Here is a 72,089-nt window from a genome sequence, read left to right as displayed (position 1 = left end):
GCCAGACCATAATTTAGAGGGAGTGGAATGTTGCTATGACGACGCCAGTCAAGGCCAAAGAAGGAGAGAAAGAGAGAGCGAAAAAAGAGAGAGAGCGATGTGTGACGAATATTGATTCCTTCAGCATCACATTTTGGCCAGTCACTGCTTTCAGATGAAGTTAACTTTTTTTGGGGGGGATTAAGAGCCGAAGCCGCATTTTCAAAACTGGCAACCCTGCAACGGGTCTTCACCGGGTTTCATGGGCACTAGCTACTAGGCACGGACATTGTGCTTACATCCGTGATCGGAGAAATCAATTTTGTTTCCATTTGGTCTCATTGGGTACTTCTGCTGTTTGATACTTTGTCATACAAAATTAGAATGAAAAAGAAAACCCACTATTACCGAGTTAGAAAGCAAAATGTGGACGGCAAAAGGCGGCATGCATCATCCTACCCCACTAAGGAAGCATTTGGCAGGAGATGCATCTGTTTTACTAGTCAGCTATAGGCTATCCAATCATACGATTATTTTATGAATACGAATACGATTCTGACTATGACGTGATCAGCTAACTGCTAGCACTAGCATATCGCTGTTGTCAGGTGAAAACATTGTAACTCCAGTTTGGATTATTTTCATCTTTTAACTAGAACTGAAGGATGATCCTCTGTGGGTTGGGAAGATTTTATGACCCTGCTGCTACCCTTTCAAAAAACCTATTGTATAATTTCAAAAATGCATGCATGGTCAATGTAACACCAAGGGCCAGATGTATAGTTGATGCATACAGACAATAAGTATGCATACACCACTTTACACACAAAATTATTAATTTATATAAAGGTGCTGTCATAATGCTTGTACCTCCACACTTTAAAACATGCGTCCACGGGGCCTCATTCATGAAAACGTGCATACGATCAGATTTGATCTTAAAGTATACTTACAAACATTTCCACGAACATTCCGGCATTCTTTTTTTTTTTTTCCTTACCTGAATTTGATCTTGTTCTTGAAGAGGTTTCTACTTAGAAAGCTTTATACTTTATGCAGTCACTTTTAAGTAATTACAGACCTCAAATGAACAAGAAAATATGTTTCAGTCCATTTGTAAGCGTACTGATAATAACCATATTAGCAAAGCTAGGCCAATATGAACAAATTGATGGGGAATTATATTAATTTGGAAACATGTTTAGCTGATTGATTAAAGTGATTAATTATGATAATTATGAAGACCCACAAGCGCACAGCCAAATCCAACAATGGCACATTTGCTGTTACTGCAGCAGCCATGAGAACCATAATATATCAAATTCCCATATTCTGCAGTAGAACAGACTCAAATAAAAAGACATTTCCATACTATTGCTGGCCTGCCAAACATCATAGGAGCAATAGACTGCATGCTTCAAAGCGCCGTCTCCAAATTCATTTCCCTATTTAAATCGCAAACAATAACACTCCATAAACATTCAGTTAATCTGGAACACCAACCTTAAGCTCCTAAATGTGGTTTCCACAACTGTATCCACGACTCGCTGGGTGCTGCTGGAGATGCAAGGCGCATTAGTAAGTGAGCTTTTCCACTGACTGAATGGAAGTTCAATTAACCAGTCTCAAGGCTAACTAGTTTGTCTCTGGGTGATAGAGGTTATGTCTTGACCACATGGCTAATGACACACCTGATCAACCCTCAGACCCCTCAGCAGCGATCCTATAATTATACCCACTCACACAGAGCGCAGTCAAAACCAACATTATTATTATAAAGCCTAAGGTCTGAACTTGCCATCAGATGGAGATGCTGCTTGAATTAAATTAGTGTCCAGCTCTGCTGATGACTGAACACCTGAGAGTGCAGTCTCTCTTCATTATTCCCCTAGTCCTTTTGACATTTGACTGATTTCAAGTTAGGCTTTTGAGACTCTAACTTTACATCAAACCATTTCTTTTTAATTTAATCCAAAGTGTGTCTCTGATGTCACAGCATGGACAGTATCAGTCATTTTTCGCCATGTTTTTTTTCTCAGTTGCTGTCAGTCCACCGCTTACACTTATACATATACGTATATATATTTCTATTCCAGAGTTTGAGTTTTTCTTCTTGAGTCGATCTCTTTGCCATTATCAACATTTCCAGTAGTGCTTTCCATTTGTACACAACCCTTCAGTCAGAAGGCCTTTTATGGAAATGTCAGGGCGTCTACTTATGCTAATCAGCATCAACAGGCATGCACATCCAATTTACGAACAAGTGGCATTCATCATCAGATACACCTGGGATGCGCAAAAACTGAGACTCTGCGCATGTTTCATGAATCCCACGTTGGTTTTTTGTAAGCATGTTCCTTAAGAACAAAAGTAACAAGTTTAAGTGTACGCTTTATCATTCAGCTTTGGATCAGGCTTTTCAGTGCATCATGTTAAACTAGAATCTCAGTGGAGGTTCATGATGACATTAACATCCTTTTTTCAACATGATTTTTTTTCCTAGTACAAGTAAAAAGGTTTACATATTGTCACCAAATCATACAGCACTATGGTAAAACGCTTATATCAGATGATAAATTAGACCTGTACGTGTTATCAGTGAATAGGCTATTATGGCTCACAATATATAGTATTGCGGTAATGGCTTTGCATAATGACACAGTGGCTACAGTGGCCAGATGAAGGCGAGAACACATTTTTAGACACCATGCTGAGTTTCTGGCTGTATGCTGATGATTTGCAAACCAAGTTAAATAATGTGTCGACATCCATTTATGGCTAATTGTAGGAGTGGAAATTAGGCTTGTGCAAGTGCGCACATTTCCACAATTATTGAGATTTATAAAACCGAACAATGAACACCACATAAGCAGTGTTTCCAATTTTGTGCATACACAGATTTTTAGTCTTTACACAGGGTTTTATAGATCTGGCCCCAAGTCTGTTTGTCTTGATTCCTCAAAACTTTACTTTTGGAAATACAGCTAGAGTTACAGGGTTTTCATACATTCTTTATATGAAATGATACATGTGTATTAAGACAGATTACTTGCTATATCTTGTAATCATTAACATAATCTTTATTTGGTTTCAATCTTGTATAGACTCCTAATGTAATCTTTTCTCCCTTCAAGCAGGTTTGAGACAGAAGATGCAAATATGTTTTTGTTTTTTGTATTTTTTTAAATAAACCTATTCACTTTTTTTCAGTACTTAATATTGATCATAGGTAATCCACATAAAAAAATACTGTAATCCCTAAATTTTTAATCTGCTAATCCCCAACCTTGCTCTCTCATTCATATTGCTGATGTTGCCTGGAAAGCACGGATGTAGGACAGATAGAAAAACTCACAATACACACACACACACACATTTTACTCACACCACTCAAAACAAATAGAGGCAAACTCCGTAGTGATAAATATAGAGTGTCACACCTACCTTGGTGTGTCGGCAAGCATACACACACTCATCCCTATGATGATAATGCAGAGAGACAAGGCAAAGGTTATGCTTGCACCTATGTGGGATGACAAGCACACACACACACACACACACATGCACAGACCCATAAGCATGCGTGAATGCACACACACACATTCATACACCCTGTTTGCACCATTCAAAATACAGTATATAGACGCAAATGCATACAGATATAAAAGGTGTCACAAATGCATTCAGATGCAAAGACACACACACACAGCTGTCATACACTTGTATCACCACTGTGTAAGCACATTTTACACTGTGATTCATTTGTTCCCCCGACAGCAGGGTTTGTGGCAACACACACACACACACACACACACACACAATCACACACACACAATCAAGCATACATAAAGCTGTACAAATGCACAAAAGTAAGTGTGCATGCAGACAACAATGTAAATATTGGACGTTTGGACCCACAGTGCGATCGTTTGGCTTCAGAACACTTGTTTTATGCTAATTGGAATCATTTTATGGTCATTTTTTGCCCTTTTTGGAACTGTAAAGAAGCGGTCTCCATTCACTCCTGTTGTTTTGGAGAAGGTTGCTACGGACTTGCACCAGCTAGCTCACTGTGTGTTGTATTGACATACAGTACTCACCAGTGCTTCAACTAACATGAGGGTGAGTAGATAATAACCACATTTTCCATTTTCCTGTCTCCTAAACAGCAGAGAGTGCTCCATCCAGAGAAAGCTGGACTCAACGATGGCTGTACCTCTTCACCACTTCCAACTCAATATTAACAATTTATTATTAAAAGTCTTTTCACCAATATTGACAAAATGTCAATTCTGACATTCAATGTCAGTGCTACTCAGCAGGATTTATGTATGGTGTGGACAGCTGGCTGCCCTATGCACTGCATTATTCAGTCTCACTTGCTACTCCACATTTTAATAGGACAGTTAGAAAACAGAGAGAAAGATAAACAAGACAGAGGTAGAAAGACAGAGGAAGACGGCAAATAGGTAAGACAGATAAGAAGGCGGGGAGACAGAAGACAGACGGGGAGGCAGGCAGGGAAATAAACAGAAAGACAGATAAATATAAGGCAGAAAAGTAGACACACAACCAGAATATGAGATTAATGTATTCGTTTGAAATGACACATCCGCTTTAAGAGTCTGATTTTAAGTTTCTCCATGTATAAATTCAACTCTGATCTGGTTAATATTGTTTGAATTCTGTCTGAAAAGTTTGTTGTGCTGCAGTGGGAATAAGTTCATAGACAAGGAGGCAAACACACACACACACACACACACACACACACACACACACATACATACATACATACATACATACATACATAAAGATATACACATACACAAACAGTTCAGTGGTGGGTCAGTAGGTGTGGGTTTGGAAACTTATCAGGATGGAAAATCCGGTGTGTGTGTGTGTGTGTTTGTTGATTATTATTGACGGTATCTAGTCTGCCAAGATGTGCCTCACTGTCTTTGAATATTTGTGTGTGTGCATATCAGTGCTGAGCTCTGTCTTCCTTTGTTCATTTGCCAACACCAGTAATTATAGCCCTGCATCACTGCACACACACACACACACACACACACACGCACACACACCACATGTCTTAAAACCAACTATGAGAGATGACCAGCCCAAAAAGCTTAAGTTTCCATTAATGGTCTAGATTTCCCTCTCCTTCCCATTCTCCCTGCTGGTTTCTGCACACAGTCAGCATAGTTGGAGATATCAGCGCTCGTGTTCCTCCCTTCAGAAGAAGCCATCTGCTGCCATTCATTCTTGTACAGTATGAAGAACAACTTCCACTTGCTTGAAAATTGCAATCCATCACTCTAAACATAAAGCCTTCATTTGGTTTTGTCAAAGTTTCTGTTTTCTCCTTATTTTTATTTGAGTATTTTCATATAATAATCCCTCAAAAACATGTCACCTTACAAACTGTATTGTCACATCCCATGTCTTATTATTTAGGGCTTCTTTGTTAGCTGGGACAGTAGTTCATTTCAAGCTAGGTTTGACATTGTAAAGTATAACAACAAAAAATGAATAAATGTTAAAAACCCATATACATAAAGCATGCATCACAAAATGACAGAGAAATGTAAAGTAGACCGACATAAGTAAATGTTTCCATATGATAAATGACTTTGCAGTGAAGTGTGAATCTAGCATCGCACTACTGTTCAGTCCAATAAAGCAGGAGTGCCATAAAAATATGGGCATCAACAGAGGGAGGAAAGTTCTCCTTGAGTTTTGGACCAGGTTTTCTGGTGCGTATGTTGAGTCGAAGTCTCCACACATCAGCATTAAAGAGCACACTTAGGAGCTCACATAACCATTTTGAAATTGGTTACTTGTATTTTAAAAAGCAGTTAGGCTATTTATACATAGACCAACCAACCCATCATCATCATAACTATCTTCTGGGCCTTGTGCCACCAGCTGCAAGCTCATTTGAACTTGAAACATATTAGAAGGTTTATCACATTTGACTGCATCTTCCTCCAGTGCCTTTCTTATTTAAATCTGTGATTTTTCTGTTCCCCTTTTCCTCTTTTCCTCTTCCCTTTTTCTCCATTTATTGTCCATTTTGTTCACGTGAGCTCCGTCTGTATACTGACACCTCTAAAACTTGTCATTACATCATTAGTTGATCGATCACATCGTAAAACAAACCTGGGCTTGATGAATTCGGGTGGGGACCACTCTTATCCCTCCTATCAGCATCCATGTACTGTATATTATGTTTTCTTTCTGGCTGTCAGTAGCACTGTGTGTAGTCTGTGTCCCGCAGCAAGTCCACTTGATGATTAATTTATACATTTTTGTATACATCGATTCCTGACCCGCCACCGGCCCTAAACACTTAGCGGCCCACCGGGAATGTTCATGATTCGCCACTGCCATTGCAGTCACATGACAGGCAGCCACCGGCAAGAGCAAAATGTACTGCTGTTTATCAAGTGAATAAACAAAAACCTACCCGCCCCTAAACATGATAGATAGAGTGAGAAGAGGAGCATCACTGCTGCTGAATGTAGCTTCATTTAGGCTGCTTTAGATAATCTAGTTCAGATAGCCCATAACTTTACCCATTCTAAGAATTGATGCCTAATTTAAATGTTTTGGACCATAATAAAACAGCAACGTCAACCATGAATTTTTCCATCTTATGAGTTCTTAACTCAAGCAATAAGGAAATGTACATGGATTTTGAATGCTTTCATACATTTTGATATTGAATTGCAAAGTTTTTTCTGATCAGATGATTTCCCAGCAAACAGCACAGCATTGGCCCACACTCAGCTACACTGGCCCTAAATGGGCAGTCCCCACAATACCTATAGTAACTCAGTCCACACATATCCAACACACTCATTGTGGGGAGAATTATGTTTAAGTATTAATATTTTTGATGCACTTTGGTCAAATACGAGGGCGGAAACCAGTAAAATTGTTTGGTTGCTAATTTAAAATGCTTTCTGGTGACTTATACTATTTTGCGCAGTGCGTGTTTTTCAGGACATCAGTGGAAATTTTCTTCATACTCAGTTGTGCGCCCCATAAAGCACCAAAGTAAAAAGGGCAGTTGTTAGCTAGCTACCTTAATGGAAGACTAAATAACGTTAGCTACAAGAAAATTATTTGATGGCTAAATGTTAATTAAGCTAACATTAGACATATTGATACAGATGTAAAGGTTACAATTGTGTATAATTTGAAACAAGTGTGTGAGGTAGCGTTAGCACGTTAGCTAAATTAGCTAATGTTTCGATTACTAGTAGCCTGAGCCAGAGGCGAAAGCAAGGTTTCAAAATTCTGAGCCTACTGTTTGAAGCGTGTCATTTCGTTACGTAGTAAAAAAAAATGCTTTTGGTTGTATTAAAAAAAAGTTCTCCCACTTTGGCTCAGACAAAACTGTCTAGTAGCTGAACGCTTGTTCACAAGAAAAGTTCATCAGTTTTTCTCAGTTGCTTGAAAACAATGTTGACAACATTGCAACATTGTCATCCTCAAAATTGTGCAAATCCCACAAGACTGTTAATATGTATAATTTGTTGTTGTTGCACATCAAATATTGAAATTATTTACACATTAAATAATGAAATTATATTTATAATCTAAGTTTTAGAATAGAATGTGATACTTATTCATAACATTTTCAGTCTGCCCATAGCCTTCCTGCACTGGGCCAATGGCAGTTCCACACTGATGTGCAAATCCCAGTGGGCCCAGTGTGGGCTGCCTGACTTGGGACAGTTTCTGGGCCCACATTGGGACATGTTTGCTGGGTTGCCCTTTGCCATGTGGGTTTCTGTTCTTGTTACTGGCCAGTTTTTGCTGCTGATGCAGAGCAGGCAGGTCTGTGTCCTGCCTCCAGAAGGGCCTGGTGTATAACGAACACAAACCCCGCCCAGCCAGCTCTTAAATGAGTGCACCCTATGTTAGCTATTATTAAAGCTCTTTAGTTTGATGGCCTTTGCACCCGTGTGTGACAGAGGGAACGTTTGGTCGATGCAAGAACCAAGTTGTGGGTGTGGTGAAGCGATGGGGAGGGGAAACCAATCAATGTTTACTGTCTGCCAACTCCAGAGCGGAAGTGGAAATTGATATTCCACCGTGAAACACTTGGCAGGTCAGTATAAACAAATTCTACCAAGGGGAATATGGCTTTTTATTATCTCAGTTCTGTTTGTTTTGCTGAGGGAAGAGTGACTGGCATTCATTTGCAGGAACATCCTGCTACACAGTTACACACACACACACACACACACACACACTTATAAACACACACATACCCAACAAAACCATACGCCAACACGGTAAACAAACCACCATGCTTTGATCCTGTGAATTTCCTCTTTCTCCTCTCTCTCTTCCTCCATCCCTCCCTATCTCCATCACTCCCTAATGGCTTGTACCAGGAACTATTGGATTGATCAAATAAACAGCAAACTCAACACAGTTTGATGTTGCTACCACTCCGGTCCTTTCCAAAATCTCTCCCTCCCCTTCCTACTTCCTCGTTCTGTTTGCGCTTCTTGCTGTCTTTTCCTTATTCTCTCCCCGCATCCATCCCTCTATCCCTTCCTCCCTCCTTCCCGCCCCTGAGAAGTGTAGCTACTACGAAGTATGCCCTCATTTCTTCGTTGTTTCCTCCCATGTCTCCTCAAGGAGGTATTTACTTCTCTCCAGTGTCCACACCTCCTCTCCACCCTTACACTCTCCTTCAGTGATAGTGGTAAACGAAAAAAAAGGGGGGTAAACGACGACCTCCAGTCGATGATGATCACAAGGCATCACAACCACCAATTCAATCCAATTAAATTAATAAGCTTTTGGGAGATTTTTCTATTTGACAACTTAACCGTTAAGTGATGAGAACATAGACACCAAAATCATCCATGTGTCCCTGGTAGATCATTCTCTCCGGTGCTTCATGCTAACACTTTAGCATACACTATGTTGAGTGATAGCAGGGTCCATGCTAACACTTTAGCATACACTATGTTGAGTGATAGCAGGGCCCATGATAACACTTTAGCATACACTATGTTGAGTGATAGCAGGGTCCATGCTAACACTTTAGCATACACTATGTTGAGTGATAGCAGGGTCCATGCTAACACTTTAGCATACACTATGTTGAGTGATAGCAGGCCCCCCATGGGGGTCATCCCTATGTTCCCTCAGCCCTATGTGTTTAGGCAAGGAGCTCGTATGTTTGAGGTTAGGGGTTCCAGGGCAGATGAGGTGGTTGGGTTGAGGCATGAGGTCACTGAGGTTAAAGTTAGAGCAAGCTTGCGATCAAGGCTGTCAGAAGGTAAGTTGGGATAGGGTTGAGGGAACATAGACACGCTACCTAACACTTTAGCATACAGTATGTTGAGTGATAGCAGGCTCCATGCTAACACTTTAGCATACACTATGTTGAGTGATAGTTTGCCACTAACATTATCTCAAAAGTGAGAAAATGAGAACTTGTAGCAGCTCTAAAGCTAAATGCTTTAGATAATTCTAAAGCTGTTGTAGGTAAATTTTGGAGGAAAGAGATTAAATCAACGGAAATTCAAACCAACACAAGGAATGACACGCCTCCCACTCCTCCTAGTGACTGACTGGAGGACTGGATTGACAGGACGGAGTCACGCCTTCTGCCTCAGACTTCTCCTCATTGGTCGGATGGGTTTTACACACATTTCTCTCTGAATGACGATATCAGAGGAATGGGGCTACCGCTGTGTCTGAGAAGCTAATGATAGACAGATCTAATGCCAAGCTACTTTTAAAGGCATTCATGTATTCATTTGGGACTGCAGTAATCTAAAAGCTCAACATGGCATTAGCTGTGTAGCCCGCTAGGTAGCTTCATTAGCTGACTCAGCGATGTCCACATCTGCAGGAGCAGAAAGTTTGATCAGAAGAGCTTCATAGGCAGCTGTTCATGCTAGAGCAGTGGCTCTCAAAGTAGAGTTCAGCGTGAGGAATAGTTTCCAGGGGGGTCGCAGCAAAATGAGGAAATTATCATTTAATTCTAATTTAATTTACTAGAATTTATCCCAGTGGGAGAACATGCAAGATTGACTATTGTAATCATATTTCACTCTCATGTCTATTATCTCCCTACATGCAGTGTAGATTGTCACACAATTGAATACTAAATCAGCAGAGTCTTATCAAAAGTGAGTCAGTGGCGTATTGTGTGTCTATTTGAGGGAAAAGAACAAGTTTAAGAACCCTTCTGCTGGCAAAAACGTCCACAACTAAAGCAAAAAAAAAAAAAAAACAATTCACACTTCAGCCAAACAGTTTTTGTATTTAGCCCACTTTGTTATTACAGTGTCAGCCAATGGAGCATGTATAGATGGATACATCTAAATAAGTGCAATTCAACCCACCCAATATTTTAGGCAGCAGTCTTGCTGGCTTGGGCCTTTAATCATAAAGGCCCTGACACACCAAACCGACGTCAAAGAACCAGCGGCGACGAAGGCCGACTGTTGCGTCGCCTCACGTCACCTGCGTCTGGTCCAAAAAGTTGCACTTGAACACACCGCAAAGACTACAGCCGACGGCCAACTAGCACGTACGTTCTGCGCCTGCGTGAGGGGAAATAACCATATGTCTGATAAGAAGTTGCAAATGGCACTGGCGTTGTCAGCCCTTGGTCTTTTGGTTGTGGAAGAAGAAAGGAAGAGGCAGAGGCGAAAAATAAGGAGAAACCGCACTAAATGGGTGAAATCATGAATACTCCAGCGACAGGCTCAAGGGGCTTTCCCGAACCTGTGTCGAGAGCTGGAGATAAATGAAACCTCCGATTTAAAGAATTTCGCTCGGCTCTTTCCTGTTCAGTTCCACATGTTGAAGGAATTTATCAGTCCAATCATCCAGAGGCAAAACACGAACTACCAATCAGAGTGATCTCTCTCACCGACGGGCTCCGACGCCGATTCAACATGCTCAATCGGCCGAAAAGCCGCCGACAGGGTCCGACTAGTGCCGACGGTGCGGGACACACCGCAAAAACTAGGGACACCGACGCTTACCGTGGGGCCCTGACACACCAGGCCGACGTTGGCCGACGGCCAACCGTCGGCCTGGTGTGTCAGGGCCTTAAAGGTTCGCATTTCAAGTGGTGTATTTTTATTGGAGACTGTATTGAAGAGGTTTTGGAAGATTTAGGTGGAAAATCCTAGGGAATGGGATGCTGCAGGGGATCCAAGAGGAGCTGGATATGAAGTGTTGGTGGGAGGTTTAAAAGCATAAATTCAAATTTTTGCTTGATATATTTAAGACAAATCTAATTCCATACTATGCATTGGGACTCTAAAGAGCAATTTTATCCTTTCCTTTACTATTTACCCCCTCTTTCCCTCCCCTACCTCCTTCTCTCCTCCCTCCATCCCTCTTGTTACTTCTCAAGCATGCACTCCCCTAAAGTGATCGCTCCCTCCCTCCTTCACCAAGTTTAAAAACATGCATGCCTACCTCCTTTCATCTTCCTCTCCTCCCATCCACCGCGCAACGCTCTTTCTCCTTGTTAAAAAACATGTATTCATAAATCTTTTCACCCCGTTCTCCCGTTTCTTCTCCGTCAACCTATCGATCTATCCATCCGCCCCTCCGTGGGTCCTCTCTCCATTCAAACATCCTTCCATTTACCTTTCATTCATCCATCCGTAGAGAGCATGGTGAGAGTGCAGAATGGGGTAAATGGGCGAACATGCTGCACTACTGGGAGGGAAGGAGCGGCTAAATGGAGAGATTTTGGGGGATGGAAAGTGAGAGAGCGAGAGAGAGAGGAGTTTATGCGTATCTCCACATTCTCCATGCCTTCATCACTGCCTCCCCATCTATTTCTCTCTCTCTCACTCTCTTTCACGGTATATTTACCCCACGTATCTTTATTTCACGGTCTCGTATGTTTCCTCCACGTTTTCCCCCATTCACCTCTTCCATCCATCCACCCTTCATCTCTCTAACTCTCTCCCTATTTATCATTTTCGCACTGTAATTCTGTGTGGTCTAAGACATAGAAATATTAGAATATGTGGATACATAGAAAAAGAAAAAAATCCATCGTAATGAGTCATTTATTGTATGAAAATCTTTTTTTTTTTTTAAACAAAAAAAGTGTGAAAAAAAAGTGTCAGTTTATAGTGGACTGCCTTATTCTGCCTTGTTTCTTCAAAATGGCTAAAACAGATGATATTGCATTGGAAACAAGTGGAATTATCTCACCCCACCAGCTGAATTGGAGACCAAATGACTTGTTACGATTGACATTTTTTTTTCCTGCAGGGTAGTCAGCCATTTAAATATTCTCTCTCCTCTCCCTTCCATTCCCTCTTTCCTTCCCCAAGGTGTCTGTGTTTACATGTTTACCTCCATCTCAGCCCTCTACACACCCACAACGCGGGGGAAGTAAACAAGCTAGCTGGCTAAGACCTCGGGGAGCGAGGTCGGCGGTGTTAACATTCAGCAAAAAGCTAATTGATCCACACAGCACACAGATTAGTAGCTACCAGGGCTAGGGAGTCTGAAAATGTTCACATTTAAGAAAAAATTTAGACCACCATCTCTTTCCATGAAGCAGACCAGGTAAATACAGGTGAAAGCTATGCTACTTTTTACCCTCTTCATCCTTTTTTACCGTAGGTAGTAATGCATCACTTGTGTTACAGTAATAGGCCTATTATTACTATGCCAGTTACCAATGAAAAAAGTTACTTGTTTTCACATCCTGAAAATATAAAATTAAAGTTGAATTATCCAAAAACAACACTCTTATCCCTGATTCAAGTTCATCAAAATTAGCCGCCGTCTTCCCACACTAAGCTAGCTCAGTTGTTAAATGGCAGTAAAATGTAGGCTATATCCTCTGGTAACTCTTGTGTGACATGAAAATTTTATAGTATTTTCACCTTTTTGTGTCCATGATCTGTTTAGTCCGCTAGTCTGCATATGCTAACACTTTTAAGATAATGCTAAGCTAGCTCCTTAAGCAGATTGTGTGGCAAAGTGTTAGCATGTGCCATAGCAGACCAAATAACTAACTAAATAAATACATAATATAATATATTTTGTAAAAGTTAAAGGAAAAATCCACCCTTGGATACTTTTGTATATCATCAATCTGTGAGGTTCAGTGTATTCAAGCATTTATTTCCTGATGAAGTGTTGTGATTTACCTGTTTGGTGAACCCACTTTCCCTCAACCTGCCTCGACTGCTTCTACTTCAGTTAGTGATTTCCTGCAGTTCCCAGAAAGCCTTATTGTATTCAGCTATGCTATGTTATACGTGCAGGTGGAGAGAGCAATAGCTATAGCAATAGCAATAGCAAGATGATAAAACAACACAATAAATTTATGTAGTAGAAAATTTTTTTTTTTTCTATCCCATAAATCATCTTGCGTCCCCCCAACAATTACCTCACGACCCCCTGGGGGGTCCCAACCTTCAGTTTGAGAACCACTGCTCAAGTCCTTAAATCATACCTGAAAAACAAGATTTTAGAAAGTTTGTAAGGCACTGCACGACCCTTATAGAAATACATAATGACAGACTAGCGCTCCATCTAGATTGGATTGGAAGGATTGGAAGAACTTTACAGCATGCAAAAATGGCAAAATGTGTTGTTTCCATGCATTAGTAATAACATATTTTTCATACTTGCTGTGTAGAAAACACGACACTCATGGTAAATGTGCTGGAAATTCTACCTTTTCGAGAGTGCAGGCCTCCCTCCACTCTAGCACTCATTCCCCTGGTTAATAAATATGGATTCATGCGTCCTTACTTCCTCCTCCATCCCTCCCTCCCTCCCTTCCTCTTCACCTTCTCCCCTGCCACCACCCCTTCCATGCCTCTCCCCCTTCCCTCTTTTCATCCCTCCTTCACCTTCCTCCTCCCTGACATTAAGATGTGAGCGACGGTATATGAAATCAAATGCTTAAAAAAAAAAAGATTTGAATTGTGCCATTCAAATCAGTCTGGGGCCCCAAGGAGAGCGCTTCAGGAGTGTATACACTTAAGGCGCTCGGGGAGGATAGGGAGGGATGGAGAAGCGGATGAAAGAGCGGTGCACGGATTGTACGAACACCTCCTTCCTGCTTTCATCCCGCCGTCAAATCCCTTGCCCCCCCCCCCCTCCCTCCAAAGCTCCTCAAGTCTATTCGGTGCTCGAGTCTGTCTCACATTTTAAGATTTCATGCATGGTGCCTGAGCAGGGCCAGACATCCCGCACACGCACAGCGAGGGTCTAGCAGGGAGGAGTTTGATCTCTCATTTCACCCGCTCATATTCTGTTTAAGGCTTGATCTGCATGACTAATTGGCTGGTAAATAAGTTGAATTTAAATGCGGATGGGGGGAAATGGTGTGCATTTTGTTGGATTTTGTTCATCGGGGTCACAGTGGGACAATATCAAGAAACCATGGGCCACAACCTCCTCATTGTGCTGTCATTAAGTTGTTGGTTATGTCAATGCATTTGCATATGTTTTAAATAAAAGACTGGTTAGTTTAGGAGTTGGCTACAGGCTACAGACAGTGAACTAACTCAAATCTAGAAATATATATTCATATATGAGCCGATTTGCTGTGACTGCTGGAATTTGTGGACTTGAGTATTGAACCTTGACTGTGTGTCGTTCAGAATATGCGTTCTTGTGTGTTTTCATGGCACGAAAACTGAAGGTGTATTAGATCAGTGGTTCTCAATGTGGGGTCCGGGGACCACCATGGGTCCTTGAGGAGGTTCCAGTGGGCCCCCAACAAATTGATGAATTGTTAAACTTCACCATTATTTCATTTACAAGAAGTTAAGAATATATACAAATTAGGGCTGAAACGATTCCTCGAGAAACTCGAGTAACTCAATTACTAAAAATCATTGATGCAAATTCTTTGCATCGAAGCTTCGTTTAATCCATATAACTATATACACACTTAGTGTTTCGCACGGATGATTATTACTGTTGCACAACGCGCTGGAGAAAGAGAGAGAAAATAGCGAGGGGCGAAGAGAAGAGACAGGCCAGAGAAAACGACAGAAAGTCTCCAAAGTTTCGGATCCAGTGTTGCCAACTTGGCGACTTTGTCGCTAGACTTAGCGACTTTTCAGACCCCCCTGGCGACTTTATTTCTCAAAAGCGACTAGCGACAAATCTGCCGACTTTTTCTGACCATGGGAAGCAATGTTAATGTGTTGAATCCCAAAGCATTTGGCAATAAATTGGTTCGGCTGATGCCGGTTTTCTCTACTTGCTTGTCTAATCCAGAGAGGTCTGACGGTCACAGCGCTTCCCAGACACAGCGTAGCTCCTTCCCTCCGCTGAGAGCAGGGACTGTAGGATAGGGTCCACTTGTAATTGCTACCGGCGTACGCCGAAACTGGCCCGGGTGGGCGGAGTCAGCACTTAATATTAAAACGGGATGAGATGAAGGCTAGTAAAGAATGCACGTTAATTATGGCTATATGTAATGGCTAGTTAAGAACGTAAATCAATATGGTGGCTAGTTATGATGTCCCTAAGTTAGCTAAGTTTTGCTCAAGAAAATAACCACAGAAAATAAAATGCTGCAGTCAATTTGTGAAAGCCTGAGCTTCATTCATGTTATTATTATGATAGTCACACACACACACACACACACACACACACACACACACACACCTACTCCCCTCACAGTGATGCATAAAATACCCCAGAAAACAAAATATCAGGTGGTGTAAGTAGCAATTGGAGCCTAAAATGCACCAGTCCAATACAGCAGGTATATTCAGTTTAGTTTGATTGCAGTGAGTAGGGTCAGCAGGTGTAGGGCAACCCTTCAACATAGTAAATAAATGTACATTAGCCAGTCTTATGAACTTGTATGATATTTAGGCCTAGTAATAAATATCAATAATAATAATTATTTCACCTCGTTTTCAGTAAATCACAGTGTCGTATGGACAGCTTCGTGCGGACAGCTTTTCTCTTTTGTATATTTACTATTGCTCTTTAATAAAGCAAAAGTATTTCTTATCCGATTACTCGATTAATCGATGGAATAATCGGTAGAATACTCGATTACTAAAATAATCGATAGCTGCAGCCCTAATACAAATAATAGAAAAATTATTATATATTTATATAATATATAAAAAAATAAGAGAATGTAGAAGAATGACTGTTTTCATCATAGTTTCACTGTTATCTCTCTACCTACAATACAGATAGTCATGGAATTCTGGACAAAATCATATCAAATATTCTCAGATTTGGGTTGGACAGACAAAATCTCATCAAATGGGGGTCCGTGGCCCTAATGTGGACTAAATTAGTGGTCCTTCATATGGTTGTGAATCACTGCATTAGATGGTGTCTTGGCCGACAAGAACAAATGGGACCTGGGGGAGACTGAATTAACTACTGGGATTGAAAAGGTCAGAAACTGACAGTCTCAAGGGGATTAATGAAGGAAGACAGCTTGAGAGAAAACAAACAAAACAAAAACCATGATCAGTCTAAATACAAGAATTGAAAAAGGACTTTCCAGTGGAACTTGGGCCCAGAACTGTGGATTAGGGTGAGGAACAATGTTGTTAGTGTCAGAGGAAAACTTTGTACCTTTTTCAAGAACTCAGAAAACAGCATTATTTTCAGTGTGGCGAGAATGCCTGTGAACTTTTACAATGGGTTTTTAATAGGTTTCATCGGCCCTAGATTCATGACATACTCAGCACAGCAAAGATCATGGAAACTTTCAATTCAAGTGAACAAAAAACCCCCAGAAAAAAACCCAATTTTGAATTAAGGAGTATTAATTTGACTGCGTTGGCTGTAGCGATAAGCCCAGGAGACAGACGATAACCTTATCTTGTCAGACAAACACCCCGCATTCCTGCCTGTGTATTTCCAATCTTCACTAGTAATTGGCTTGCCGAGGGCGACAGTGGTGAGCTCTCTGTCTCGCTCTCCTTCTCTACCCTGGTTTGTTTTCAAGTATTCGGGCAAGAAAAGATTAAATATCATCCGGCTTTAATATTAAAAACTAAACGGTGCAAAACAGGAGAGACAGAACAGATACGAACAGAATGGATTAGAACAGAACAGAACCAAATAGAACACATCAGATCAGATTAGAACAGACAAAGATTAGAATAGAACCAATTACATCAGAACAGAATAAGGCTAAACATCTAGAACACTACCAATGCACAGTGAGGCCCCGTCACAGCTGAATAGAAAATGGATTAGTAACGCATTGTGATTCCACTATAATTTTATAGTAAGAGGGTGAGAAAGAGGAAGAGTGTCATCCAACTGAGTCACCAAGCCTTCTAGCAAATAGATGACTCATCGAAAGATCCAGCACTGGGAAAAACATAAAACGTTGGCCCATCAAATCCTATCAATAAACCAGTTAGCGGACACTTGAAAGAACACGGACTATAGAGAATGAGAGTCATCCAAGGCCTCCAGCTACCAACTCAGATTGTCTTTGTCTTAACATGGAGAAACAACATGGAGTCTGAATTGTAACTCTTTGTTTCAAGGCTGATCTCCTGAAATTTTGGGAAATAAACACAAAATGTTAAACGGCAAATATGTGCTCCGTACACGAAAAATGAGAGAATTCCGTGTTCCCAGCACAAAAGGGTTACGTGAAGGAGACATGACTAGAAACAGGAAGGAGTCTGAGACTGAAAGAGTGCAGTGGACAGTAGGGGTGTGATCAGGGTGGTGGACAACACATGAAGCAGAGGTGGAGCCGAGCTACAAATTGTTGTGAAGTCCTTGACGATAATTGGTGCCGGATCCACTTACGCAAACCCTTTACTGAAGCCTCCTCATCTCAAGGACGTGTTATTTTAAATTTACACTGAGGATGTTTTAGTTGCTGATTTTCTTCTCTGCCATGGAATGCACACTAACACATTTAATGTAAGTGAAAACACACATTTCAAGGTTTCTGCTAATCAACTTTTTTCACACAAAGTAGTCATTTTTTTCATGGGATGCATTCCTTTTCTAAGGTTTTTGCAGATTTAGTTCAAAATTTCAGCGGTTGTTTCCCTTTAAGGCGATGTTAGCTTCACTCTCTCCTTACACACACACACACACACACACACACACAAAATGACGCACACACACTTCTAGCGTTCCTTACATGCTGACGCTCTCTTTCTCTCACACATAAACACATCACCACAGTTGGCTGGCACATGCTGACATACTCATTAAGCATTCCTTCTGGCTTCATGAGCAAAGGAAGAGAGGCAGAATCATTTTGTGGACACACACACACACACACACACGCACACACACACACACACACACACACACAGAGTGTTATTCTACTTTTGCGGACTTTCCATTGACCTCTGAACCCTAAACCCGTCCCTCCATTTGGCATTTGGTCCTCATAAGGATAAAAGTTAAAAAAAAACACACACACACACACACAGAGGCAGAATAATTAGCGTTTGGTTCATTATACAACATCACAGTCCCTGAAGGCACAGTTTGCTCAGAATGGGAAATCTACTGCAAACCCACAGGATGCGTGTGTGTGTGTGTGTGTGTGTGTGTGTGTCTGCACCTCAGCCAAAAAGACACGCATGACACAAGATACACACACACAGCACCCACTCAGATTCTCTTATAGGACCATATGGATAGCGTAAGAAGGTGGGAGGAGAGAGCGACAGAGAGAGAGGGAGAGAGAGACTATCTGATACTCAGTGTGTGGTAGGGAAACTGAATACACAGCAACCCAGATCACACACACACACACACATAGACACACACACTAAGAGAAGAGGGGAAAGGGATTTCATAGAAGAGAAAATGAACTGGCTATAGGTTGAATAGTATTGTGTTACATGAATCAGCAAAACGCACATTTACTTCTATGTAAATGTCACAGATTAGTACTTTAAGCTTCTTCAGCTGTTGCACATACTGCCAGTCACTCTGTATAAGAGCTGCTGCTTAATCCCTAATATGTGAAATGATAAATGAGAGTAACAGACAGAGGGAGGGAGAGAGAGAGAGGGGCCTGAAGGGAGGGGAAAAAGAGGAAGAGGGATATTCTCTTCCAAAGCCTCTTACCATTAAGCGTTTAGTTAGCTTAAGGAAGGCAGGGGAAGGTCAGCGAAGGAGGCGTGAAGCGGGATGTCAGCGACACGCTTTTTGTGCTAAACAGGGAGGATTGTGGGTAGGTCGGTTACTGTTTTGCCTCTCTTCTTCTCATGTGACTCTCCGGTGGCTCGGGTTGCTGTTTTAAACGCTCACCTGATGTCTGTTGGCGTCTGCTACTGACACACGAAACCGGCTCACGGGAGGATAGAGACCATAGATAAATCCAAGATGAAAAAAACAAACGTGTGCATATGTGTGTGTGTGGAATAAACACAGAACAAACACTGGGAGTCGATGGCGATTCAGCGTCCGTTCGGTCAATTCAATTTAGTTGGTTAAAACGGCAGAGGCTGATAATTGAAGTGAGAACATCCATTTGCAATTGCCTGTCAGAACTGTTTCATGTCAAACAATTTTCGATAATTTAATTGTGAAGTGAATCAATTTCCTGCATTGATGTTAACTGATAGTGACTGGGCCCGTACTGGATGTGGCCCCCGGATTGCCGCTTCATGCGCCGGCCCTATGGTTACAGACTGTACAGTGTGTATCATATAGGTTTGTTAATCTTTTGTACACATGATAAAACAGTATGTCAGTGAAAATCGTACTGGCCCTTTAACAAAATCGCTAGGCATTTTGATCATGTTACATTGAAACCAACAGTAATGAAATTGTCTTGTAAAGTCTTGGATAAGACTTTGGGAGGACTGTTCATATCATATTAGTATTTGTTATATACACAATATAACATTAGTTCTTAAATGTTCAACGAAAGTCAGTCTTCAAGAGTCTATGTGAATATAGCTGAAGTTTTTATAATTGAAACCCACAGTCAAATATAGGCTCAAGTCTGACTCGTGTCATAATTTTGATGGTTTGAGGTTCAGCAAATTGAGACTTGACCCGTGATCGTACCTTTACTTGTGATACGCCAACTTGAGAAGGCTTACAAATAAAAACATTAGCTGTTACTCCGATTGAGTTCTTATCTGCTGGATATGATTTTTGTTGGACGAACACGTTTTTCCTGACCTGTGTTGCACTCTCATGAATAAATTTGCAGTGAGGGAAGGGTGGAAGGAATGAGAATGTGATCCTGCTCTGAGTGAACAGTGGGAAGGCGTGTGTCTGTCTGTAGCTGGGTTTGCATTCAAGTATTTTTAGGCAAATGATGATGTTTCAAATTAGAAAAGCACAACAATTGAAAAGTGGTTTTGCAGTTTCTGAAATGTCAGAAAAATATCTGTCCAACACGACCTCCAAGACATGTTGTTTTAGCTGTTGCTTCCATGTTTAAGTTTCTGTCATGGTTGGCCCACAAAAATACTGACAAATGCATTACTTTGTTTTCATTTTCAGACAGCATGAATTATGGACAACATTAGATGACACCAAGGAACAATAATAACTTGCCCAAAACTAATCAATTCCTAAAAGATTCTACATTACATTATTTTCTGGTGCATGTATTTCTCTGTTCAGGAAGCCTGTTCATTTTCTTCAACCCAGCTGATAGAAACACACTCAATTCGTATTTTATAAACATTAACATTTAAAAAATGTGCTAACCATTCTCTTGACGGATTGGAAACATAGTTAACTGTCTCTGATCTGTGACAGTGAACTGTTCCCATCTAACCTGATGGTAAACGTTGTGACAAAGAAGAGGAATCAGTAGTAAAGTGTGTTTTTGTCTAGCTGATCTAAATACTGCATTAGCCACCTCACTTAGTGAGTCACTCTGCCTAGAAACCAGTAAATGAGGTAAAGACTTGAGGCTTTCCCCAAAATGAATATTCTATGCCAAATTAATGCCGTTCACTTTTCTTTACTTGACTTGTTTTATTGGCACTTAGACTTGAAATTCAATTAGAGTTCAGACTTGCTTGAGACTCGACAACTCTCTGACTTATGACTTACAACTTGAGCAAGCAACTTGGTCTCTGCAATTAACTCAAGCATTACATGACATGATAAACATCCTACACTGCTGTTTTGATGCAACATAGTGTGATTTTACTGTATCAACAATTGTGATCATCATCTTGTAGTTTTTTGTAGACCCGTTTTATCGCAATATTGCTCTTTGCACCAGTACAACCAAACATTGCACATTCACATATTTGTTCCTTGCAGCCCATTAGACAACAGCTACATTCAACCAAGCAAGGTGATCAGTCAAAGATGCATTCAAATTGTGCTGATAATTCCCATAAAGCATGGCTAGCCATGATGTAATGGTTTCTAACTCCTGTGGCAAGCAGGCAGAGAATTACTGATCTTTCTTCTGTTTTTCTATTTTTTATACCAATACTGATTTTGCAAGATCCCCATTTCTGCTGAATAGGGGTAGAGTGTAAGCAAGTACGTTTCTGTTTTGAGGTCTTTGCACTTTACCTAGTTTCTCCATTTTAGAGAACTTAATACTTTTACCCCACCGCATTCCAAACAGAAAACACACCTGTCACATTTCCATCTTTCATTTTATCCGTTTTTTATTTTACACAACATAACAACACAGTACATGTTGTCTTTTTCTGTACAGAAGCTTCCCAGGAGCTTGTGACCAACATACGTTGTCGTATACCAACGTTAGTGAAAAGCTCACAAGGTTTTTTATGTTCTTTTTTTTTTTTTTAATCTTCCTTTAAAAAATATCAATTTCATAAGAGGTCCGGTGAAGTCTTTATCTGTTTGCTGTAGCTTTTTGTCTCACATGGTCTCAGTTTGTGTCTGTCTATATGTCAAGAAACGTCTGTTGTTTTTCCTCGATAGGTAAGAAAGGCTATGTGTGAAATCTCTCTCTTTCTTTGTTTTTCTCCTCCGTCCTAATCCCTTGTTTCGCGGAGCGTGGTAGAGTCCTATAATCCGGTTATTTCATCTGTCAGAAAGGAGGACTGAGAGAACGTTAGTGCAAAAGAAGGCACCGACTGCTATTCTCTTGCCACATGAACACACACTTTGGGTGGGTGTGTGTACGTAGAATGGTGTGCTTTTCAGTTTTTTTGTTTTTTTTCTTCCTTTTTTTTCCTGTAATAATTCCCTTTTTTGTGGTATTTTCATAGGGGTTGGGTGTGAACTAGGAAAGGATGACCCCTCCGTCTTTTCTTCTGTTTTTTGTGCTATAAAGTGGACGCGACGAGACACCTACAAGGCAAGTTATCCACTCGCTGAATGGCTGACTGGAAAAAAAGAAAACACAGATGGGAAATTTGTCAAGTGACAAAAAAAAAAAGTCAACAGAATAAAAAGAACTGTGGAGAAACATGATGATGATAAAAACACAGCTCGAAAAAGAAACGTCCGCACGTTCTTGAACTTCCATCCACCAACGCACGTACATAGATATGTTCTCACGCATTCGGTCACCCTTGCACATCTATAAACGACGGTTCAGACTAACGTGAACACATACGCACACGCTAGCGCACGTCCTAAACGGCGACAACAAACACACACGCTGTTTTGTAATGCTCGTTCATAGGCATACAGTAGTCAACGTAGCACGCAAATATGTTTTCAGACAATCGTTCACTCACACTGCACCCCAACAAACACACTCGTACCTTCAGTCACACACACCTGTAACAAATGTTCAAACTAGCTCACATCCACACACAACCCCCAGACTCACACACCTATAAAGGATAAACAATAACAAATAAACCAAAGTTTAACGCGATCGCCGCCTCGCTCTTTCAAACGGTGCTTTCTAAGATCCAGTCGGAGCCACACCGCCCTTTGTCCGAGTCTCCGTCCCCTTCCTTAGGGAGTAGCATCCCGCCCATCGATTGGCTCCTTTTGTTCCGCATCATGCGCCCCAATTTGGGTGCTCCTCCTCCTCCTTGATGGGAGGAGTGAGTCTTTGAACCCCCCTCGTTGAGCGAGTACCTCCTCCTCGCCCTGCTCCTCCCTCCCTCCTCGGCAGGCAGAGTCTGGTACTTGGCGGAGGAGGAGGCGCGAGGGGCGCGGCGCAGGATGGGGGTGTCTCTGAAGCGGATGGACGGGACGGGGCTGGGGGTGGCGAGGGGGCTGCAGAAAGGGGACGGGGCGAAGGGAGGCGGCGTTTGGTTGAGAGAGGTGGAGTTGTTGCGGTTGGTGTTGAGGTTCTCCAGCGGGGTGAAGGAGAGAAGAGCAGAGGAGGCGGTGGAGGAGGAGGAGGAGGGAGGGCGAGGGGAGGGGGAGGGCAGGTTTTCGGCGGCGACAGAGGAGGCGGCGCCGGCCGAGCCGGGCTTGCTCGGAGCGGGCTTCCGCTTCGGCTTGGGGAGCGAACCGGTGGCCGCGGATGACGTCACGCTAGCCGGACGATCGCCGCTGCTGGAACCGAGAACTCTCTCCCCAATTAAAGAGCTCCTCTCCCCGGCCAAAGATCCTCTCTCTCCGCCCGCTTTCTCCCGATCCCCGACCCCGGCTCCCGCGCCCGCCGTCGGGCTGCTGGCCGCCCAGGGCTGGCTGAGGACCGACGTGGCTGTGGAGCAGTCTGGCAGGGACGTCTCAGAGGAGTGCGTCATCGTGTCCTGCCTCCCTCCTCCTCCGCTCCTTTTCTTCGTGCCTCCTGAGAGATCGTCTAATCCGATCGAGCCGTGTTTGGAGGTGCTGGGAGTCACCGTGCATCCCTGCGACTGCTGCCCGTTGGTCTGCGAGTGAACGTTCGTCATCGCCAATGAAACGCCTTTACCGCCCTCACCAGGGTTACACACCTGAGACAAAAGACAGAAGGAGGGAGGGAGCTTTTGATACTTTGTCCATATTGTAACTGTGAACTTTCATTTCATTTCAATGGAGCAGTTTGAAATGAGTTGGTAAAAAGAGAAATAGAGACAGGAAAACAGACAAGACCATCAGATTGACAGAGAAAGAGAGAGACAAATAGACAGAGATATGCATAATAGCACCCCTAATTCGCCTTATTCTCATAGCAGCCAAATTTAATTTCCGTTATACTCCGGGTGGGAAAAACCACACAGAACAAAATAAAAAAAATGGCAGACTCAATCAGTATTGCCAAATAACCCAAGAGGGTCCAAATCAAAAACAACTGGATTGAAGGGAACATTCATGATATTGAAGTAAGTCAAACTGTTTTAACTAGATGAAGTCACCTAGTAAACAATGTCACTGTCAAAGAAGTGGCGTTAAGGATATGAAGCATGATATTACCAGTGCTAAAAATCATGGCTGTAAATACTGTCAGTTGATGATTAGACCTGGGTGGAATATGGCCACCATGTGAATAAAGCCAATTGTCTCAAGTATTAAAAAACTTCTCCTCCCAGTCAACACCTCCCCTTCCCGGCCAAAGTAGATTAAGACAGACAGACAAACCTTGTATCGAATCATCAGTATGATGATGAAAACGAGCACCGAGGCCACTATTATCCCTCCGATGATGATGATCATCGTCCCGCCGAGGAACTGCGACTGCATGAAATGGCACCTCATGTACTCCGACTCAGTGGTGAACTGCACGCAGCCGACCACGCGGGTCGCCGTCAGCGAGGTGATGACGTCATCGTAGATGGCCAGCACGCACAGGTCGTACTGGGTCCCTGCCGCCAGGTTGTTGACGAGGAAGTTCTTGCTCGTTGGGGGGATCATTCTGCGGAGGGAGAGGGAAGGGAGAGCTCATATAAATAATAATATAAAGACATGTATTTATGTCTTGACAGCTTTCACAGTAAATCATAAAAGGGAAATAGTATCCAGCTTGCGATGAATAATTCTGGATATGCTCTGGACAAATACAGAGGTACTTTGTCACTTTGAGTTTCAGTTGGTTATTTTTCTCCACTAGACACTTGTCACATTGCGGGAGAGGGTTTGCACACTCGTCCTTCAGTTTCCCTAAAACGGCTTGTCAGCTTTCCTGGATTTCCTCATTAAAATGCTAATCAAATTCCTCATTAAAACCAACGGGGACAGCTAGCTCAAAGCTTGCAGTCTTCTTTGTACTGTGGGGAGGGAATGAGCATTTTGGCCGGGTTAGAGGTTTACTCTTGAGTTCCAGTTATGTGAAGGTTAGGGTAAAGGTTAAGGTCAGACATTAAGCGGTTAGTATTAAGGTGCTAGGGAATGGATGTAAGTCACTAGAGTGCCCTCACTAGAATAACAACACAAGGATGTGAGTGTGTGTGTGTGTGTGTGTGTGTGTTTGGCTGTGTGTGAGCGTCTATATGACCCCATGAATACTAATAGGACCGTTTGAACGTTGTCTGACCCTGAGTGTTCTCCCCTTTGCTTCTCTTGATGTTTTCATCACTATAGCAGTGAACCTTGGCCACCAAAGTCACACACACACACACACACACACACACACACACACACACACACACTCACAAACACACACACATACACACTCACAATGCCATTATTTCTGGTGGTGGGACACATAAAGTGACATTGCTGTGTGCGGGTTAATGAGAGGAGCAAATGTCACATGCACCTACATGCTCACATATGGGCATCCACACTTGTATACATAGACACACACATACACACACAGACATAGATTAATCTCCCTATTATCACGGTGGCCTCGGTCTTTGTGTGTGTGTGTGTGTGTGTATGTGTGTGCATGGTAGCAAGCTAAAACAGCGATATCTTAGTGCCAAAATCTGTTTTTGTGTTTGTTTTTAAGTCTGTGACCCAGACATTCTAGGTTCATCTATTACTTGCAGGCTCAAACACTGTCAGGCTCTGAAACAAAGAAACTACTGTTTACTAACTCATTAATATCTCTCTGGGATATGCATTTATATGTGTGTGTGTGTGTGTGTGTGTGTGTGTGTGTGAGAGAGAGAGAGAGAGAGAGAGAGAGAGAGAGAGAGAGAGAGAGAGAGTGCCCCAGGTAAATAGTCATGAATATTCAGTGGATTGTTGGAACGTTTCTTGACCCTGACTGCTATCACCTTTGCTTCTTCGATGATTTCAACATTATGGCAGTGAGCTCTGGCCACTGACACACACACACACACACACAGGCAGATGGCACATGGACACACATACACATAAGCACTAACAAACACACTCGCAAGTGTAGAAACACACACAGCTAAACCTCCCAATTATAAATGTGTCCTTGGTGCCTGTGGTCTGAAGAGTCTAGCTAACAGCAATAACCCAATGTCAGAAATGAAAATAAAAAATAACGTTTAACCCTGAGACACCCACATCTGACTTTCGCAGGCTTAGCATTGCCTTTCCTCTTCATCACCCACAGTATTATTATTGTTATTATTATTAAGCATATTCTTCAAGATACCCAAAGTCACAAATTCTACATCACAGGTTTTAAAGAATAGTCATAATCGCATTATTTTATCGATACTATAGAAGGAAAATCTATCTAGCTCTAGATCTATGTATCTAGCATCTATCTAGAGCATTTTTTCCAGCTTAGCCATGCTTCTCTATTAATAAATGACATTCTCTCTTTTCTTCTCCTCTCAAACCTTTCCTTCCAAGAAACCATTAGCAACGCGACTCCTCTTGGACACAGACCAAATTAGGAATGTTTCTAAACGAACCCATCCAATCGGACGCTTCGGCCAACAAAATTCACATCTCACGGTGAGTCTTCGTTGTCAGTCTGAAAGCCAAGCTGTAGCCATTTATAATTCATAGACACAAGGTTCATGCAGGATGATGCGTTCGCCGTATTTGCCTCTGCCGCATTGGCGAGTTAAAAAAATACATGCAAAACGGTTGATTTTTCTCTTGCAAGTGATTATTTCTTAACTATGTGAGCCGTTAGCGCTGTGAAGTCATCCAAGCCGACTCATTCATTGTGGCTAATTTCTTTGTGTCTGAGTTGGATCTTGCTGCCAGTATTTGAAGCCCTACAGTGGGCAGATGATTGCCTTGGCCGAGACTATTACACTAATCTATCTACTCTGCTCTGCCAAGCCCTCAGCCCAGGGCGCCTCTGTGTGTGTGAGTGTGTGTGTGTGTGTGTGTGTGTGTGTGTGTGTGTGTGTGTGTCTGTGTGTGGTTTCCATTACACTTCCATTACACTTTACATAGAAAGTGTGAGGGAGAGAGAAAGTGTGTGTATGTGTATGTCCCTCTCTGCACATTTATTAGAGTATGCATTTGTGTACCTATGTCTACCTGTGTTTGAGTGTGTGTGTGTGTGTGTGTGTGTGTGTGTTTGTGTGTGTGCGTGTGTGTGGGTTCCATTACACTAATCTTCTCCTCCCATGGCAGCCTCCTCTTCCCAGTGGTTGTCACTGTGTCTGGCTTTCTGCCAGTATTCATCACTGATACAGCAATACGTGCTGGTGAAACCGAACCCTTATTGTGTACGTGTGTGCATGGATGTGTGTGTGTGTGTGTTAATCAACTCTAGCTTTCTTCACCACAGGCAGGGCAAAGCCAGGAGGCCAATATGATCTCCATTAGTCGCTCTCAGCTTTTTGTCTCAAGACAAATGAATGCCTCCATGCCCAGAACAGTGAACTCTTGATACCAGATTGTTCCATTTCACTTGATTAAATATTGGAGAAAGCCTACTGGCTACAAATAATGCATTATTCCAGAAGAGAAAAGGCATTCATTCAGACAAGACCAGGGCTCCCAGGTCGAGCTGGACCTGTGTGATCTGCTTGACAGAAGGACAAGTATCTCCAGGTGCTGATGTCCCTAAGAGACTGTAGGAGTTTCAGTAGGTCCTTGTTGAGCTGCCATGTCTGAAATGCCTGCGGCCGTTCATTGCAGAGGTATTGGAAGATTGCTTTTTCCATTTCACATTTCTCTACAGTTCAAATTGCTTGTGGAAGTGTTTTGCCTGCAAGTAGAATGTTAATTTCAAGTTCCCTGGTTTTGAGCTATGATCGGTGATTGGTTTTTATTTTTATTCTTGTGTTTTCAATTGCTGAGATGCTCACACCTGGCAAGTAACTGGCACAAAGCTTGTTTTCAGTTGTTTAAATTCTATGAGTCATGTCATGACCCAGGATTTAGAAGCACAAGTCTACTGTATGGTTTTGGTTACACTGGTTTTGATTACCAATTATTTCACAGTGAGAGAAAGAAAGCACACATCTGGCAAAATGAGTAAAACCAAGTAGTTAAAAATAGATTGTAAACAAAACAGGATATTTGGAGATATGAGGTTTCTGCACAGATTGAAATCAACTGAAATCCCAGACTGAATTTACCCGCATATGTCAACTCCGTCACAACATATGTGTAGGAGTAGATATCACTTTGCTCTTAATATGTAATATTACATGTATAGCTAACGTACATTTCAAGCAAATTTCAGATGAAATAGTGCATACAGTAGTAGAGATGTTGCCTACTGGAGTCGTCTTGGTGACAAGTGTGTAAAAAACCTTTGTAATACCAGTGGGCTCTTTCTACCATCCATTCTCATTCTAATAGTGTTTGAGCAGAAAACAATTGTAAATTGTACAGCAGTGTTCCTGAAACAGGGTTGGGACCAAAATGTAGGTCACAGGAAAATAAAAGTAGGTTGTCCAATTATTGTGGAAAGTGGTATCCAGTGCTGCTGGCTATTTTGTGTTAAGAAAAGCCTCCTGTGCTCCTGCAATGCAAGCTAGGCTAAATTAAATAGCCTAAAATATGAAAACTTTATCAGATAAGCCTGTAATAGCCTGCAAAATCTGTTATGGATCGTGAGAATCTTTTATTTACAATGCAGATTTTGCACATTGTGTGGATGTACAGTATGTACTGTATGTATGTATGCATATACAGTACCATGATATTTCACTTATTTCATATTGCATATACTGTATATATATATATATATATATATACAGTATATATAAATATTTTTGGTGTATTTTCATTTTTGTCATTGATTTTTTGTCTCATTTTCTAGTTCTTTTATTTTGCATTATTTGTGTTTTATTTAAATTGCTTTATTCTCATTCATATTCTATTTCTCGTTGCTGTACCCTATTACTTTCTCCTGCGATGGCCCAATTTCCCCACAGGGATCATTAATTTTTCATCTTATGTGATCTTTGTCTTTAAATTCGGGCCTCCAAAGACAGTGATCTTCAGGACACTTTCCTAAAGATCCCAAATCCAAATCTTTAGAGCTGAACAACTGTTAATCTCTTATTCACTGCCAACAATCTGTTGGCTTCAAAACAAAGCTGCCACTCCTAATGGATTTGACGTTGATGGCTAACAGCTAACAAAGCTAGCTGCTAATGCCTCAGCCTAAAATGATAATGCCTTAACAATGAGCGTCGCTCATTGGTAAAATAAAAAGCTATCTCCTAACAACATGGCTACAGTGCTGTCACCTTTTCATGTTGTAAACAATTAAACAATCTCAAAGTCCAACTCAGTCCACTTTAAGGCACATGAGTACCCAACCAAACCAGTTAAGAGTCACTGGTCTATAAGCACAAAGTGAAGAGGATTAATGGTAGCTCAACTACTGCCCCATTACTGCTGACCTCAAAGCTAATGTGGCTTACACAGCAGATGGCAGAGTGCCATGCTAATAGGTCTGCGTCTCTCAGGCAAACAGAAAACATTACACTATCAGGACCTAGCGTCATATCTCTGTTTTACCATACATAATGCCCCGGATGCCAAAGCTAATGGCTAACAAGCATCCATACCCATAGGCAGAGGTAGAACAGGGATATTGAGCCCGAGCCTGGCGGGTTTAGCTAGCTGCCATCTCACCCTCCAGTTTCACTAAACCCTGTTAGCCAACAGCTAGTGCACTAGTAATATTTCCATGGTTTCAGTCCTGTAAAAGTCCCAGCACCAACGGACTTTGGAGCAGATCATAGTGTGGAAATTACTTTTCCCACTAACGAGTAGTGTAATTGCTATTTCAATTTCAGTCATATTACTACAGTTACCAATCAAAAAAAAGTTATTACTTTTGTTGTTACTCTCTACATACCAGATTGCACCTGAATCATCCAAAACTATAATTATCCCCAGCCCACGATTCTTTTTAATCATAATCATCCTCACACACTAAAATAACGTGGATGACAAATGGCTGAAAAGTTGACTTTCTCCAGGTCGAGGTGTTCCCACTATGTACTCCTCTCTTATCGAGCAAAAGGATGACGCACATAAGCTGTTTGTTTTCCCTCATCGTCCACAGGAGAGGAAAAATCAAGATTTTTCAAGGTAAGAGAAAATGCAATTGCCAATTTTGGGGTTGTAACGAATTGGGGTGTAACAAATGACTGCTTCCAGAAGAGTAATATTCATTTTCAAATTAGTAATGAATAATATATTATAAGCCCAACACTGCAGATCAAACAGAGCTTGACCAATTGAATATGTGCAGTCAAAAGCCGTTTAGTTATGCAGAAAAGTCAAAAGCCTAAGCAACAATAAATTTGATTATTTTGATGTCATCTACAGTATAATATGGATTCACATCAATATTAGTGTGAAGCAAAAGACAACACTGCTGCCTTCATTGCCTTCAAATCCTGTCAAAACACTGACACCGGTTTTATTTCCACCAGCTTTATCTATTAGAAAATGACCATTATGTTGAAGTCCATGCAGTTAATTATGACAAATGAGTTTATTTGTCAATGGGGAGAAGTAATCAGGGATTTTCTCAGGAACGAAGGCAACCAGCAGGGGCCTTAGTTGTCACTTTTCCTCCCTATTTCAAAAACAAAAGAAGGAAGGCTTTATGCTTAGCAAGATCATATTACTGCTGACCTCAGTGCAAACATGCATAGTAGAGTAGACGCCAAAGTGCCATGCAACGAAAGCTGTCCCAGACACAGGGAAGACATCTCAGCACTATCTGTAGCTATAGACCTTCATCTGCCCAACTCGGATCCATTCCTTCACTCTAGCTGAGTCATCTCTACATCCCTCCTTAATGCTGTGGTTGTCTCCTTACATCCTTCCTTCCTTCCTAACTTGCTTTCAGTTCCATTTGTCCAGGTTAGCTGAATTGTCTATATCTCTCCTTAATGCTGTGGTTGTCTATTTCCTTGCTTTATTCATTCCTTTCTTACTACTTCCTTCCTTCCTTCGTTCCACCCCTCCTTCTTTTATCCTTTTTTAACTCCTTTGCTTCCTCTTCCCTCCCATCCTTTCTACGTGTGTCCTTTTCTCGCATGATTCATTCTTCCCACTCTTTCTGTCTTCCTTACTGCCAGCCATCCTTTCCTCTTTGGTCCTATTCTCCCATCCATCCTTCCTCTAGCTCTTCTTTCTTTCCTTCCACCTCTTCCTTCCTTCCCCATCCTTTCTTACGTCCTTCTATTCCTCTTCACGCCCATCCTCCGTCCTTACTTCCTTCCCTCCTCCTATCCTTTCTTCTTCTGTTTTTCCTGTCCTTCCACTTTCTCCCTTCCTTCCTTCTTGCATCTCTTCCTTCCATGCCTTTCTCCTCCCTTTCATCTCTTCCTTTGCTCCTCACCTCTTTCCCTCATCCTTTCTTACTTCCTTCTTTTCCTTCCCTTTCTCCGTCTTTTCCTTCCTCCATCCCATCTTTTCTTCTTCTATGCTTTTCTGTTGTCCTTCCTTCCTGCCACACCTTTCTTTCTTCTTTTCCTTTTTTTTTTTTTTAATTTTGGCCCTCTTTTCCTTCCTTTGTCCCATCACTTCTTCTTCTGTCCTTTTCTCTAATTCTTCCTTCTTGCCACTCTTCCTTCCTTCCTTCCTTCTTTTGCTCCTTCCTTCCCTAATTCATTCCTCCTTCCCTCCCTTTCACCAGTCTGTCTTTCCCTCCTCCCTTTCATCCTGTCCTTCCTTTCTTCCTCACATCCTTTCTTCTTCATTCCTCCCACTCTTCTTTCCTTACATCTATTCCTTCCTTCCTTCTGTTTTTCCTCTTCCCTCCCCCTCTTCCAGCCCTTTTTCCCTTCCTTCCTTCCCTAGTTCATTCCTCCTTCCCTCCCTTTCACCAGTCTGTCTTTCCCTCCTCCCTTTCATCCTGTCCTTCCTTTCTTCCTCACATCCTTTCTTCTTCATTCCTCCCACTCTTCTTTCCTTACATCTATTCCTTCCTTCCTTCTGTTTTTCCTCTTCCCTCCCCCTCTTCCAGCCCTTCTTCCCTTCCTTCCTTCTTTCCTTCCTTCCTTCCTTCCTTCCTTCCTTCCTTCCTTCCTTCCTCCCTTCCTTCCAGCTCCATTCCTCCAGTTTAGCTGGGTCATTTTCTCCTTAGTCTGTGGCTGTCTCCTTCCTCCCTTCCTTCCTTCCCTTCTCTCAATCATCTCTCCTTCCAGATTTCTTCCTCCAATTTAGCAAAGTCATCTAAACCTCTCCTTAATACTGTTGTTGCCTCCTTCCATCCCTCCTTCCTTCATTGCTTCTTTTTCCTTTTTCCTAACCCTCGCATCCCTCGCACTCTTCCTCCCTTCCAGCTTGGTTCCTCCAGTTTAGCGGAGTCATCTAAATCTCTCCTTAATGCTGTGGTTGTCTCCTCTGCGCTCCCGGTCCACATTTAAAACCCCATAGACCACTTAGAACAATCACATTGTTACGTTAGGCCCACGATATGTTTATGGCACCATAAAATCAGAATTGGAACATTACAGCGGGATAAAGGCGGATGTTTTTTACGCCTTAAGCACAGCTGAGGTAGGTGTTATACCTGGGCCGCGGGGACCGTTGGCAAGGATAAAGCACTCCCTGCTAGTGAGAGTGTGTGCGTGAAGGCGTGTGTGTGTGTGCCTTTTAAAAAGCCCGGACTCATCCCCCACCCCCTGTTGTGTAGCTCATAAAAAGCTTGCCACGCAATTTGCTTGATGTGTAGTTTTTTTGGCAAATGGCAACCAGCCCCTGTAGCTCGATGGATCTGCTGGAGTGGAAAACGACTGCTGAAAGAACAAAGAGGGAAAAAAAGCAAACAACGGGCAGAGCAGATGAGGACTAGGATAGAGGGAGAGGGGGATGGATTTGGGTGTGTGTAAGTGACTTTGCGGATGTAGAAGTGGAGTTTGTGTCCTGTGGAAGAGAATAGAGGATGTCTTTAGGTTTGGCTGGATGTTTTCCGAGTCTTTATGTCTGCGGGCCCAAGCCTTTAATTAAACATTTGTCTGGGACTAGGTGTTTGTGTTTATTTTGTACATATGCAAGGCAAATACCATTAGAGAGGCCTTACATCCCTCCTTCCTCCCTTCCTTCCTACCTCTCTATTTCCCTCCCTTCCTTCGCTTAACAATTCTGATAATCAATTTATCTGTTTCTTCCTTTTTCTGTCTTTTACATACCGTAGATCCATTTACTTTCATCATTGTGGTCATGCTTTGGATGGGAATCTATCTATCTATCAATCTATCTATCTATCTATCTATGCCTTCCTTTCTTCCTCCCTTCCTTCTATTCTTTCTATTCAGGTGAAGACGCTTATCTTTTACAGCCGTTTAACTATCATCATTGTCTCGTCTATTCATCCACTAATCAACTGACCTATTCATCCATTAATTTGTTCATTTCATTCTTTCACTCCGGACTCGCTCCCTTTCATCAATTAAAGGTAATAAATGGCTCTCCGTCTGAATAAGGGCACGCTCTCTTTTGTGGCCGTTTTATGGTCATCGTTGTGGACACGCTGTTGGCTGTGAATTTTACTATCATCATCGCCGCAGCTGTGAGTGGTTCAATAAAACCAGTGGAGTGTAAAGGCCAATGACAGCGTGTACTGCTCCTGCCGTGATAGGTCAAGTGTAAAAGGTCACCACCGTTTCATCTCCATCAGCCTTCCCTTGACCTGACCCTATAAGGGGTTAATGGCTGAGGCTTAGGTGACGGATGTGTGGATGGCTCAATTTAGTTTCTTCTCGTTTCCCCATAAGTAGTTTCAAAGGAAAGAAAAAAACCCCAAACAAACCAAGGTATTACAGTTGCTCAGTAGATGGATGAGAAGCATCAGGAGATTAGGACAACAACAAAGAATTGTTCTCTTTGTAGCTATTGTATTTTACACTATTTTGGTTGTATATTTCCGGCTGTTGGCAAAACATCTACAGGTTCCTGCAATGTATGAAACAGTATAGTCGAATGTGTTAGTGGCTTAAATACATGCCTGATTCATCTGCAAAATTGCCAGCAAAATCTATTTGGGCCCAACAGAAAAGTTGGCCCAAAAAAAACCTGAAACTGTTGGTCCCCAGAGAAAAAAAGTCTGGAAATTGCTATTCTAAATTCCCTCGAGAACACAGTGGAAGGGTGAGCAGTGGATTATGTTCAGTAAAATGTCCCAAGAGGAAACCTGTGTTCCCACACTTTTCATATTCTCTCCCTAAACACAGATATAGATAGATAGAGAAAAAGAGTGAGAAATAAACAAAGACTTATTATGCAGAGGAAACACATACTTTATCCACCAGCACAGCATCTGATTCATGGTTTCAGGGCAGCCGAAGCTCAGCTCAACTTCTACAATTCAAAAGTTAGGCTAAAGCTCAAACAAAGTGAAAGTGTTCAAGACACAAACGCTATACATCCAGTGATGTAGTGGTAAATAAAAAGTTGGTTAAAACTCTGACCTGTTAGTTTAATTTAGTTTAATTAATTTAATTCTACTTTTTTCCTTAAAAGACCCTATCTTTATATACAGTAACCTACATCAGTCTGATGATACTTACTATAACTGATACTATATATTTACCTTCTACAGATTACAGTCAGCCTAAAAAGGTGTGCATACTCTGTGCTGCAAGTATAGGTGGGCTTCTTGTATAGCCTATATCATGTTTTGATGATTAAACCCCCCCCCCAAAAAAAAACCATTAAGTTCATCATTCAAAATATCTAAAATGAAGATTTGAACCTTTTACCAAACAAGGATTTAAATTGGCTTCTACCCTTTAAAAGAGTAACCTTTATTTGTAGTAATTTTTTGTGCTATGAATCATTCTGTAGGTGCCACTTTTTTCAGAGTGGATGTCTCATTTAGAAACACAACTCTTCCTTTCAACAAAACCCGTCCACTGTTATCACAGCGAGTTTGCTGTTTTTGAACACGGAGTTTACTATCGGAGTTGAGTGGGCAGCTGGCTGGCCTTGTGGTTAGAGAGACAGTCCTTCAGCTGGAGTATATCAGCAAGCATCCTCCCTGCTGAAGTGTCCTTGAGCAAGACACTGAACCCCTACCAGCTCCTAGTGTTGATGTTCTGTAACTGACCCTGACCTCTGACCTCCCCGTAAGTGAACCGGCATGGATCGATAAAGTCAAGCATTATTATTATTAGATTTTGGATGTGCAACGTTTTGTTCTACTAAGAGGCTACCATAATTGTGTGGGTATGCCTTTAAAAGCTTTAAACCACCATTCATTCATCCATTTGTTCACACTGGGAACTGAATGCACAGTGTGAACAAAGGAAACAAACATCCTCCCCCCTAGAGGTCTATGAGAGAGCATTATGTTGAACAGGTAGGGACTGAAGCGCAGAAATATCAATATGCTGCAAATCAATAAGCACTCACTGAACCCGAAAAGATGTGCTCTATGTAGAACAATGGGCCTCGTCTTCCCTTGTCTGTCACTCTCTATCCCTCCCTCACTCACTTTCTCTCCTCTGTGCCTTTCTCTACCTTTCTCACTCTTCTTTTCTCTCTCTTTCTCTATTCTCTCCCTCCCACTCCACCTCTCTCTCCCTCTCGCTCCTCTCTGTGTTTGGGTAATGAAAAAGCCGAATCAATGGGTTGTTGCTTTGTGCTGGCAGAGGTGTTGAATGGAAATCAATCCGCTATCTAAAGACAAGAGAACTGCAAAATAACACTGAGGAACACACATGGCTGCAGAGCTTAATACCAGAGGGGGTGGAGGAGAAAGAGAGGGAGAGAGAAAGAGGTAGAGAGGGAATAGCTGGAGAGAGGAGTTGGAGAAGGATGAAGAGAGAGGCACAAAAGGCAAGGTAGAAAGTGGGAGAGGGAGAGAGAGAGAGAATCAGAGTGACGGCAGTGAGACGAATGTGATACTTTATTGATCTCTGTAGGGAAACTCTCTTTTTTGCTTGAAGCCCTCCACAGGCTTTGGGGGCTGGGGAGATGTGGGTGGAGAAGTCTCTGGCTACTTGTGGGTGCACAGAGATACCAAGATGGAGAAACCATGTGTCTGCATAACAAGAGGCAGACAGAAGCAGAGACAGAAGAAAACAGAATCCGATTAAATAACCCCATAAAACCTACAAACAAGGCCTTTTCATCCTGCAGACGAGCAAAGGCTTTGGTGTGCTTTTGGGGAAGAGAAAGAGAGACTGACAGAGAGAGGGAGAGAGAGAGAGAGAGAGAGAGAGAGAGAGAGAGAGAGAGAGCATATCTATACACAGAGAGAGAAAAAGACAGAGAGAAGCTTTTCTTTGCAACAGTTTCTCCAACTATCTCAACGTGAAAAGCTCTGACGTTATCTTAACAGACAGCTATAAATCCCAGCGGCGCCGTCTCTCGATGATGCATACTCTGAATGGGGTTAAGTGCTGATGAATTATGTACAGAGATTAGGAATAATATGCAAGGCAGATAATACCGGCAGCTTACTCTATGAATGATCTCTGTTTGTTAATTATATATTTGTGTAGCCAGAGAGAGAGATAAAGACAGCGAGACATTAACGGTGAACGTGGCAAATCTTTCTCTGAGAGTGAGAAATCTTTTCCGAGTCCCAAGCAGCACAACAGCCGAGGACAGCGTCATCATCGTGAGACAGACGGCCAATCCCGCCGCTCGCGCTGTCTCTTGCTGATGATGCGTACTGATGAAGTATGTATACGGATTAGTAATGATGTGAAAGGCAGATAACACTGGCAGATTTCCACACGAATGATCTCGGTGTTTGTTAATTCCCCCCAACCCCCCATCCCCCCCCCCCCGTCCCCGTCTCATCGGGGTAAATATTTAGCCTAGTTCAAATAACAATCATTCCCGGCGAAATAGATATAATCTGTATAATCCTGAGCAAATGGCAAAAGTCAAGAAAGACTGGCAGAGCGCTGTCTGTCAAGGCCGTCCTGGTGACTCAGCAGGCTAAAGCGCACTCCGTTGTATTGCTGGGTTTGGATGAGGATCGTGAACTTTCTCAGGTTATTCGCTCTGTCTCGCCATTATCTTTCCTATTCCACGTCCAGGTCGGGCGTGTTGTCGCTCACTTGCCCTGATATGAACTAACTGTCTCTATTGTAATGTACTAAACAGTGACTGATACTCTATACATGTATGTTCTGATGAAAACAGTGTACATACAGCCTCACTTTTTCTGGTTTTGATCTGGTAAGGAACGTATACAAATCAGCACTGTGCATGTGTTATCTACATCTGTAAATTGAATGTACTGTATTTGATAAGATACAATGCAACGTGAATACAATGCACATTTTGCGCATCCTGTATATACGCTGTAAATTCACATATGTGTTCTTTATATTACCATGTCTTCTCATTTATATAGGCCTATATCACATATCGTTTCATTCATATATTTTACTTAACATATTCTATTATTGCTGATTGCAATACATTTAATACCCCCCATTTGCTCTATTCTTATTTCTATCCTACTTCTTCTGTATCCTATTACTACAGTAGCTGCTGGTAACAGCCCAATTTCCCCACATGGATCATTAAAGCTGCATCTAATCTGGTGGAATCTAATCTATACAGCTTAGCCTTGAGTAATTTTCTCCCCCCACATAGGGCATATCGTCATTCAGTTCCCCTTTATTGTAACATACTAACATACTAGACTGATTTCGTCAGTCTTACCTATACACCAACGAATCGTCCTGGCTCCCGTTGTACTGAATCTGGAACATCCTAATGCCCGGAATATTCCTCTGGAAGTTGAACTTGATCAGCGCCGTCGATGACGTGGCCTCGGCGATCACCACCCGCTTATCCGCCCCGCTCTTCACATCGCCCGTCACGTTGCTCCCGTTGGCTCCGCCGCGGGTCGACGTGGAAATGTCCGACGACCCCGGGTCGGGCTCCTGGATGTTGTTGGTGTTGTTGGAGATGTGGGGGAGCTTTATGATCACCAGGTCCACCGTCTGGTGGGCTTCGCCGGCGGGGTTGGAGGAAATGCAGGTGAAGGAGCCGGTGTCTTTGACGGTACTAATGAGGATGTCCAGCGTCCCATTGGTGTAGACCAAAGTTCTGGAGGAGTTGGATACCAGCTTGCCCTCGGGAGAGATCCAGTGGATGGCCGGCTCCGGGTCGCCCCTCGCCTTACACCTTCAGGGAGAAACAAGACAGAACTGGGTCAACTGTACAGTACAAACAGAGCACTTCTTCATGGCAGGTTCTGGGATCCCCACACCTTCCCTCTGGGACCAACCTGGGAGAGAAAGTGCCTGAGTGTTATCTATTATAGACACAGAATACATTTATTTGAGTTAGAATACTGGGTCACCTCACACCTTGCATCTGGGGAGACACAGTGGAGATGGAATCAATCATTTCTGCAACCAAATTAAGAACAGTCAAGCCTCATTTGCTTTCACCCAATGTCACAGTTCCTATATCTGGCTATTTGCACTCTTCCTAGTTAGCATTCAGTGTAAATCGAGTCTATACGGAGCGTACAGAATATTAAGATCACCTGCTCCTTCCATGAATTAGACCAACCAGGTGAATCCAGGCGAAAGCTATACCTCATTGATTTCACCTATTAAATCCACTTCAGACATGAAGGAGAGACATAGATGAAGGGGAGGAGACAGGCTAAAGAAGGATTTTTAAGCCTTGAGACAAGTGAAACATGAATTGTGCAAAAGGGGGTACAACTCATGTAATTTGACTATTCAGGAACTTGAGGAAAAGTTGACTTTCTATTTATGTCCATGCATTATTGACATCTTACAATGTATTTTAATCTGAATAAATGCTTCACATTATATTTACATTTTAGGCGATACTAGCTGAAACTTACAATATGTCAGCAGTAGAATAATAATGTGAGTTATAAAAGTGACTAATAACAGGTAGTAATAAGTAATAAAAAATAAGGAGTGCAAAGGTCAGGGCCATAGCGACCTTACAGTATTAATATATAATAGTGTCTATAGAACAACCATTTAAGGATGAACTGTGACAAAAAGAATAGAATGAGAAATGAGATGAAATAGAATAAGAGCTAAGGAGAGAGGGGGGATTTTTCTTGGATTTTGGCCCAGGGTCATAAACATTCTGTACACATGGGAGACAATGTCTGCTGTGAGCTAAAGTGAGCTCCATTTGAGCTCCAAATTGCATTCAGTTTGGTTCATTTGGGGAAGTGAAATGGAGCAATTGAAAGGAACACCTAGCAGTGCATTTCATAGGTGCCATGTCACCTTATAAACAGTGATGAAGTGGTCAAATAAAAGCTGGGTAAACTCTAGTCAGTGATCACCATAAGATGAAAAAATATATATGTTTTAAAAATCTAGTAGTATAAAAAACAGGATAGATTTAGTGTATTGATCTACCTCACTGATTTCTCTCTCCCTTATTTTTGTCATAGTTCCATATTTGAAAATAATGTCTATCATGATTGCAAGAGTGTGACCAATATATATGCAAATGAACTAATCGTCCTCTCCCAGACTTCTTGTTGTCTTGATTTACTTCTCTCTTTCTTTAACATTTTAGCTGGATCTCCCTGTCTTGTGCTTAATTGAACACCAGAGCATTTCACGTGTTCTAGGGCGCCTTGTCAACAGCTGATTGAACATAATGCACAACTAGGAGAATTAAAACAGGGTGTGTGTGTGTGTGTGTGTGTGTGTGTGTGTGTGTGTGTGTGTGTGTGTGTGTGTGGGTGGGTGGGTGGGGTGGGGGTGCAGGGCAGAGAATAGTACAATAAGGGAGAGTGAAGTGGAACAGAGAACAGACTACTCTCTGTCCCTCGAGTGTTCTCATCTTGTCTAAGTATAGGGTAATGAGAGGAGGTTTGTGGAAAAGAACAATAGAATACAATGAATGAGAGAAACAAAGAACCAGAACAGAGCACAGACTAAAAGTATGTAATCAAATACTACTACTTTCCACCATGCTTTTTCTGTTGTTTTGATTCTGTTATCCTACCTAGTCTGTCTTTGCTTGTCACTTTGATTTTTTTGTTGTTTTGTTCTGAGGTGAATGTTTTCACCCATTGTTTTTTTTTTTTAATCTTACCTGTATAGATCATTGATTGACATTATTGATTGCATCGTTTCTATTCTACTCTATGTTTTTTCATGTATTTCAGCAATGTGTGGATGTGTTATACCATTCTGCCTCTGTTGTTGTTCTAATAAACTTCAAGCTTCAATATACAACCTTTTGTCTTGAAACAGAAAGTACATTTCTCCTCAGTTGGTCAAGTTCCTGCCTCAACTCTCATCTTGATGAGCTGTCTACATTGAAACAGAATATAGCCGGAGGCTGAGGTAACCGGCTTCCATAAAGCCACAACAGGTGTTGAAGAAGGAGACAACAAACAAAAAAACATATAAAAATACTGCTGATATTCACCTGTCTTTTTGAACGTGCTTTGTTCAGCCTCACTGGTCTTTCTACTGCTTTCCCTCATTGTTATTGCTATGACTTCCCTGCGCCTGATAGCCACAACCAAGCTCACTGCTGGCCACACCCAAAGCAAATGGTTTACATCCCAAAACGTCTCGAAACATCACTGAAAAGCCGGGGATTCTGGAAAACGTGGATTCAGGCAAACAGGGGATTTACGTATGTAAATTCATGCAGCACTCCGATGTGGTGGAACTATCTGGCGGTGGGTGGAGAGTAAAACAGAGCGGAGCGGGATAAAGTCAAACAGGACAGGTAATCAGTCATACCTGAGTGCAACTCTCTGCCCTTCCAGGACCCTCATCTCATGGGAGTATCTGGTAATGAGCGGGGGCTCGCAGAGGAACTCCTCCTCGGGGATGGACCAGAAGTATCGGCCGGAGAGATGTTGGGGCGAGGCGCACGTCTCCAGGTCGTCCTCCCTGCTCAGCCTTCGCAGCCAGAGTAGCTCACAGTTGCAGTGGAGAGGGTTCCCACCAAATGACAGCGCAAAAGAAGTGGAGGTCAGGATCCCTGATGTAGCCAAGACCTGTAGGGGTAAAACAATGGTTGTATTCTTTAAAACTTTACTTAAAATCAGCATCATTTAACCAAAGTGTAGCTTTTGAAAGAGCTTTAAGGTGATTTGACTGTGAAGCATGTTGATCTTGTCCCATTGACTCCTGTTCATTTAACATTAGAGGTGGCTAAATTGTGCTGATGTTTTTGTTTTGGAGTGCCAAACCATGCATTATCACATCTATCTCATCTGTAAACCAAGCATGGAATTGTTCTGTTCTCTGCCAAATAGATTAACTGACCTCTTGATGGAAGGGCCGACTGTAAGCAGTTTTTCCTGTAATGCAGTTTGGAGTTCATAATGTATTTTGCAGCTGTAAATGGACTGCTTATGTAAATAGTGAAAACAAAATGAAGCAGTGTTTTGAGTTATGGGGAGGTCTGAAAGTTGCAAAGAGAATGTTTTCCGTCAGCAAGTCCTAACCTTTCCAATCATTGGCCGTGAATAAACAGCAGCTGAATTCGGTTGTCACTGTGACTCAATCTCATTTTCTCAGTGTTGTTCACACACAGGGCAACATATCACACTGCAGTTAAGTACAGTTGTCACTCCTTATTGGAGTGCTTCATCCTGTAAAGTTCACACTGGCAATCGCATTCTACAACCGCACTCACTGCCAGACAGATTCAGGTATTGACTCCTGAATTTGAGCGCGGACTCGGTTAGTCCGAGTAGTGTGTGCCAGAATCACACTAGACAACTGGTTGTTAAGTGATGTAAGACGAAACAGTTATGTAACATTACGTTATCACTGTTTATCTGCAAAAAATGGTGGATAGAGAGGACTGCTGTGTCATGGCTAGAGGGGATCCACTGAACTCAATGGAGTTCAGAGTGTGGCATATGCTCCGGGGCAGTGCAGGTGCTGTAGTGCATGGCCAGTGATGAATTGTTAATGGCTTTCCAAGAATTCTGAATATTTTTGTTAAACTCTTTGCCATTCCCACCCTGTCACTGCCTGCTCTTTTTAACATACATTCAGACCCACATACACCTTCATTCCTTTAAATCACTATTCTTGTTCTCTCAATGTTTCTGTACCACAGATGGAGAAAATAGAAGAAAAGAGGTAGGTAACGGAAGACCTGGAAAAAGCCATAGAATCTGAACACACCACATACGCACACTTTTTTAATATTCCAATAAACAATGCTTGTTCCCCCATGTTCTCTGTAGTGAGACTGAGTAATTTGTTTTGACTAACAAGCAATTTATATTATCATTTGCACCTTGTAGCATTGATTGCTATATGTAATTAATGAAGTGTCTATCCTGATAATGAGACTACTTAGGTGTATCTTATTCTCACTATTTATTATAATATTCCTGCTGTGGCCTCCAGTGACATCATCATCAGACAGCTACCCTACTCGACTACAGAGCTTTGTACAGCACACTGATGATGTGTATATAATGTAGTATGTATATGCATGTACTGTATATGATGCTATGTAAAGCCCTTTGCGACATGTTGTGATAAAGGGCTATATAAATAAACTAGACTAGACTAGACACACTCTAAGTCGCCCGAGAGGCGTCACTTCAACAAAATGCGGATACCCTCTAGGGTTGGGCGATATGTCAAAATTTTCCTACCGGCCACCGTCAGCCCAACAACCGGCGATTGCCGATATATTCGCCGGGTGTAAGAGCGGCTGAGATTGTGACTAAAGTTACAAAGAGAATAGCTGGTCCACCTTAAAGGTCAGTCCACCTTAAGTGAGCTTGGTCAGGTTAGCCATTGTCGCTAACTTCGGGGCTAACCCCCTTCACTTTAATCAAAAACTAAACTGTACACACTGTCGCTGCCCGATCTGAGTCAACCGTAGATGACAGTCGCGCACATCTCACAGCGTCAACTTCTAGTATGTAACGTTAGCTAACTAGAGAAAATGTCCGCTAGCCGTGATGCTAATTTTCGCTATGTTCAACTCCATTGACTTATGCTAAAAACGTTAGCGATCTAAAAGGCCGCTAGCTGCAACGCAAATTAGTGCCAAATCCCATTTGATTATGCTAAAGTGTTAGCGACTTAAAAACTGGATCTGAAATGGGTTTGTCGCTGCCCGATCTGAGTTGAACATACCGAAAATTAGCATCACGGGCTAGAAGTTGACTGTCGCTGTGAGATCGGGCAGCGACACACACATTGCACTGCTACATTCACAGCTGCACTGCTACATTCACAGCTATACTGCTAACTTCATACTCTCTGCTCCGGATCACGTCGGAAATCAAGTGTGTTTATGTTTATGGTTGTACTAAACGCTAAACGTTGTCCTAAACGGAAGGCGGAGTGAAAAGGCAACTGTCATAGAGAGGGTGGAGACGTGATGTTTAAATACGGGATAACGGCGCCCAACTCCAACAGCCAGTTCATATTCGCGCACGCTTTGAATTGCGCTTTACAGGTTAATTATTTACTATTAAATTAGACCATTAAATTAGCAAAATCAAATGACAAAAATCGCCCAAAAAAATCAACCGGCGATGGACTCAGCCAATCGCCGATAGCCGATATATTCGTCCTATCGCCCAACCCTAATACCCTCCAGCCATGACCGTTGGGAGACAAAATTATTGATGACTATTTGGACAGAGGAGGACATCCAGCCTGTTTCCTCCCATTGCAGTTGCTCCCACCAGTTCTGTGGTCTGGGAGCAGCCCAAATGTTGCGGTCAACAGAAAGCACGTCGCTCAAAAGCACCAGGTTTGCTAGAAGAAAGAGAATACGACGCCTCTGTCCGTGTCTCTGGTTACGGGTGTTGTCAAGTGAATTGAAAATACTGTCTAAACCGATAATAGCAGCAGCCATATTGGTTTGAAGCATAAGTGTTACTGTGGTTACAGATGTTATTTACAGCCATCACCAGACCGGGGGTGTGGAGTGACTCCCTCTGCCCATACATACACTGTTCTGCTCTAATGTGCACCATACATAATCACATTCACTCTCTCTCATAAATGGAGGAGGTAATATCTAATAGAAATAAATAAAATGAATCTGACAAAACCCCAATAAAACCCCAAAACCCCTCAGGATACCTGTGCTCGTTGGAAAAGTGGGTCCGGCGGTAGTTTCTGGAGTTTGTTGGAGGTGACGTCCAACCGGTTGAGTTTCTGGAGCAGGGAAAAGGTTCCCTCTGGGATATAGTCCAACATGTTGTGGTCCAAACTCAGGGTGTGAAGGCTAGTCATTCTCTGTAAGAGGGAGAGATGAACAGAGAGAGATACACACAACTCTATCAGTCCAACATAATGTGGTTTAAAGTCTTTTGAAAGAAGAAGTACTGAGATAGAGGGAAGGTGAACTAAGGTGAAGGAGTGAAGGAGGTGAGAGAAATATTTTAATACTTCTTTAAACTTCACCTGGATGCCTTCCCAAGGTGTAGAATCCAGGTTATTGTAACTGTCATTTTAATCTCTCACTTCTTTTCAGTTCATAAGAACATAAGCTTAATCCTACAGAGTCTGGTCTTTGCACTACTGTAAATTCACCAAACTTTTGTCAAGTACAATAAATGTAAAAGAATTTGACATTTTACAGCGTAACTAGGTAAATTACGTCAAGGGACTCCATCTTAATATTAGTGAACCCGACAGGTTAGGAAAGCTGCTCTGTGTGTTTTCCATGTGACCCTGACCTGGATGGCCTCCCATGGGATGGAGTCCAGGTTATTGTAACTGAGGTCCAGTTCTTCCAGCGCCAACAGGTCATTGAACGCTCCCTGGTGGATCAGAACCAGCTGGTTGTTGTTCAGGATGAGGTGGTGGAGCTTGGACATCCCGCTGAACGTATCGTTGGCTATCCTCGTCAAGCGGTTACTGGAGAGGAGAGAGACACACATAGAAACAGACAGTCTGAACAGAGAGAAAACTTTGTAGGCACGCTACCTTGGAAACAAGGTACGACACCTCAAGCTCACTAAGAGAGTTGGTAGCCAAAGTGGCTACCAACTGTTTTTCCTCAGTGCCCCCTAGTTTATCACTGTAAAATCTGTGAGGTAATGGGTCTTTCAGACACACATTGCTTTCCATGGCAGCCAGTATAAGTTGGTTAGTTTTGTCTCTTTTATTTGACTAGTTTGCCGCAAATTCACCCCATGTATCCCATCACAGTACCAATCTATTTCATACAAATACCGATCTATTCCATACCAACACCAGTCTGTGTCAATCCATACCTGTTGAGGTGAAGGGCTCTGAGGTTCTCCAGATCGGCGAAGGCATGAGGTGTGATGTAGGAGATGGTGTTTCTGGATAACGTTAGGTCCACCAGTCGTGTCATGTTTGCAAAATCTTTCCTCTTCACACTGTGTACACAGATAAGCAGAGTAAAATTAGATGAGGGAAATAAATCCAAGTACCTGAAACAATGTTAAGTCCATCAGCATCATGTTTGCCATCATCAAAGGTTTTTTGTCCATGAGAAGCCTTTTCATGACAAACTTTTTTCCACAACTAAAGATGTCGGGTCACCTTGCACCTAGCAGTGTCTATTGGCTTCAATGAGGAACGCCAACAATGCTAAAAAGACACTACTTTGGTTAACTGAAGCTCTAAGAGAGAAACTTCCCTCTCAATGGGACTGCTGATAAAAAAATAACTGAACAGAAACTGTGAATGTCAAAGCATTCCTTTAAAAGCTTTGTGATATGTTGCACGTTTGTCAGTCCTTTAATAGCTTTCAAATGCACGGAAGACTTGAAAGAAACATTTTATGGTGAAAGTCTTTCAATATTTCAAGGCAAAATTCACACGAAAACAGAATTCACATATGGTATTCCTTTTATCCCGGGCAGCTCATTCAATATTTGTGAGCATGAACAACTCTTTTCCAAGGGCTACAAACCGGAGAACCCAGACTCTAATCTATGATGTCATCAGGAGACAGCCTTGAGCGCCTCCATTGACAATGAACTGGAGATTTACTCTGTGGCATTGAAGAATGATTTTTGTTTTGTTTTGTGTTTTTTTTTTTTACACCCAAATGAGTTTTATTTTATATATCCCATATAGCCCATATCCTCGTAAAATCACCCTGGGTGCTGTCACTCTGTCCAAAAAGTCAGTGTCTTATTCATCTTCACTGGAGCAGCTCCAGGCTTTGTCGCTTGATGACATCACAGATTAGTGTCTCGCCTCCCTTCTCTCCAGCTTCGAGCAAAAGTTGTTCATCCTCACAAAGAAAGACTTTTTTCTTTTTCTGGGTGGAAGTAAGCAAAACGATGACAAGAACATTGGAGATCAACTCTGTTTGGTTTCTCTGATCATTCACACGGAAGCCGGAGTAGAGGTAACTGAGTTATCCCAAGACAGGATAAAATTGCCAATTTTGGGGGTGTAACAGAAAAGTAATATAACGAATAGCAACAATAACAGCAATAGTAGCAACAGTGGAACCACAAGGCGGTACTTCACACTTCAGCTATCTGATCAGAAGATTGATTTTAAGATATTACTGGTTACTTTTTAAGCCTCAGCTACTTCTGGTTCTAGCTACATCTCTCATTTTATAATATTTTGTGTTGTACAAATGGAGTTTATATTTTTTAGTTATTAGTAGTAGCAGCAGTAGTAGTACTGTAGTAGTTGTTGCAGAAGCAATAGTAGTATTAGTAGTTAGTCATAGTAGTAATAGTAGTAAAAGTAGCATCAGTAGTTGTAGTGGCAGTACAAGTCATTGTAGTTGTAGTAGCAACTATAGTAGTAGCAGTTATAATGAAAGTCGTAGTGCTAGCAGTAGTAGTAGTAGTAGCAGTGTAGTAGTAGTAGTAGTAAAAACAGTAGCAGTAGTAGTATTTGTAATAGTAGTGGCATAGTGAAAGTACTAGTGGTAGTATTATTAATGCAGTTATTACCTTGTGACAAAGTTGTCAGCCAGCCGTAACTCCACTGTATGCCTGTCAATATTTGGCGGTACAAACAGCAGACCCTTCTTGGCACAGAGGGTTGCCAGGTTGGGTGATAGGATCTGGCATACGCAGCGCTTAGGGCAGATTTGTGCCCGCACTGCCATGGCAACTGCCAGCATCACACACAGCAACAGCCTCTCCATGGTTACCACCCCACCTGGATACAACACCTGAAGATGAGACAGAAAGAGAGAGAAGCTTTTTAATGACGGTGGTCATGCGGTGGCAGTGGGCATGAAGGTCTATCAAATGCAATTTACAGTGAAATTGAACATACACACTGTATATTATAGCTTATGTCACACAAGATACAAACATGAAGAAGAAAAGAGACAGAGACAGAAAATAGCAAGAGATAGAAAGAAAGAAAAAAAAAGGCAGTACTCCTCACCACTCAATATAATTATTGGGAATTATTACCCATTAACATCATCTTAATGATCAGTCTTTCTGCAATGTAAGGAAAACCCTGTGTGCCTCAGACTTTGTGCACAGTGCAACTTTTCAGCCTCGGTTCTGCATTGTTCATTCTTCAGTATAAATTGCTCATGGTGCACTGGAATAATACTCTGCTCATCACCAGCTGCACTTCCTTCTATAGCTGCAACTATACTGTATTCCAATCTGTCTGAATGCAGGGCTACTCAATATTGAATGGTGAGTGTATATAGTGTAGGTAGAGGGTTAAGTGCAGCATAGTGTCTGTAGAATGACTTGCACTGTCCATTTACACTGTATGAGCTCCTGTTGTGTACTGTGTTAGTATGCACTGTCGCTTGTTTTCTCGGCACCAATGTCACAGAGAAAAACTCCTGCACGTTTATTGCAGTTGGCATCTGAGGTGATTCTAAATCTGACAATGTTAAAAATGTCAGACATGACTAGACAAACCCAGAGGATTCTGAGCTGAATCGCCACCCAGCGTTAGGCATCACCAATCAAACCAGGAAAAGAGGTTTTTGAGAGTAATTTATTACTCAGCAACACACACATGCAAGCACGCGCACACACACGCGTGCATTCAGTCATCATTAGTAAGCAGCAGTGCTTGTAGTTAATTAGGAAAGGTTTAGAGAGAGAGAGAGAGAGAGAGAGAAAATGCTCATTAATGACAACCTTGACTGGGGTTTGAAGGACATGGGAGAATCAGGATTAAAGGGATCACAGACACACACACACACACACACTCACACACAAACGCAAACACAACACATGCGGGGTGAGGGTGAAAAAACACATTGTTCAGGTTAAGCCTCAGTGAATCCTTCTCACACATTTAGAGGCTGTATAATAATGATTTGGTGAACTCAGTCCTGACCAGTGGCTGGGTGGTAACTCAGAAACACGTTATAATAATGTTTAGATGAGAAATGGCAGAAAGGTTGACTTTCTCTGGGTGGAAGTATTCCCACTACTTTGATTTTATTGAGTCATGAACATTGGACATCAACGCTGTTTGGTTAATCTAATTATTCGCACAGAAAGTCAAGGCATTCAAATGGTAACATTGGCCCTGACTCTGCACACCAGTAAAACCAGATCAGGACAAATAGCGGTAATGGTGTAATGGTGTTATGGGTGTCAAGATGACATAGGACAATACAATGACTGCCAGAAGGACAATCACAGAAAAGTGTTTGAAAATTGATTTTGTATGCTTTTCAGTAACTGACACTTTTCCTGATGCTCTCTGAATGGCCTCGGTGTGATAAACCCCACCTCTCTGCTGCTCCAAACAGGTTAATATTAAGGCTAAGAATCACTGCCAACCACTAGTTGACCCAGGTCTGATTAATAAATATTTTCTGAGTCATTCTGTCTACCTGTGTGGTCCTCTCTTTCACTCTCTGTCTCTCTCTCTTTCTCATTTTCAGTCATTTCTCAGTGTAATTACTGAGGTGAAATCCTCTCCCGTGTCAGAGGGTCATACAATCCCTCTTTTTTCCCCTCTCTCTAAGTGAAGAGAAAGATAGAAGAGAAGAGAGCCGCAGCTAAATAGAGAGCTGAATGACTCATATGCACTTGGACTACAGAGAGAGAGCGAGGGAGACAGAGCTCATGACCCTCGTGACATGAAAGCAGATATCAGCCCGTTAATTACACTGAGAAATGACTGTAATGAGAGCGAATGAGTGAGAGAGAGCGAGAGAGAGGAAAGGAAAGGAGGGAGAATTATCAGAGAGGGAGAGAAAGAAAGAGATCAGAGCGAGAGCTAATTAAAATGAGTGCTGAGGTGTGAAAGGAAAAAGGGGGGGAGAGGGACGAATTTCATTTAGCGCGAAGAGACGGGGTAGGATGGATGGTGTCGGCGTTGCACCGTCACGCTTAAGAGAAAGCTCATACGTGATGCACACAAAGCACACGCCGCATATGCCGTGTAGGAAAGGACGCATACATGCCACTTGTCACACGCATAAACATGGGAGAAAAGAGCGAGATTACCGCAGAACTGAGCTCAATTTCACAGAAAACCCCCTCCACTGCCGACACGGTGTAGTTTGCGGTGACATGCGGGACCACTGGGATCAAATGGAATAGTGAATCAACCAAAGGGATTATGGGTAAGGCAGAGAGACAAATTAAGCTCTGTTTGTAGTGGTGTGTAAAATACGATTCTGCTTCACACATATGTGGAGGCAAGCCTCATCCGCTGCTTTGAAACCGTTCCACAGTGACACTCGGTTCTCCCCGAAGGCCTTCCCATAAAGCCGGTTTCACCCCCGGCTCACTCACTGATGAACAACCGACTCCCCGGACAGCCAGAATGGATTCTCCACACGCTCCATATATTGAAACTGATCTTATGCTGCGTTCGCGTCCCGTGGGGATAACCGGCGGAACGGCTTGGCGGTTAAAAGCGACGGCTTGGAAGTGTTCGTGCGTTCAAACTCATTTGAAGCTGCCAAGAAGCCATGGTTGAAGTTTTCTGTAGATTTGCTCCCGATCAGCTTTTTCACGCTTAACACACATCCACTTAGTGAGTGATACATTTGAGATCATGTTTTACAGCAAAGCAAACCCTACAAATGAGAAATCCAGCAAGTAGCTATGTCCTGCTGTGACTGGAGTTGTGATTACGCAATGACTTATGCGGTGAAAATTGTTCATTTTATTTTACTGGAAATTAATACATCGTTCCCTGTACTTGACTACAGGTATTTCTTTATTGGTGATATCAGAAGTCAGCGAGTCAGTCAGTTCCCAGCGTGAAAGCTGAGGTGAACAGTATTTTCTGTAGTATTTACCATCTGAAAGCTGAGGTGAACAGTATTTTCTGTAGTATTTACCATCTGAAAGCTGAGTGAACAGTATTTTCTAGTAGTATTTCCTACTTGAAAGCTGAGTGAACAGTATTTTCTGTAGTATTTACCATCTGAAAGCTGAGCGAACAGTATTTTCTAGTAGTATTTACCATCTGAAAGCTGAGGTGAACAGTACTTTGAAGTCGAACGCTCCTATCTACCGTCTTGCCCGTATGACGTGAACGTGGCATTAGAGTTAGGAAAACACTCCTGACACCCAGAAGTGTCATCCAACAGTTTGCAGGGCCCTCTGCTGAGGAGAGTCAGGTAGTTTACTATGATACTTGTGGTGTTAAAATAGATTACTCATTTCAGAGTTAGGAAAACACTTCATATGTTGAAGTGTCCTTCAACAGTTTCAGAGTACTGTACCCTTGTTGAGGAGAGTGAGGTTGTTTACTGTGCTGCTATTTCTGTTCAAATAGTATCAAAATGCAAACAGACCTACCGCAGCAAAAAGATTTTAAGTGACATGGAAAATCAGATCAATGCAGAGACTATATTCCATGACAGCCACTGTATTTTTATACAGCAGTATAAAAATAGTGCAAATAGCTTGTATTCACAGTATATTTGTCCTAATTTATTTATTGTATTCCTGCTGGCTGCTGCAGCATATAGATTATTGTAATTTATATCTAAGTCATTTCATCTGATATGGAGCAGAGTGAGGATTTGTGTATTCCATTGAATTCATCATATATTACCATAGGCTGATATGGTATATAGTAGGCAAAGACAAAGATAATGTATTTGATCAAATCTATTTGATGTTATGGAATATAGCAGCTAAGGATTAGATTGCAGTTATATCTCCCATTTGAATGATCATACATCTACACATTGTTTGTCAGTAGGCTATCAACTTTAATATAATGAAAAAAGGAAAGCAGAGAGTATAGACCATATACCCTATCATTCAATTTTATTATTTTTTATATATTTATTTATAAGGCACAAACCATTAGGGTCATCATTGAGTACAGCATGAAAACAGCCTGACCAGGTCAATCCTGGTGAAAGCTACAGTATGATCCCTTATTGATTTCACTCATTAAATCCACTTCAGTTATGAAAGGAGATGTACATGAAATAGAGGAGACAGATTAAGTAGGATTTATAAGGACAATCGAGAGATAGATTGTGCAAAAAGAGAGTGGTCCAAATGTTTTGTACACTCAGTGCATGATTTTTAATTTAAAGCAAGGAAAAGATTACAGTATATTACTGATGCCGCTGGAAAACCTTTTAGCTCCTTTTTTTCCATTTTCTCAAGCGAATTAATAGTTTACATGGTCTTCTGTGCACTGAAACGTGCACCTTGGCTGTTTGTACTAGCGTCTAATGCATAACAAAAAAGCACCAATGCCCAAACCACTTAAGTAACCCACTCCTCCCTCCCTGTTCTCTCTCTTCCACTCTTTCGCTTTGTTTTTGTGTTTGTCCAGTAGAGTAAAGCTTATGGTTCAGCTAATGGCTTTACCCACATGCACAACAGGGGTCAGCTGCTGCCTAAATACATCACAATTACTCTTTATTCAATTAGCGCACTTTAAGACTGCTGCTCTGGGCAAGGCCAAACACACACACACACACACACACACACACAGGCGAGGAGAGGCAGAAGCCCTGCACGTGCATCTCTGAACACACACACACACACACACACACACACACACGCACACACACTATGCCGACACGTGCACACATACAGACACACGCAGGCAGACAAGCAAACAGAAAGCCACCCACACATACACCTCTGTCTATATGGGTGCTTTGCATCCAAAATAGAAGCCAAATAAAAGCTGTCTTGTGTGCGTACAAACTTCATACACACACACGCCCACACACACCCACACACCAAGGCAAACACACTCTCAGCGACTTAGTCCACTGCATCTGAAATTGATTCTAAATAAAAACTAGAGTGTGTGTTTGGGGAGGGGGGGGACTGAGTCTGTCTTGTGAAATATATTTTACTATAGATACAACAAACACACACACATTTACACAAATAGACACACAGAGAGATATACACGCAATCATTCAAACAAACAAACCACAGAAACACAAAATCATTGTATAGTCATTCAAGTCCAACACCATGTTGCTATTACATTGAGCGCACAAAACCACTTTCCTAATATTGAGTTGCAACTCATTTTGCACAATCCATGTTTTCATTGTCTCAAGGCTTGAAAATCCTCCTTTAACTTGCCTCCTCTCCTTCATTTCCATCTCCCCTTCCTGGCTGAAGTGGATTTAATGGGTGAAATCAAACCAATCAAAGGCAGATACAGTCTGGCGGATGATTTATAGGAGTACACGAGCTGCCAGGAATACGAGACGATCACCGCCAAGGTCAGTCTGATAGGGGCGGAATGAGAGAAACAGCACACGCACACACACACACACACGCACGCTCAAAGAGTTGGACACAAACACAGATGCAAATGCACACAGGAAGACGCAAACACACAAGAATATATACTAAATGCACATCAAGACACACATGGACCACTTGAGTATTGATTTTAGATCTGATTATAAACACATACATACTCTCTATGACTGTAGGAAAGAGAAACAGGGAAAGAAAAAGAGGCAGAGAGAAAGAAAATAATGAGAGAGAGAGAGAGAGAGAGAGAGAGAGAGAGAGAGAGAGAGAGAGGTGTAATAGGAGATCTCTGCTGTGAGAGCTTTCCAATGGTACATTAAGTGTCTGATTCATGGTGGTGCTGTGTAATATCTGGTTTGCAACACTATTTCCGTGCCATTACATCACATTAACTATTCTTCAAAACATGCAGGAGTGCATACATCATTGGCTATCAGATATCTTGTTCGCGAGACAATTTCCGTGCCATAACATTACCATCACTATCCCTCAAAATGCATAGGAGCGCGTACGTCAGTGATGCTGGATATCTGATGTGAAACGCTATTTCTGAGCCATTACATCAAACGTGCCCATTCTTTTATGTAGGATCAAGGCATATCGGTGCCATTAAAACACATATCCCATCCTTTAAAATGTAAAGCAGTCCATACATCACAGGCCCAGGATAATATCTAGTGCACAAAGCTATTTCAGCACCATTACACCATGTAAGCTATACTTCAATACAGACAGGAGAGCACACAGGGTATAGAGTGCGGGGTTATATCTGATGCAAAATATTATTTCTGTACCATTACATCACTACCTATCCATCAAACCATACAGTGAATTTCCATATCCAGTAGACAACAACTGATATTGTATTATATTGTAGATTCTCCTCCCCATTCAATAGAACTGCTCATAAACCCTAAAACTGTCTACTGATGCTATTTATTTGCACATTTTGCACTACTATAATTTCTGCCCTGTGTACTTCAAACTTGCCACATTGCACTTTTAAACCAATGAACGAATGTAGGCTCACCATCTCTAATAATTTATTTCATGAATCTCATTCTATACAGGTACAACTTCTTCATGGTACACTAGATCAATACATCATTGGTCACCCACTAAAAGTCCATCTACAGCTGCAGTATTCCTACATGTTACACTGCTTGAATGCACACAGCTACAGAATGCTGAATGCACACATGTAGAGTAATATGGATAGTCCATCTACTCTCTTAACAAAACCAGTTCTATATGGTACCAGAAAATGGTTCTTTAGTCTTGCACCATAGCAGATCATATCGTATCACATTGTATCGTATTGTAACATTAACAGAACTTTTTAAGAACGACACTAGCTTCTTTATTCTGATTAGCTAGTTTTTTATTTTAACAAATTCAATGATTCCTTGGCTCATTTATGATCTGATGTATGTAGAACCACTAACCCTAACAAAAAAAACCTTGAAGAATCTTACCAGTGGGTACATGTCCATGTACCACATGTTTCAGTATATACCATGAAATAATTCCTGTACATCCACTGTCCTCGGCAGTTAGAGTAATTCTGATTCGGATGTTAGAACTGAGGTAGGGCTGAACGATTTTGAAAAAATATCTAATTGCGATTATTTTGACTGATATTGCAATTGCGATATGATTTGCGATATTAGAGGGAATGATACTTTTTACATCATTATTCTCATTTTCATTGAAAAACGTATTAAAATGATTATGGTGTGATTTTTGCGGGGATCTGTACCAAACAAAGATGTTTTTTTAAGTCTGTAGAATATGATGTGTAGGCCAGGACATCTCTGCAGCACAACAATATTTAATTTAAAATGGTATTTTGACACACATTTTGCCTTTAACAAATATTGCACCTCCTGCGATTTGAAAATTGCAGTAGGCCATATTGCGATTTCGATAAAATTTTGATTAATTGTTCAGCCCTAAACTGAGGCCTTGCATGAGGGAAGTGTTGGTTGTGGGTCTAGCTGTTGCTACAGTGTAAGAGCACTGAATTCCTTTTTAAATGCAGCTCTCTTATCAAAGCTGGACCGTTTTTACGAAACTTATAGCGCTCACTTAACACTCTGCTCTCATCGCTCCCTGTGACACACAAACTTTAATCCTTTTCATTGAAAACGGGGAGAAAATGAAGCCAGCTCTTTGAAGACAGGACCCTGTTGGACACTGGGACAAGTGCATTGTTCAAACCTGTACTCCATTTGCTTCGGTCTGCATTATGGGACACTTTGTTGGAGTTACGCATTGATTTGGTTACGTTTCCATTTCAAGTGAACCGTAATTCAGCCATCAAAGCCACATGGGAGCGGTCATTTCCTTAGAGAGCTTTATTTTGGGGTAAAATTTGTCCATCACTGACAATTCCCGGTGTGTTTAACCCATCATGCACAGTGTTTCCTGCAGTTGGATGGGATGGCATTCTCACTCCAAACAAAGCTCCACGGATGGTTTGGAAGCGTACCGAGAAAACACCCTCTCAACAAGGTCTCGGTGCAATTGCGGCGTTCTCATATGCCCAAACAAGCCACTGCGGGGTTAGAAATGCCGTCTGTAAACCAGCTAGGTGTGAAAACGCCTTAAGAGGTGTTGGTTGTAGGAGTGTATCAGTGTCTTCCATAACAGTACCACGGTGAATGGCACAGGAAATTGAACGAGCTGAAGCTTTCTTTATTTTTTTTTCTTCTCACGTTTAACCACAGGGTACAGTACATCAGCTTGTACATCTGCTCTTCCATAAGATGTGAAACACAATAAGAGGCTTTCTCAGGTCCGTAAGTGCCGATTTTCTTTGCTGTATCGTGTTTTGATCTCCTCAGAGGGATGGGACTGTTTGACGTTAGTAAAATGACACCATTTATTTCACTGTCTCATCCAAACTGCCAGAGTGCATGAATACATTTTGGCTGCCAGGGAGCACAGAGAGGGGGAGTGAGATAATTTCAGTTTCTGGAAAAAATAGAATGATATTAATCTGTCTTTCCATTAGCGAGATACTTTATCATCAAAGACATTTACAGTATAGGGAGAGCACTAAACACATGTGGTGTTTTTAATATACATACAGAGACTTTGACGCACACATATAACACACACACACATACACACGGAGGGAAACACACATTTGGCTTGAAACAATCAAATCAAATTTTTACCAAATTGCTTGCTCAGAATCCTTACTGAGACCACATGTGCCAGAAATACTGTGTCTCTCTCTCTCTCTCTGTCTCTCTCCCCCTCACACACACACCCACACACACAGATAAGCAAATACACTCACACATACACACAGACATAGGGTATTTTAACAAAGGTGGTATCAGTAGGGATTCTGACCACACTATTTGTAAAGAATAATATTGTTTGAAGTTAAGATGTGTATCTGTGTGTGTGTGTGTGTGTGTGTGACAGAGAAAGAGAGAGAGAGAGTGAGAGAGTGTATTTCTGGCAGATGTGGTCTCAGTAGGGATTCTCAGCAAGCTATTTGGTAAAAATGTCTGATTGAACCAGACATGTAAGTGTGTGTGTGTGTGTGTGTGTGTGTGTGTGTGTGTGTTGCTTGCATGTGTGTGTGGTGCGTCAGTAGAACGTTTGGAAACATGTCGATCGATTTAAAGGTTGTTGAACTGTCACTGGCTTCAAACAGGAACAGACTTTCTCTCTCGGATCTCCCACTTGTCCTGCATCTACTAAAAATACTGTGCAAGTGTGTGTGTGTGTGTGTGTGTGTGTGTGTGTGTGTGTGTGCGTGTGCGTGTGTGTGTCAGAGTGACAAACTAAGTTTTAAGCTGCTTAAAGCCCGTGTGGGAATGAAGTGGGAGTACAATTATGGACAAAATTAGCAAAACCCACACAGCGATATGGAGAGGGGGTTGGCTTCTTTTTATTCAGCTGCACCCCCTTTTTGCACAATCCATGTTTTGCTTGTCTCAGGTCTTAAAAATCCCTTTAAACCCGTCTCTTCCCCTTCATCTTCACCTCCGCCTCCACAACTTAAGTGGATTTAATAGGTGAAACCAATACGGGATGGTAACTTTCACCAGTATTCACCTGCTCAGTCTGCTTCATGTGATACAGAACAGGCGGTCGGAATATTTTATATCCGAAGTGTTGGTTTGCAAGCAGAAAGACTTAAGGTGAGAAAAGCTGAATCGTGAAAGCAGTAGGTGAACACATATAATGAAAACATTAAGATTCTGAACAAAATAAAAGAAATTGGCAGAAAAGAGAATAATCTAGAGAGCTGACTAAAAAGGAAATCAGAGAAAGACTAAAAGTCTACTAGGAAAATGAAAAAAAAGAAACACTACACAGAGCTGGTTTATTTTCATAATGGGCACTCTAGGATGTGAAAAGTATTAATCATGAAATGGAAGGGGATAATGAATATTTTATCCAAGCAAAATAGGTCAGACTGTTTTATATTAAAATATATGAAAGAGAGAGGCAGTGAAAGAAATGGACAAAAATCCGGTAGCAGGGAAAGAAAGAGAGTGAGACCAAGACTGACAGAAAAGGGGGATGGGGGTATTCAAACCTGGCAAAATCATAAGACACTTGCCTCCATCTCCTACCCAGTGTGTACAGATAAAATGTGTGACATTGAAGCATCTATCAAGCCAATCATGCCTAGCCAACGGTATTATTTCTATAACAAATGTGTGCTATTTATCACATAATTTCTTTATCGAGAAAATACTTTTTTGCCTTAAGCGAATGTAAAAACGAATTTGTGTTTCATTGAAATTTGGCGTTTCTGTTCTTTTCTAATTCGATACATCAAGAGTCGCATACAAATGCTTGGATGGGAATCCAGCTAAAGGGAGAGAGAGAGGATAAGGGGGTGAGAGATAAAGAGAGAGAGTGGGAAGATGAGAGAGAGACAGATAGAGATGAAGAGAGAGACAGAGGGCAGATCAACGAGGAGAAGACAGCTGACAGAAAATTAACAGCAGCAGCAAATGGACAAATAACAACAATGGCATGGAACGAACAAAGATTAGCAAACAAGAAATACATTTACAAATGAACAAACATGTCATGTGCAATAATATGAGACAAACAGCAGTGTAAACAAAGGAGGGAGGGATAGAAAGTAGAGGGGGAGAGAGGAAGGGAACATACAGTATATTGAGTGTACAAAACATGAGCACCATCTTCCTGGTATTTAGTCAATATATCAATGATCTTATAAAAAGTCTTTAACCTGCCTCCTCTGCTTGTATCTGGTTAATTGGGACAGGTTAGACAGGTGTGTGTGTGTCTGTGTGTGTGTGTGTGTGGATGGGCTTCTCTGTTCTATATCGTCATTAGTCAAAGTGAGTTGTTGAATGGAAGTGAATTGTTATCACATGGTTGTTCGATTATATCATTGCTGACAATGCTGTTGTTAAGCTATTTTTTATTATTGAATGGTTTGATCAAATCATCAGTGTTGGTTGAGTAACGTGTTACAGTAATATGATTAGTAATGATATTAAAACTGCCAATCAAAAAAAAATCACTGTATCTAAATATGACACTGAAGTTGAATTAGCCTATTTAAAAATTAGTCGTCGTCCTCACACTGAGCAAACTGAGATGCAAAATGTCAGATGGTTGACTGTCTCTGGGTTGAAGTGTTCCCACTTCTTTCACTTTATCCAGTAAAAAGATGATAGCAATATTGGACATGAGCCTATTTGCTTTCCTGATCAGACACAGGAGAGGGAACTGAGTTATCCTGATTTTTGAAGGTAAGAGAGGAGGCAAAAGTAATACCAGTAGCGTAACTACTCTGTGGGAATAATAAACAAGTAATATTTCTTTGGAAATGAGTAACGAGTAATGAGGAAGCTATTGCTTTTTTGAGTAACAAACCCAACAGTGTATATTATTGCCAATATGTGTTGGTTATTGTTAATTTACTAGCTCTTTGCTGATGTCTTCACAATGATGTTACAGTGGAAACATAGGTTTCTGTTATGGCAATAAAGCATATTTGATTTGAATGGAATTTACAAAGAAAAAACGACAGAGGGAGAGAGAGAGAGAGAGAGAGAGAGAGAGGGAGAGAGAGAGGGAGTGAGAGAGAGAGGTGTGGGAGGATGACAAAGTGTTTCCACCATCCTTGAGGCAAGAGGAGGCTGCATGCTTACATAATACACACACACACACACACACACACTCTCGTACACACACACACACACACACACACACACACACACACACACACACAGAGGCCTTGGTTTCTGTTTGTTTATATGCAGATCAGTACATGGCGTTGGCCTAAAGAGCAAAGCATTGTGGGAGGGCATGGCAAACATATTATTGCAGTGGCTTGTAATGACACGTTGTTGGTTTGCGTGTGTGTGTGTGTGTGTGTGTGTGTGTACGTGTGTGTGGTGTCTGAAAATAGCCTGTGTGAGCGAGCCATGGGGAATGTGGATGTATAAATTGCTGTCTCTCATCTCTGTCTATCTGTCTATCTCTCATCTCGTTCTCTACTGTACTGCACTGGTGGCTTTGACAACAGAGATAGTGAGAGAGAGTGTGTGTGTGTGTGTGTGTGTGAGAGAGAGAGAGAGAGAGAGAGAGAGAGCAACAGAGAGATAACAGCTGAACTGATAATCAAGAAGCAATCCAAACAATTAAAAATAAAAGAGTAAAATCATCACAGGGAAACTGAAAGGATATTTCAGACATTTCTTCTTCTGCTCCGAGGCAAGTGGAAGCTTAGATCCCATCGATTTTTTTTTCTCATCCCACTACTTGCCCCTCACATCTCAACCATCGACTTTTCATGTCCCACGTGTTTGCAAAAGCGATCAAACGGCTATCTAACATACACACCAAACCATGCCCAACAACCCCCTAGTTACCTTGTATTGTAATTGCTTGAAGAAAATTATCACTTTTTTCTTTTTAGTCTAACTTGATTTTCACTTTAAAGAGGATTCTACCAAACCTTTATCCTCCACCAATGAGGGGAATGGTCTGGCTAACTAAACATCTTGGACTACTTGACACCAGCCATTTCAAGCCAGTGATTATATAGCAGCATATGGCTTAAAAGGACTGTTAAGCGTTTTACTTGACAACAGTTATTAGAGATCTCTGCAGGAGGTGTCGGATTCAGAGGAAAAAATGGGCCCCCTATGTCCCAGCACCTATTGCAGGCTCAGCCGTCCTGGTGGGGGATCCCTCTATGGCTTGGTCTGCCCGAGGTTCTTGAGCTTTTTCTTGGGAGTTTTTCCTCATCTTCATTGTCCTTGTCTAAGGTTGGTGGTGCCAGGTTGGCTAGGCTCAGCTAGGTCGGTTAGGGTTGTTCTGTCTGTCCAACATGCTATTTTGTGTCCTGTGCTGTTTTGTTTCCTTGAGTTTTTTTTGTTGTATACTGTACTGCATCATTTTGTTTTGTGATTGATTGTTGATTAGTTAGACTTTAGTTGCCTCTATGGCCAATCAGAATGGATGAATGGGGTTATTTCTCATTTGTTTATCATGAACTGCTCAGTTATTTCATCCATACTGCAGCAACTACATTTTACAGGCCGCAGGCACGTTATTTATATGGACAAATCAACATCATCACTGCTATAATGTAACTACTAATGGTAACAACAACGTACTGGTTAATTACCAATTACCTGTTATTGTACAATTACTTTGCTGAGACTGCCAGACTTATTCAACTATCAGAAACACGTTTTTTTTTTCAGTAAATTAATTTGGTTTTACGTAGCAAACAGCCTTGTGTCACGGTTGTGACTTTCAGTCCCTTTGTTCATTGTCTAGGTTTTGTATTTCTTTGTGTCTTGTTTCCCTGTCTGGTTCTTTTAGTTCTATGTGTACCTGTCTGCCCCAGCTGTGTCTGATTTGTAATCACCTCCCCATGTGTATATTAGTCTTGTTCCTCAGTCAGTCTTTGTCGGTTCATTATTTTCTGTTAGGTGTCTGTTAAGTGCTCCCGTCTCTGTTTACCTGTTGTTTCCTGCACCCGTTATATTAAACTCCCAGTCTTGGGGTTTGATCACTACCTGCCTCGCTGTCCTGCATTTGGGTCCTCACCACACCTCACCGTGACACCTTGTAGTTACTTAGAAGTTCCAGTGTTAACTACCACTTGTCATCTGAACAGAACTAGTCCGTACAATACCATTACAGATGGTAACTTTTTCACATGTATATTAACTAGAAATTACCAGCCACTACTGATTATTAGGCAAATAACACTCTGTTCATTGCTACTTTATAATTAGTTTAATCACCACAAAGTTACTTACTTACAAAATAATTGGTCATAACAACTTGTACATTACATGTATGTTAGCTACAATACATTTTTTTTTTTTTTTTTACCATTTTTACTTACATATTCCTTTGTATTTACCAGTTGTTGGAACACAGTTCCTGATGAGGACAGCATTTTTATAGGTGTATTACTTATTAATTACCAGTAATTACTTATTAATTAGTCATTACTAGTTATTAATGGGCTATAATTCACAGGCAAAGCCAGTCAGAACATGGTATTGGCAGCTCTTTCAATAGCTGGAGCTCAGCATTGATAGCTGTCGTGACAAACAACTAGTATTGATAATCTCTGGTCAAGAAGCATTTCATGTCGCCTTCTTCCCAATGAGTGATTTCCCCTGTCTACCCACTCTACTTGCTCTCTAAAAAATCGTATTCTTATTCTATTCCTTTTCCTGGCATTTCTCACTTACATGATTGTCCTATGGTCAGAGGAATACTGTGAGGCCACTAATGCCCTGACCTTTGCACTCCATATATTTGGTTGCTTGTGATATTGGCAAGATAGGAATTGGATTATTGCAGGTTACCAAAACTCTGTCCAATCAACAAGCTACTTATGAGTCCATGTGACTTTTGTTTACAAGCCCTTGTTTGCTTGAAATTGGGAACCATGAACCTAAATGAATCAAATACAAAAATTTGACTAAGAAAAACTGTAAGTGTGATCACATTCAAGAGTGACAAAAGCTTAAAATATAAAAATAAATGTAAATGTAGAGCCAAAGGACACAAAGAACAGGCCCAAAGTCTCTGTTTGAATAAACTGCTGAACCCTCCTTGGGAGCTGCTCCTAATGTATCCTCCATTCTGTTGTCATCAACGTTACCGAATCAAGGCTTTTTATACCTCTTCTCCCCTGTGAGTCCAGCTCAAGAACCTGACAAACCACAGTTTTCGGCTGCAATCTGGACCTGGTCAAGTCTGAGGCAGACTATAGTAACTGCTGGTCCCATGCCAGCCCACTCAGTTGTTTACTTCCTGAAAAAACCTGTCTTGACCTTGTAATTTTCAACCAAGGTACTCAATAAGAAATGAGATACAGGGAAAGAGAGAGACAGGTAGGACTGTGGCGTGCAAGCAGTATGTCACAGGGGAGAGTGTACTTGTGTGTGTGTGTGTGTGTGTGTGTGTGTGTGTGTATTTATTTGTTGCTGGGCCTGGTTGAATAATTTACAGTGATCCAAACATGAGCACACTCCATTATTTAGACCCACCAGAGTCAACGCACACACACACACACACACAGACACACACACCCACACCCACACACACACAAACACAAAAATGCCTAAGTGAATCTTTTAAGTGTTTAAAAAAATTCACAGTCAAAACACAGTATTATCATCAATTTTTAAGATATGCCAACATACACACACAAAGGAGAGAAAAAGAGAGAGAGAAAGAGATACATAAGGAGGGACGAGAGGGAGAGGCAGAGGCAGAGATGGATAGAGGTAGAAAGAAAGAAAGAAAGAAAGAAAGAAAGAAAGAAAGAAGGATAGAAAGGAAAAGGAAAGAAAGAAAAGTGAATCACAGCAACAGAGAGATGGAGAGAGAGCAAAAGAGAGAGGGAAAGAGACAACAGCTACAGTGTGAAGGAAAAATATTAAACTTGCATGGAGCTCTTCCTGAGTGTTTACCTTACTCCTCGGTTGCCCATTGTGTCACAGCGATAAAAATAGTCTGATGACTTCAAAGTAAACAGTGGGGGGTGGTGGTCGGGTCAACCGCTGTTTTCCAGTACTTTTTTCCCTCAAGACAACGGTACATAGGCAAGCACTTATTAAATATATATTCCCAGAATTTATTTGGCCATGAAAGTGAATGACTAACGCTCTCCTCTCCCCTGACAGCTACCGTCAAGGTGCCCTTGAGCAACAGGCTTGACCTACCCTGCCTGCTCCGGTGGAGCTGCTCGGCAGCTAAAAGTAGAAGACTGTGGTTGTAACAGGTGGCTCCCGGGCGTCGGTGTCTGCTGGGTTGCATGAATGTGAAGCAGGGAGCTGCTGGAAAACAGAATAACGATCTTTATTTATAATAATCTTTATTCATGTAGCGCTCCCTCAATACACAGTCACAAAGCGATTAAAAGTACTATAAAAACCCCAAACAAAATCGCAATGAAAGCAAGGTAAGAAATAATAGTAAACTATAAAAGGCAGGTCAAAAACAATTAATAAAAGATCATGACATCAAAGCGAGTCTAAGAAGTGATTTAGAAGATGATACAGACTTAGCAACATAAGCTCCTCTGGTAAGACGTTCCAGAGTCCCTGATGGTAAAGGCTTGATCACCTCTTGTTTTTAATCTAGACTTTGGAAAAGCCAATAGAAACCTCTTGTTTTGAATGTCGATTTTGGAACCGCCAAAAAGAACCAGGACCTCAGGCTGCAATCTGGCTCATATGGGGTTAAAGGGTCTAGCTTGGTGCCCGATCCATCCATGCCTTAAAAGTGATTTGTAAAATCTTGCCTAAAATTATTGCCTGTCTTGGTCTAGAACAGGACTCGATTTTCCCAGGCCTCGGTCTTGACTTGACACAACCCCCTTTAGACTTGGTCTTGACTTTAACCCAACTGGACCTGGTCTTGGACTTGGACTGTCAGCCCCACAACAAAGGTCATGAGCTGAACTAGAACCCACGATGCTGTAAGTACATGTATGTGCCTTAGACCACTGAGTCATCTTGATGGCCCAATGGGAATCTTTTTTGAGGCAATGGAAATGTGCAACACTATCTTCAACATGGGCAATATGATCAAATCAATGTGGGTAACATATTGAACTATAAGAGCAACAACGCTATCATGAAAAACGATGTTGGTCATATTTGTCAGCAAAACTGCCCATCTACTGTATAGAGCATCAAATGTTGATTATGTCTCACGGCCCTATTATATTGAGTTAAAGGGGGATACAACTCTGTTTAAGAAGTCACATCTATTATTCATGGGTCTCATGCAGGTCAATCAGTTTTAATGAACACACACAGCTCGCTCCCAAAACTTTAAACCAGAGAAGGAAGACTCTAATCTGCTGTTTCATCAAGATATAAAGCCTGATATCGCCAAATTGAGACTGAATGATTTTTGTTGACACAGGGAATTCTTGGTTCAGCTATTACATATCAATGAGACATTTTGATACTGAATAAAACACATTTTGATTGATTTTGGATTTCTGAATAAAAACTGTACCCATATCCATAGAGAGTCAATCCCCTTGGGTAAAGTGTGCACATGTGTGTGTATGTGTTTTCTCAGTTTTAATGTCATAATCTGTGTCAGGCTATATGTGTGTTAGTGTGTGTTTCTTTGTCAGCATGTGTGTTTGTTTCTCACTGTGTTTGCATTTCATCTATCAAAGAAGAGTATTTAAAAGTCAGTGTATTGTGCTTTAATAAATGACCTGACTATAAGTTTCTTGATGCAGTAAACCCCACCCATCTGGTGTTCTAAGCAGCCTAAAACAAACACCAACAGCATTTGACTCAGGTCTGGTGTGATCCTGTCATGTATCTGTGTGTGTGTGCTACGTTGTCTTTAATGTGTCAGAGACTTATCAATAGCCACTGACTAATCTACATCTAGGTTAAATACAGATCACCACTGTGTGTGTGTTGTATTGTCTAATGTGTCAGAGTGGCTACTCATAGCTAATCGTAGTGTTGCACACACATACATACACACACATGATCAACACAATAACTAGGTTAAATACAGCTTGTATGTGTGTGTGTGTGTGTGTGTGTGTGTGTGTGTGTGTGTGTCCTTACATAAAAATGTGTGTGTGAGTGTGTGATGATTTTGTAATACCTGTGAGTGTGTGTAGTCTAAATTTAGCCGTCAAAAGCTACTTGTCACTTCACAGTCACAGAATCATTTGCATAAAAATTACATAAAAATAGACAAAATGAGCAGCTGCACTCCTACAATGTCTTCCTTTAAAATGGTTCAATTATCACGTTTACTGTCTCTAAATTTACACTTTCTCCTTTACCCTCCCTCTGTCTTTTTTCTCTCCTTCATGCCAACCTCTTTTGAAGTGAATTTCAAATAATAGTTATTCAAATATTAGTAGACTTCAATATGAAAACTAACTGTAACCTTACAGTGTAATGTTTATAATTCACAGCCCCAACTTTACCTCTAATACTTCGAAATTAGATTAATAAAAAGCAGGAGACTTAAATAGACTAAATAAATAACTCCACTGCCACCCTCTAGTCTCTGAAAACAGTTTAATTAACACTTCCTTTGGATTTCAGTCTTCTTCTTCTTTTATTTCCTTCTTTCCTTCCCTCCTCTATTATGATCCATCTTAAACAATAGTTATTATTTCACTAGAAATGCGGCTTTTCATTTTGCACTGTATCACCGTGCCAAGCATGCTCATGCTACTTGGCAACTACTTTTTTTATTAAGTAGGGTGGCTGAAGCTAAGATGCTTGTAATTGACTGTCAGTGAATGCAGGTTGAATGGTTTTCTAGGCAACTTCTGTACCATCCAAAAGCAATTAGCTAGGGGGTTCCTCACTTCAAAACAACACTATAATTCCAGTCTTTTCAGTTAGATTACGAATTTCCCTAGGGAGTCCATTTTTAATATCAGGTGACCTGAAATGAGATCCCAACCCCAAAGATGGGGATTTTGGAAAGTTGATCAAATTAGAGTAAAAAGTAATATAAATAATGCCAGGCAAATTTCCCCACTACAACTGGGGCTTTAAAACTCATTCTGTGGACCTGAAAGAGCCACCAGCACTGACACTAACTGTTCCACTACAAAACTCTTGGACTTGGTTACTGAAAACACCTGCACTATGAAACACTCCATAGTCCTCAATAAAAATAGGAATACTGTAGAGTAGTACACATTTCTATTCACGGTGCTGAAAGTTATTTAATTGACACAGCATTAAGATGGCCATGCTTCATGAAATATCTATGACTAAGTATCTATGACTGGAGCTGAAATACTAAAGAAAAGCTGAACTAATACTGTGTGGTAGTAGGAATGCGCTCTCCATGGTGCTGAAGGTACAGCTGGAGCCATTCATTTAAACTGCTTAGGCTGAGGGCTCACTACACGACCTTTGGCTGATTATAGCCACTGTTTACCATCATGACTGAACATTGGACAGAGTTTGCATCGGTTTGCAGTGGTCCTACAGGTGATCTTGTGTGTGAGGATTCAGGAATTCTGCATCCTGATTCAGGTGACACCATTACCATTGCCATTTCACACACGTTTTTATGTCTCAAGTCTTGTGTAAGCTGGCAATAGCCAATGAGAGTTGAGCGCCAGGGAGGGAAAAAAAATACAGGAAGTGTGGAAAGAAAAATGCCCCAGCTCCATGTTTGATTTGGTTGGTTGAGTGTTGTTAAAACTCATGTAGTGTGCGTGCCCTAAAGTCTTGAGTGTTGACTCACACTGCTGTTGCTGCTATTGTAAGCGGCTTCGGATGAGAGCATGAGCTAAATTCATAGATTCAGATACACACACACACACAAATACACCCCCCTTCACAGAGCCATACGCATCAGCCTATACATTGTCTCACTTTTAATCTATAGCCTGTGCTGGGAGAAAGTCACTTGTGTACACTAAAAAGTGTTTTGACAGCACACACACACACACATACACACACACACTTTTAGCCTTATGAAGGCGTGGGCAGCACATTTCCTGTTGGGGGAGTTGACAACATATTTCTCCAATGACTTGCGTGCAGTCATCTACGTCCATATTTGGGCAACTGCAGCACACTTCCGGTCTGGATGTTCCACCTACATCAGCAGTTACCCAAGGCATCATGGGATGGACAGATAAAGGAGGAAGCGAGAGAGCGAGCGAGAGAGAGAAACTATCCCCTAGGGTTCAACCAATATGGGTTTTTGAAGGCCAGTACTGCTGAATTGAAGCTGCTGATTGCCAATGTTGTGCCAATATCTTTATATTTGACCATTTTCATTCCAAAAAATTACAAGGATTCATTATTTCTCCCAAGAATTTTATCCTTGGCAGGGGACACTGCAGCTCTCCACTGAAACCCTGAAATAAACACACTAAAATGAATAAATAAAAGAAAATAAAACTTAATTGCAGGTTGTACAGACTGTTTTTATGCAGCTGTAATCAGGGAAGAAGGACCACACACAAAAAAACCACCTGTTTTATCCTTTAACCCTCAGAAGAGGACACGTCTCCGGCAAGATAAGGGAAATCAAGCGCCGCTCATGCTTTCTATTAAGAATTCACATGTGCTGGAGTGTCTATTTTTACCAGTGGAAAGACGAGGAGGTGAAGGTATACACAAGGGGAGAGAGAGAGAGTGGAGAGAGAGAGAGCAAGAGAGTGGGAAGGTATAGAGACGCACATCGAGAAAGACAAAGAGCCTGTGAGAGACAGAAAGCGAGAGAGATTGACAGAGAGGGAGATGAAGAGAGAATGAAAGAGAGAGCGAGAACTTGTAATGTTGAACCTAGGTGCTCAATAAGAAATGAGAGAGAGAGAGAGAGAGAGAGAGAGAGAGAGAGAGAGAGAGAGAGAGAGAGAGAGAGAGAGAGAGAGAGAGAGAGAGAGAGAGAGAGAGAGAGAGAGAGAGAGAGAGAGAGAGAGAGACATGGGATCCACCCAGCAGGAAAGAGAGGGGGAATTTGAGAAGAGAAAAGAAAAGATAAGATAAATAAGAGTGGAGAGGACAACAGAGAGCGGCGATGAAAAAGCGGCAGACATGTTGGTAGAGACACATTTAGCTTTGGGGAAGGAAGCGTAGCATCTGCTAGCTGTCTGACAGAAGACGGTCGGTTTTAAAAAGGGAAAGGGGGGGCGCCTACAGAGAGGGAGAGAGAGAGAGAGAGAGAGAGAAATAAAACAGAAAAGTGGAGATGTTTGATGTGCATTAATGAAACGGCTCAATTTAAAACCACAACAGGGAAAAGACTTTTGAAATCAAAGGCACTGATTCAGAAGGTTTCAAGTCATGCCCACACTTGTCTGTAAATGTGACAGATGCCAAATGTCCCATGTGATACTAACACACTAGCCTATAAAAATCGCATACATAGACTCACTGCAGACTGTTTTATATACATGCAGTCAAGCCCCCATCACCAGCAGTATGCTTGAAAAAAAAAGGTGAGAGACAGGGAGAAAGTGATGTAGCCTAAATACCAATGAGAGGAGCAGAGGGGGATAATAAAACTGGGAAAAACAACTGAAATATAAAGAGAGACAGAGGGAAGGAGGATAGGGAAATGGAACGAGAGGCAGAGTGAGAGGAAGAGGGGCGACTGGGGAGGGAAGACAAAGTTTGATGACTCATGCTTGTTCGAAATGTTCTAGATTGTTGACTGTGGAGAGTTCGCCATGTTATTGCTGCACACTTCACTCTGTGCATGTGTGTGTGTGTGTGTGTGTGTGCTATCGGTGTGCTGTAACTCTTCAGTTCAGTCAGAACAGACTGAGAGGAACACGCTGAAACAGAAGGAGAAGGAGGAGGCAGGAAAGGGAGATACATAGTTTGGTAAAGTAGGAATTGTGTCCTAAATACCTCATGGACAAGAGTTCACTATATTAGAATTCTCTTTGTATTATAAATACATAGAGTGCAGTGTTTCCTCTAGGATTTTTTTTAGCAGCGGGGGGAAAGGGTTTTGTGGTACCGGGGTGGTGCGAGCGCGTAGTACGCCGGCGGTCGGAGTGAATATCAATAGGTAATTAAAAAATATGAAATAAAGTGACACTTGACTGCAAAACAAACTTTAGAACATACTCCACTCTCCTCACTTTCCACTCTGCTCTCCTGCTCCACTCTGCTCTCCTGCTTCACTCTGCTCTCCTGCTCCACTCGCCTCCACTACTCCTGCCTGTCTACTTGTCTAATAAGGTTACATTTGAGAATGAGTAACGTTAGATAATTCTCTCACATCACAAATATTTGATCACGCAACCAGTAAGAACATTAAAATATTGTAGTAGCCACCACTAACGTTACATATTTTAGAACCAGGAGGCATTTCTTTCAAAACTTCGGGGCATACCTAAGAACCTTGAGCCCCTCCCTAGCTAAAGTAACGTTACCTGACTATCTTCCTCATCGACATCAGTCATCTTTCTCTTCTTGGAGAAATATTTTAACAAACTCATCTGAAAATGCAATCAGGAATATTTTAATACATAGCTTATATAAACATCGTTGGCAATTATTTTACCGACGTTTATTGAAGTAAAGCTGCGTGACAGAGACGCTGGCCGTTTCCCATAGCAACAACAACTATTGAGAAAGTGAAAGTGCCGGTGGAGAAATCGGACGTTGTAATAAGTGAATTTCCGTTACCGCAACAGCGATCATAAAGGCAGTATGGATTATACTGGACATGTATTGGAAATATCTGGTAAGCCTTTGCTTGTTGCACAACACTGTTTTGTCTGCTAGAAGTGAACCAGCTGGTTAGTGAGCTAGCAGCTGCTCAGCTAACGTCAGGTGACGTTGCCGTGATCCGCTTCTTATTTATTTGTAATTGCGACTTCATGACATTTCATAAAATTCTGAAGCAGCGGCGGCAATAATTTGTATATAAAAATGTAAAATATAAAAAAAATATAAAATGTATATAATATAAAATGTATATAACGGAAACTCTGGAGTGTGTATGTGTGTGTGTGTGTGTGTGTGTGTGTGTGTGTTTGACAGGCGGGAGCAATCCTATTACTGCCAGTGAGAGTGTTACGCTGGCTTCCCGGTACAGTGAGTGTCTCAGTGTGGGCGTTCCCCTGCCATTCATTCACTATGGGGGACAGAGAGGGCAGCAAATTGCATGACACTAAAGAAAATCAGTGTCTTATACAAAGTAAACAGTGTATTCCTAGAAAAACATGGCTTATTCTTAACACTTCTGCAAATCTAGTTAAGGCCCAAATGTGTTGTTACTTTTCAACACACTTTTGCCTTGAAAAGTTGCACAAATTCAGTGTCAACTAGATTCCTGGATGCACTATGGTACCTACAATAAAGACACACTGACTGAATGTGTCATTATGGGCTTTCTCTTGCCATTCATTTTGTGTTGAGTACATCAAAGGCAGCAGGGTGCATGAAGGAGGGAAAAAGGGAAATGATAATTTCTGGAGTGGTGTTAGGGAAAGGCTCAATGCTAATTAATAGTTGGGTATTGTTCTGCTGCAATGAACACCTCTTAGAAGAACCTCCAATTTTTATGGCTAATATTGCTTTCCAACAACATAGACTTGTAAGATGTAAATAGGCTTGTCATTCTCTCTCCCCACTCCCTGCTATAGCTATGTTTCCATCTATCTGCCAAGCAAATTTTAAGCAAACGTTTGAAATTCTTTATTCTTTTTTCTTGATCCCCATTAGCTGGCGCCTCAGCAACCACTACTCTTCCTGGGATGCACAAAGAAGTTAACAAGATTTTACAACACAACTGACATCAAAAGACAGACAGAGAGTACAACAAGATAAACATGAACAGGTGTGAGCAGTGTCTGAAATTAACTTTTTAGCTCATGTGCTAAGGGCTGGTGAACAAAAATGCCGTTTTTAATGTCATTTGATGCCTAGAGTCGGGTAGTGTGTAATTAAGGTACCTACATTGGAGGAGGTGTGCACATGTGCAAAGCACCTAGAAAATTAGGCCATAGGCTGCAGACTGAACACACATGCCTGCCCTGCTACCTTCAGATGGCTGTCGGGATTTCATCAACGGAAAGGGAAGAACCTCATACATCCTACAAGCAGTTGTGGATGACAGATATTGGTAAGAATCAGCCCTTAATCTAGCCCAGCACAGACTTTGCCTCACTCAATTGCATGATAATCAAATTTTTGATGCGCATGTAAACGTGCCAACTGGCTGAAGAATATATATCAAAGTGAAACGAGCAATGTCAATTACCAAACGGGCTCAGGTGGGGGAAAAAAATCCACTTGTGCCCAGGGAAATTGCCACTTCCCCAGCACAAGGTCACTGCGCTTGATCTGCACTGGCACAAAAATAGGGCCCTTTGTGTCTCTCTCTACCCTCGCTGTCACTCCCCCCCCACCCTCCCCTGTCATCAGTAGGTGGTTTCAAGCTAGGCTGTGGGGTTTCAGTACAAAATAAACAAGTATGGCTGCCCTCACATCCTGTTTCACACACTCCGTTTCCTGCCACAGCCTACGGTGAGAGAACGAGAGAGAGAACGAGAGAGAGAGTGGCAAAGAGTGTGAGAGATAAAGTCAGAAATAATGTGTAGTGGTAGAGACAGAAATTCACGTCCTATATAAAAGATAACAAAAATCCTGAGGGGTATTCATTTCAAAATGCCATTGCATTTCAAAATCTCACAAACAAGGAGAAATTGCCCTTAATACAGTGGGGAAAAGAACAAAAATGAGCAGTTTTCTCTGCCAGATACATAACTTTCTTCCAAGCATTCAGCCAAACAAGCAGTGAGTCTTGTTTTTTTTTGTTTTTTTATCTTGGACATAGTTAAAGGTGCTATGTGTATCCTTTTTAAAGCATCACTATGCCATTATCAATTGAATTGTGATACCTTTGTATAATTACCATAAACTAATGAGACCATGGTGGAGACAATTTGCAGCCTCTGTCTTATCTTAGTTATTGTTAGTGCTAGTGTTTCTCAAAATTTAGACCACATTTCCCATAAACCCCACTGTTCCTGTCACAAAGATGTGGCTACTTGTCCTCTCTCCCCCGTCCTGGCCTTTGTTTTCTCTTTGGCTTTACTGAAGAGGATAAACCTGTTGGAAGTGATTTTTCCATCAGCCTTTCACTCCTTCCAACTGCCTTTGCCAGAAACTCTGAAAGCTTTAGGTCTGTTAGCGTTGGAAGAACAGCGCCCTCTTCCTGTTTTGTGCCGTAAAGCAATCCAGCAGATTTCCAGCAGATGATTTATTGATGTTGCCTTTAATTAAATTATTCTGCCTGTGTCTGATTGCTGTTACTCTCCCTTTTCTATTACAGCAAACTGTAAGGTTGTAAA

At 41.6% G+C, this 72,089-nt stretch overlaps 1 protein-coding gene across 3 annotated transcripts; it reads right to left on the bottom strand.

Annotated features, from left to right (window-relative positions):
* Positions 1-22,799: 22,799 nt before the first annotated feature.
* Positions 22,800-47,193, bottom strand: lrfn5a (leucine rich repeat and fibronectin type III domain containing 5a). 3 transcript variants are annotated; one of them, XM_071914951.2, is made up of 9 exons: positions 46,994-47,193; positions 45,317-45,445; positions 44,777-44,957; positions 44,178-44,333; positions 40,842-41,101; positions 37,789-38,256; positions 24,427-24,700; positions 23,544-23,801; positions 22,800-23,492 (listed from the first exon to the last, which is right to left on the bottom strand). In XM_071914951.2, exons 1-9 carry the CDS (start codon positions 47,188-47,190, stop codon positions 22,800-22,802), a joined length of 2,616 nt encoding a protein of 871 aa, XP_071771052.2. In that variant the 5' UTR covers positions 47,191-47,193. The 3 variants fall into 3 exon arrangements, with proteins under 3 accessions (XP_071771052.2, XP_071771051.2, XP_071771050.2); XM_071914950.2 differs by having other exon boundaries at positions 22,800-23,435; positions 23,508-23,801; positions 46,994-47,190; XM_071914949.2 differs by having other exon boundaries at positions 22,800-23,801; positions 46,994-47,190.
* Between the last annotated feature and the right edge of the window lie 24,896 nt (positions 47,194-72,089).

Source organism: Centroberyx gerrardi, chromosome 17 (genome assembly GCF_048128805.1).
Source record: "Centroberyx gerrardi isolate f3 chromosome 17, fCenGer3.hap1.cur.20231027, whole genome shotgun sequence".
Taxonomy (NCBI): domain Eukaryota; kingdom Metazoa; phylum Chordata; class Actinopteri; order Beryciformes; family Berycidae; genus Centroberyx; species Centroberyx gerrardi.
This window is presented reverse-complemented; position numbering and strand designations above follow the sequence as displayed.

Excerpts from the sequence above, each read along its gene's own strand:
- lrfn5a (XM_071914949.2), bottom strand. The coding sequence starts at position 47,190 with ATGGAGAGGCTGTTGCTGTGTGTGATGCTGGCAGTTGCCATGGCAGTG. Across the intron at positions 44,958-45,316 it reads AGAGCCCTTCACCTCAACAG|TAACCGCTTGACGAGGATAG; the intron begins GTATGGATTGAC and ends TCTCCTCTCCAG. Across the intron at positions 41,102-44,177 it reads CACTTTTCCAACGAGCACAG|GTCTTGGCTACATCAGGGAT; the intron begins GTATCCTGAGGG and ends TTACCCCTACAG.